This window comes from Adiantum capillus-veneris, chromosome 6 (assembly GCF_014529385.1).
Source record: "Adiantum capillus-veneris isolate H3 chromosome 6, ASM1452938v2, whole genome shotgun sequence".
In the NCBI taxonomy this organism is placed as follows: Eukaryota; Viridiplantae; Streptophyta; class Polypodiopsida; order Polypodiales; family Pteridaceae; genus Adiantum; species Adiantum capillus-veneris.
In genome coordinates this window covers 63,964,142-64,036,230 of record NC_140936.1, presented here as the reverse complement: position 1 = coordinate 64,036,230, position 72,089 = coordinate 63,964,142, and the positions used below count along the sequence as shown (strand labels likewise).

Below are 72,089 nucleotides of genomic sequence, written 5' to 3'. Positions count from 1 at the left end.
TTTTGTATGCCAAGAGAAATTCAATATGAATCAAGGTACATGATATTTGATGTGAGAATACTCTCTCTCTCTCTCTCTCTCTCTCTCTCTCTCTCTCTCTCTCTCTCTCTCAAGAATGGGGTCAAAGTAAACCCAAATTTTGAATGGATGTTGTTGGTAGCTTTGACCAAAGTGAGCCTCTAGCTTTGAATGATGAATTCATAGACATTGTCTCTATTGAGATCAACAAGAGTAGGACATCTACTAGAGCTTGCTAGTTTCTCCCACCTTCTCTTTGTTAGAGCCTCATCATATTATGATGCTAGCAGCTTGTTTGTTAATAATTATGCTTATCTTCTTTACTCCTTCTCGCCTTTGCTCATGACGCTCAAAACTCTACAACCTTGGTGTTGTGATTGCGATCATGGGAGGAATTTTCTTGCTGCAATTCCGGTTCATCATGTTGCATCGCCGAGCTCGATATTCAAAGTGGATGCTCTTCAAATACCTACATCAAATTGAATGTTCTTTCAACTACCTGCACTTGCTAATATATTTTTCTGCTCCCCCAGCTTGTGAAATATTTCTGATCTCTCTAATCTTAGCCTATGTTTCCATGGCAATTTTGATGTTGGCCTTTACCGCATCCCCATTGCCAATTGTATCGGCATCCATTTCACACTCCTAGAAAATTTTCCTACCTTTTATTTAGTCTACAAAGAACCCCACCCAATCCTTGCATTTAGACACCTCCATCTTACCCTTCCTCTCTCACCTCTCCCACCTCCACTCCCTTGTCTTCAAGGCGTATGCAATTGATTTTCCTGTACTTCTCCCTCTCCTTGGTCTCATTGGTCTTGCCAACATCCAAATTTCACAATCCTCTTTGCCCCCTACTTTTCTTCCCCTCTCCACTACATCTTCATTGCCAAACCTCACCACAAGGAACTTTGGACATTTTAATGTATGGGTAGTTTGATTAGCTGCTCCATCTAGATACAAATAGGATTTTAATCATTTTATCTATAAATTGAGCCAATAATTTTCTTGTTCATCTAGTAAGTTTATGCGTCCTATATAAGAGCTTGACCTTGGATGTCCTCATCTAGTAGTTTCTCAAACTCCTATGTATCAAGGCTATGTTTCATCAAGTAATCTTCCACTTAATATAGAGAAACTTCTTTCATTAAGACATAAACTTCTTGGTAGCAGCTTGCTCTTGGGCATTCTCATCTAGTAGTTTCTCAACTCGTAGATAGCAAGGGTGTGTTTAATCTGCTAGGCTTCCACTTAATATAGGGTATGCCATCTCTTAGCATAGCAAGTGTATACTTTCCTTAATATTCTTTTTTCTAGCAAAAGTTCAATTAGTCTAGTGAATTAATTAAGTACAACAAAAAATGTGGTAATTAATCATTTCATTTTACTTAGTTCATACATCATTTTAGTATCATAATAAAGAAATAGAAAGACAAAAAATTGTACGTAACTTTTTGTACATAGAGCTATAAACTAAAGACAAAGATGCTATAGCTCACACATGCATCAAATGTATGAAGTTGACTGCTACCAATCAAGCCTTGTTTTTTAAGAGAGGAGCCTTGTCATGCATACAAACAATCTCTTGACCTTTATGCTACCTATACTTTTAACTTCATGTCCATGGCCTTTGTTGTGTTGAAAGTCTGTATCTAAGAATGCATGTGAAGTTATCTTGGTTTGAATTTGGGAAGATAAGAATGTTGCATACTTACCAGCAATAATGCATGCTTGCTCTTCGACTCTTTAAGTTCTTGAAATAGTTGACAATATTTAACAAAATGATATAGCCTTTTTTTAATACATTAAAATCCACATTGCATTGCAAAATTATCCATCTACAGATTTGTTCTACAAACCAGAAAATTATGTATAGAATCATAGGTATTGCATCGATTTTGTTTGCAATATGCATTGTAAATACAAAGAAAGAGGATGCTTACCACCAAAATCTAGCCACTCTTTAGATCACCATCTATGAGACATTTTTCTTTTGCAAAAGAATCACATCCTTATGAAATTGGGAATACAAAATCAAGAAAATATCAATCCACATTGTGTGGATGAAAGAAATGGTCTCATTACATACTCAAAATTGTAATATATTCTTTCCACAAGAGTCCAATGATGATTAGTATATCAAATTGAGACAACCAAATCTAGTTTACACCATTGATGAATAAGGCCTTAAGATATCTTGCTATTAAAGTGAAATGAAGGGTGCATTGTCGCACCTCAAAATATGCACCAATCTTGGTCTATTTGGTAATTGGTAGAAAATGAATTAATTAGACAAGAGCCGTTGACACTATCTTGCTGCTTTCACACATTATGATAATTGATAATATTAATCAAGTGTTGAAAATAACTATCATTATGAAATGCACAAGCTACAAAAGCTACAAATGACATTGTTAAAGGATAATCAATCGTAGACCTTCATGATTACCATATCTATTTGAAGTGCAAACATGAAGTTTCACACTCCACCATAGATTTTTAATCACTTATCTATATGTAGTTCAAGCATGTGTATGATCACACAATATGATAGATTGCAATTCAAATAAAGGTAATTAAATATCAATATATTAGATCTCCCGATCTCGAAAAAATGAAAAGCCTTTCAAAACATCTTAATAAAAGATTTGATTTGAAGCTAAAGACACACTCAAAAAGGAAAAAATTCCAGCCATGAAAGATTCACTTTGAAAAAGAACTAAGATCAACTCAAAACTCTTGTGTGTGTGATGATTTGGTGTAGCCTCGCTCCTAATTATACAGATGCAGTGCTCTTTCGCTTTGATAAAAACCCTAAATGAACGCTTCAATTCTTCATCATAGCCATTTCATGGAAGCTAAAGAGCTTTGTTACACAAGCCCAAGTGATTATTTGAAGAGGGAAAACCCTAATTGGTAGCCCCACAGCCTTGAACATATAGTGGAAACAACACGGGATTGCACTAGGACCCTCCCTTAGAGCAGTTGTATCTCCCTTGTTATGAGTCCAAAAGAGCTCCTTCTTGGCTCTAAAAACTCACACACAGCTTTAAAAACCGTGACACCATAGCTTATGTGGCAGTTGAGCCTAGTTTTTCTATTTTTGGGCTATTTTTTACCATTTTATGGCCATTTTTATGTCCCTTTTTGTCTATAAAATGCCCAAACGAGCTAGGGAAAATCCCTAAATTTATGGAAAAAGACCATTAGGCTAAAGCTTCATATTGAACCTCGTTTATGTACTTGGAAAGCACTTTGGATGCGTCTTTTATGGCCACGCATGATATTTGCTATTTTTAGCCAAGATAGTCTGCATTGAGCTTTCTAGGCAAAACGAGTGTGCCACTTCAAAACACTTGATATTTGTTTATTAATAAATCAAATTAAACATTTTTTGATGTGATAAAACGTGCAACAATGCCACATCACGGGCCTTGCCTACTTGGCAAGGTATGTGCACGACTGCAATCGTGACATCCATTTTTGCATATATCACACTATGTCCGCTGTAGCATTTGGTTCACACATCAAAAACATTAAGAGTGAATAGATATTTTTAATTTCATATTATGCATATGTCATGTCATGACATCCATTCCCTCTAAACCTGCACATCCTCCATTGGCATGTGCCACACATATCTTTTTGTAGCAGGTTCAATCTTCATTTAAGTCAACATACATGTCAAACATGTCAATTTCATCATCACTCTAAACAAAATATAATGCATTGTTCTCTCTTTCCTCATCCTCACCCATAACATTCTCATCTGTCCGCTGTAGCATTTGGTCCACACATCAAAAACATTAAGAGTGAATAGATATTTTTAATTTCATATTATGCATATGTCATGTCATGACATCCATTCCCTCTAAACCTGCACATCCTCCATTGGCATGTGCCACACATATCTTTTTGTAGCAGGTTCAATCTTCATTTAAGTCAACATACATGTCAAACATGTCAATTTCATCATCACTCTAAACAAAATATAATGCATTGTTCTCTCTTTCCTCATCCTCACCCATAACATTCTCATCAGAGCTTTCATTTTGACTTTCCTATGAATCAAAGAGATATGTATCACCCTTCTTTTGAATAACTTGATTCTTTTCCCTACAATGGGAATCTTTCTTCTTTCTAATTGTTGTATGTGAAAAGCAAGAAGGTCTTCCCTACTCATTCCAATCCTCTCAAGCCAATACATTCCATGTGGGAATTACATCCTCAATTGGAATTATAGGTTTCTGACCATACATCAACTCAAAACTCATATAACCAATAAGTGAGCTATGAGTTGTACGATCAAGCCATAAAGCATAAGGCAGTAACCTAGGCCAACCTCTCCCAGTTTGCCTTTGCAGGCCTTAGCCAAAGATTTAATGATAGGAGGATACCCATGCTCTAATTTTTCATTTCCTTCAAGATTTTATGCAGTACTGAAAGCAAGTTTAAATGCCCAACCTCGAGAAAAACTACTTGGATTTTTCGGCATCCAACTCACCCCTATTTGATGTTATATGCCCAATGCAACCATAACGACTAATTACATCATCCAAGAGGAACTTACATATCCCTTCTCTGCTTTCTGTTCTTAGAGTACGACCTTCAACTTGGTTGGTTAAGTCTTCTCGTGCAAGCACTGTGTATCTCATTTTCCATAAGCCCAATGGCATTATAACCAGACCTACTACCCACTTATAGTGCATGACCAATGGCTAAGTAGGGTGCAACCCATCATGATGATGCACAATTGAATACATTTGACAGGTTTCATAAGACTCCACAAAGTGAGATACATCTTTATACATACATACCTTTCCAAATATACCTCTCTTTTATTTTAGTAAAGGTGGCCGATATACCTCTGTGCCCAGCATAAAGACTCTCATGAAAATTTTTCAGAAGCTCATTATGAGAATCCTTATCATTCACGACTCTCAATGGCATTCCATTTCTTTGTTTTGGATGCTTCCATAAGTACCCATCTTTCAAAAAGTATCCATAGGCCTTTCTTTGTATTCTTTTGAAATCTTGATCAATCCACACTTCTTGCCTTCTCAAAGTGCTCAAATAGACTTCAATGGGAAACCAATCACATTCATATAGGTCCTCTATAAATGACTCACATGCATTTGATAGGCAAACATGATCACCATTTGCATGAGAACAACTATAGAACCTCATGCCTACATCATTACCCTCGACAACCATATCTTCTTCATTTTCATACCTTCCTCTTGAAAGCATACCCACAACTGGATTATCTTTCCCTGTAATATGCTTAAGTTCTGAATTTAAGGACTTCATGTACACAATCCATCTCAACATAGCAATGTCAAGAGTTGAGCAGCTTGTGGATCATTCCAAGAAGGGGTAGACAATCAGTCTCCACTATTCCATTTGCTCCTATCAAATACTCTTGGTCACATTTTAGTCTCGGGGGGTTCACCATTCAGTATCCCCTATATAACGTGTGTTCGCGGGGTATTGAAAACCCCCTCTTTTAACATGTCTAAATGAATAAAATGACCCCTTATTTTAGGAATTTTTTTTCAAAATTGAATATAAAAACCCCTTATTTTAATGTATCTCTTTTAAATTGCCTAATTTTTTTGCATTTAAAACCCCTTCTTTCAAACTCATGTTATACATTAACATGATTACATAGTGCACCCCCCGAGATTTCAGTACTGTGACTACTCCCCAGAATTCCCTTTCCACCTGTGGATAATTGTGTTGACAAAAGCACTTAGGACCTTTGCTCCAAATCTTACTACATATCGCTTTCCATCATCATCATCTTGCACAATCGCCCATCCAATTTCTGTGGGGCTAGTATCCACTATCACAATCACATGTCTTTCACATTCATAATTTATTTTTCTAAAATTTTGAGACATAAGAAACAACTTCTTTAATTTTCTAATGGCGTTGTATGCATTTCTTCCCATTGCAATTCTTGGTTCTTTCTCAAAAGTTGATACAAAAGTTTTGACACATGCGCATAATGTGGAATCCAGATAATATAAAACTAACATGCACCCAAGAACCATCGAACCTGGGTCGCATTAATACATGTCACTTTCATTCTTTGAATCACATCAATATTTGTCGCACAAGGCCATCTACTATATGGCCTACACATGTGTCCCACAATAAGAACTTCATTCACACCAAACACTGACTTTTGCCCAAACAAGGTAAGGTTCACTTCTTCCAACCTTGACAATATCTCATCACAATCATTGATATGATTTGCCACATACTTTGTGGCACCCCCTCAAAGCCAGAGCCACATCAAGCGCACTTACATCACATCCTTTGATTGGCACTTCATCAAAAAGGGCATCATAGTTTGAGGTATGAATTCATGTAGGACTTTGTTCATACCATTCATCGTACGCACAATTGAATTAGTTTCTCCTTGAGGTAAGGTGTACATCCTTACCAATCCCAAATGCATCCTCATGGTAGTCAAATCCCTTCTTTCCATTGCCAATTAGAACTAATCGTACCGTGAATACAACTCCTCCATAGAATATATCGCCCTTCCTGGAAAATGCCTCTGCAAACTCAAAGGACCTATACCCACATTTCTAATTGTGACCTTGTTCATATGTTGCATATCATGATTAAAGCATAAAGAACCATTTTCCTTTGGAACTGTGAATCGCTCGTTTGAATATGCAGCACAAGAAGACTCCAAAATACCCATCTTGATCTTTTCACTAAGAAACTCAATGAGTTTTTGTAAATGGGCCTTTGGAACTCGAATAGGCCACAAGTTCAAGGTACATGAGGGATAGTGAAGATCACCATATGAGCAAAAATGGAAGGATCAACACACCCTGTCTCATGTGGCTCAAATGCAAAAGCCTTTCCATGTTTGGCAAGCATATTCTTTCAAATTTTCCTTGCAACCAATCTTTAGCTCCTTCAAAGAATCCTTTGTAAACTTATGCCCAATCTTGCTCGGGTCATGAAGAATAGGTTGCAAAATAGCTTGTTCCATCTTATCCATGTAGTCTTTCAGTAGAGGTAATGACACTATTTTTACTTTCTTTGCCATAGATTTATACTTAGTCTCCACTAGTACTTCAACATCTTCAGTATTTTCAAAATCCTTAATGACTTTGTACATTTCTATTGAGCATACTTTCACAACATCACTTCCCATATGCAACTTGCAGTCCACTAAAGGCTTCAAGTCTTGCATGGTATCCACAAATGAACACTCATTAAACACACCAGCAATGCATTCATAATTTTCTAACAAACCATTCATCCTCAAACCTGTTCAAGTCCTCACACTTTGTAAAAGTGATAGATTCATAGTCTATTAATCCTACAAAACTTGTAGAAAAAACCTATTTTCCATATACATCATGTGAGAACTTTTCTCTTCTTGTACCACTACAATTCCGCTCTATAATGGTACATGGCCAACACCTCTCATATCCCTATAGTCCTTGAATTCTTTGTTTGTCTTTGGCAAGGGTTGCTCTCTAAGACTTTCTGTTGGCCCTTTGACCCTACTCTCTCTTGTTGTACTACTTCTCCTCTCTCCCTTAAACACCTCCTCTCTTGCTCTGTTCTCAAGGCTTGCTAGCTAGCCTGCCTATCTTAACCCTCAATTTTCTCTCTTGCCTCCCCATTATCTCCCCCAGCTCTAGCTTTGAACCTCACTTGCCCGGCTATTAGGAAATAAGACGAAGCTAAGTAGATAGTAGAGTAGCTTACTTAATGGAGAGAGACAATTTTTCACACACGAGAGATTATAGAGTAGAGAGAGAGAGAGAGAGAGAGAGAGAGAGAGAGCACACACGATATATGTGATTCACCCAATGTGGGCTACATCCATGGGAAAGCAGCCACTCAATGGCTTTAGTTCTTCAAACAAGAAGTAGGTTACAAAGGGATTATACCCTTAATGAGCTCCGACCTTGCTTCACTCTCACCACCTCACACCCACCTTGTTGCGTCAACTTTACAATGCAACACAATGCTACCCAATGCATTTTTGTGTGTAGACGAGGCCTTCTTTTATATGCCAAAAGGATTGCCCTCTCTCATGAGAGGCAGCCGTGTGTAGCTGCCCTTGTGTAGACAAGTCCAAGTTGGACTCTCCGATGTGCCCATGTATGGCCGCCCTTGAGAAGACAAGTCCGCCTTGAAATCGGCCACCAGCCATTGACTTTTGACCACCAGCCAACTAACCGGATGTTTTTTTACCACTTTTCGGCTACCGTCCGATCATAATATTTCGACAAAAAGGAATATTTTGGTATTTTTGGTTTTCTCGATGAGTGCTTTTTCCTCATACACGATGGTTTCTTCTCATAACGGGGGCCTTATAAATGTGCATTTTTAATATCTGAAAATTACAAGGGGTAAATCACGCTCCATACTTAACAATCTCCCACTTGGAGACCAATCTCCACACCAAACCTGTCATTGCTTTTCATCCTGGATTCTTATCCTTGAATGCCAATTGAAGATGATCAAAAGCTCAACTTCTCCTTGTTGACTACCTTTATAAACATGTCTGCAAGATTTTCACTTGTGTGTACCTTTTCTAGCTTTAGTTGTCCCTCTTCCATCTTCCAAAAGAGTACGTATGAAGTGATATCTCACCTCAATGTGCTTTTTCCTTGAGTGAAAGGCTGAATTCTTTGTAAGATGAATGGCGCTTTGACTATCATTGTACAAGACACGATTGTCTTGCTTCTATCAAAGCTCCTCCAAAGATCTATGAAGCCATAGAATCTCTTCTCTTGCCTCCATCATTCCTACATATTCTGCTTCCGTGGTAGAAAGTGAGACCACTTTCTACATCTTTGAAGCCCAACGTCTTATTGTACCTCCAACGGTGAAGACATAGCCAATAGTACTCCTTCAAGTATCTTTGTCACCTACCATATCTGCATCAACATACCCTTGCAAGAAAATGACAGTAACTCCAAAATACAAAGTATTTGTTGTTGTCCCTTTTAGATACCTAAGTATCCACTTCATAGCTTGCCAGTGCTCTTTACCTAGATTGTCCATGAATGCCACTGCATGTGCAATGTCTGGTCTTGTCCAGACCATAACATATATTAGAGAACCTATCACTGGCAACATATGGAACTTTAGACATATATGCTATCTCCTTTTGTGTCTTTGGACACATATGCTTGGTTAGTTTAAAGTGACTAGCCAAAGTTGTAGAAACCAATTTTGCATCTTGCATTGCAAACCTTTCTAGTATCTTCTTGATGTAATCCTCTTGAGATAGATTTACTATCTTTTTCGTCTTGTCCCTTGATATCTTCAGACCAAGTATCTGTTTTGCAGCACCTAAATATTTCATTGAAAAATATTTAAACAAATCCTCGTTTAGGTCTTTGATATCCTGCATGTTAGCACTTGCAATCAGCATGTCATCAACATACAACATTAGGATGATGGACTCCGATGTTGGCTTGTTGTCTTGAGACTTCGACTCCTTATTCTTCTTGGACCAACAATCCTTCTTGGTGTGGCCCTTCTTGCCACAGTTCCAACATTCAAGAACTATCTTTGTGCGTGACTTGCTTCGCCTCGGTGATCACGACCCTTTTGGTTTCTGAGCCTCTCTTCAAGCCTTCCTCTTGTTTCCACTAACAGTGCAGCACTTGATAATTCACATGTGCTTATCCTTCGCATTTCCTTGCTTAGAAGAACATCCACAACATCAGCAAACTTAAGAGTATTTGTGCCAGAGATAGTGTTACCTATAGCCATCACAAAGCTGTCCTAACTATCCGGTAGAGACGATAGTATAAGGAGAGCTTGCACTTTACCGATTGAAGTTCACTTATGTTGGTGTTACATTCATTTAGGTGTTCTGGAATTGAACCATTCTCTACCATCTTTAGATCGAACAAGCGCTTTATGAGATATACCTTATTGGATGCCGATGGTTTCTCGTAGAGGCCGTCAGGTGACTTTATTAAGTCCTCTGTGGTCTTCATCTCCAAAACATTGAAGGCCACCATTGACGCCAAGCTTAGCCGGATTGTTTCTAATTCATTTTGGTCAAGGACAATCCATGCTTCATCTGCCATTGTTGCGGGCTTCTTTGCAAGACCGCCTAGTGGCAAATAAAAGTCCTTCTGGGGAGATAGTCTTCAATTTTCATCTTTCAATGTTGGTAGTTTTTCTGTTGAACTTCTTGATCTTGAGCTTCCTGTCCTCCGCCATTACTCCCACTCAATTCAAGGAATCCTTTCCTTGAGACACTTAAGTTACAAGCAAACCTTGCTTTGATACCAGTTGTTAGGAAATAGGACGTAGTCAAGTAGATAGTAGAGTAGCTTACTTAATAAAGAGAGACAGTTTTTCACACACAAGAGATTATAGAGTGTAGAGAGAGAGAGAGAGAGCACACACAATATACGTGGTTCACCCAATGTGGGCTATACCCATGGGAAAGCAGTCACTTGATGGCTTTAATACTTCAAATAAGAAGTAGGTTACAAAGAGATTACACCTTTAATAGAGCTCCCACCTTACTTCACTCTCACCACCTCACACCCACTTTGTTGCATCAACTTCACAATGCTACCCAATGCATTTTTGTGTGTAGAAGAGGCCTTCTTTTATAGGCCAAAAGGGCCGCCCTCTCTCATGAGAGGCAACCGAGTGTAGGCGCCCTTGTGTAGACAATTGGACTCTCCAATGTGCCCATGTGTGGCCGTCCTTGAGAAGAGCCGCCTTGAAATCGGTCACCGGCCATTGAATTTGGTCATTGGCCCACCGGCCATTGACTTCCAACCACAAGCCACCGACCATTGGCTACCAGCCACCACCGATCAATCGATCGACCGTTTTTTACCACTTTTCGGCCCTCGTCCAGCCATAATATTCCAATGAAAAGGGATATTCCAGTGTTTTTGGGTTTTTGGCGAGTGATTTTTCTTCACGTACGATGGCTTCTCCTCATACCGGGGGCCTTACAAATGTGCGTATGTAATATTAAAAATTACAAGGGGTAAATCAGGCTCCATACTTAACACCGCCCCACCCTCTTTTCTCCACACCTTGATCCTTACCCTCTCAGCAAAGGTCGCCCTTGCTTTCCCCTCTTGCCTTGCCCCATATGAGTAGAAGAACACAGTCTTTTTGCAATAGCAAAATTGGACAAATAGGCACCATAAAAGTTTACCAATTTTTTACACTAGGACATGACAGTCAGACATGACAATTTATAGACACATTGACACAAGCAAAATGGGTTGGTATTTCATATTAAGCCACAAGCAAGTATAAAATGACGTCACAACAGCTAATTCTTGCAGGTTCGTGGCTTGAGGCAACGACCAACGGGATGCTTTCTAGATTTCACATTGAAGAGTTGAGAGAGGACGACTGAGTCAATGCTATCACCTGTTTCTAGTGCGGGTAGGATGGGAAAGCAAGCAGGCCACGGGTAGGGTAGCAATGGGACAAGAGGGCAGATTGGATAAGGCAACCAGGGTGAGAGGGTGAAGGGAAGGGTTTGGGGATGTCGAGGGCGAGTCAATTGGCCACGGAGAGGCTAAAGGGATAGATGGCGAGATGAGTTGATAGTTAGAAGCAAGGGATATAGTTTATTGGTACTACAACACATAGAGTATCAAATTTGGTACTATAGCAGTCAGTTGAACACAAAAAAACACAGTACCAAAATTGAGTGCTACATTAACACAATGTGCACATCACCAAATTTTGTATTGTAGAGTACCAACCTTGGTACTGTGGAGTACCAAAGTTTGGTATTGTAGAGTACCAGATTGATAACATAGCAATGATATTAGATAGTGTTGATCTCAAGTAAGATTCAATTCACGAGAACAACAACTGTTAGTTGTAGTTAGAATTGTAGTTGGAGTAAACACTGTATGGCTCCCCTCCTAATACTAATACTAGTGTGTGAGATTCCATCGACTTGAATCACAGGTTGGAGATAAGTGGACTCGAACCGCTGGCATCCGCCACGGGGTAAGCTACCGTCTTTCAGTCCTACCCGAGAGATTCTACCACGCAGGCCGGCGATAGACAATGACTCCCCCCCCCCGAACACGGCCTACGACTTTCATCGTACCGTGCTCTCCGAGGGAACAACTACCCCCGAGTAAAGTAAAGAGGAGCGGTAAAGAATTTAGCTCGGGTCTCTTTCAGCTGGGTACCCCCAAATTGGGGGGGGCCGAAAAAAAAGGGAGGCGCTTTCCTTCCCCTCCCTCTCTCGCTCGATTTTAGTTTCAATACCAAGTAGTTGGTCCCCTCCGGCCCTTCCCTGCCCACTTCCTTCTTCATATGGCATAATATTGTTGATATTTTCATATATCTTTGAGGATAGGTTGAAGTGGTTATGCAAGGCATGGATAGCCTCCATGGGGAATCATATGGCTCTAGCTAGATGGGAGTAGATCATCACTGGTGGTTTTTGATTCAATAGGGTATACGTATCAAGTTTGCCATCAACCTAGGCATAGTACAAACCTTCAACTAGAATTCCACCTTTTATGATCTTGTCATACCAAAGGTCCTTCAGTACTCTTAGTACCTGGTACATAGTTTTTGTCCACTTTAGAGGTAGAATTCCTCTTTCTCCTTGACTACCTTCACTACAAAGTTATCCCCAATGGACAATAAGTGGCTCAACAACTCATGGTCTCCTTCATACATAGGCATGCAAAGTTATCCCCAATGGACAGTAATTAGCTCAACACCTCATGGTCTCCTTCATACATAGGCACGCTTAAATCCTAACTCATTTGGAAGGAAAATAGATACATGTAGTTCTACTCATCATCCTTATCCTCATCACTATTTGCTTGTACCAACTCTATCAATAGCTCGATGGAGACATATTTCCATTCTTCAATGTGCTGCTTATTAATTGCATCTCCTCCACTACCCATTCACGCATGGATCACAAAAGTATGGCAGCGTCCAAAAATGTACATTGCGTGGATTATGCGTTGAGTAGCAGTCAACACAATCGAATGTGGTAACTTCACAAATACAAGGGAATTTAGTTATTTCTTAGAAACTAATGTTGCACATGCTTGGTTTTGACTATAGATAAGCAAGAATTGCTGATTAATTTTGATTAATTTCCAATTAATCTTTTCAAATTCGATGCCCAATCCAAAATCTCTTGCTTCTTCAACTCTCACTATTACACCTTCACAATCTACAAGAGTTAGCCATCATATTAAATTTTAAACTTGATATACCAAATCTCAATCATCGATAAGTGGAAATAATTAGCCAATTTGCCAATTAATCATGAGGAAAGTCTTGATTCTGCAAACTCAATACATCAAACTCGTAATTTGCTCCTTAAAATTTGAATTCAAGTGTCGATGTTCCTCAAACCTGAAGCTCTGATACCACTATTGAGAACTATGAAAACAAGTGTATGCACACATACTATGGTTGCATGTCGTAAGTGGCTATTTTTAGTAGTAAGCTGCTCATAGACTTGGTGAAGTATTGGAAACATGTCATCCAACAATAATGGACTTAACTAGATTGTTAGCAAGAAGCTAGACAAGAACAACTTTCACACTTGGAAGTTCAAAATGACCAACTTTCTTATGAGTAAAGGTTAATGGGAGTACATTGATGGAGAGCATGAGATATCACCAATGTTACCAAAGAAAGGTGCAACTACTGTGCAAATAAAGGCATCCAAAGATTGGAACCAAAGAGCTCAAAATTCATGTATTGTCTATGTATGAGTGGGACACTATGATTGGGCACATACAAGATGCTCACACCCTAAGGAAGCTTGGAAAACTTTATGATTGTTGAATGTAACCAACACAAAAGCAAGGAAGTTATAGTTAAATACTCGGGTGAATATAGTACAGAAGAAAAGCATGTCTATCAATGATGATTCATTGAAGATGAATAATATAAGTGTGTTCCTTGCATCAATTGGTGTTTTAGTTGATAATGATGATATGGAAGTATTTTTACAAGGATTGGGTCTAGAATACAAGCAATTCAAGACTAGTATCGGTGTTGTATTTGTGATGATGATAATAAGGTGGAAGTATGTTTACAAGGATTGGGTATAAGATGCTCTCAATGCCGGTGCTTGGTTTCACCCGTCTATGGTAGAGGTACCTCACCCGTGCACGTCACAAGCACAAAGACCGACATCGGGTCGGATGTCGAAATCCGCCCATAAGGAGAGGTGTCGGTGCCGAATCACAAGGATGGAAGCAAGAGATGCCGGGGCTACCTTCTGGGCTCTAATACCACTTGATGGATGCAGAGATCCGTGAGTGCAAGGGAAGGAGAGAAGGAGAAGGGGATGAAGAGAACACGGTCTTGTTTTCGGTGGAGCTATAGAGAGTAAACTCTCTATTCCTTATTTCCATTATAGCCAAAGAATGAAAAAGTGGACGGACGCCCGGTCACAACCCAACCACAGGACCTGAAACCCAACATCACCCTCTAGGAGAGAAGAACCATCACCACCATCCTTCGATTTTGCATCATCATCCAATGTGAGAAAATGCTACGATTGTGGAAGAACAAGGCATGTAGCAAGGGATTGTTACATCAACAAATTCTGTAGCAAATGTGGGAAGAAGGGCCATCCTCCTTCCAAATGGTATTCAAAGGATCAAAGCAGTAGTAGCAATAGCACCAATGGCAAGAAACCAATGAAAGGAGCAACACATATAGAAATAGAAGAAAAATACGAAAACAAATTCATGGCGACGAAGACTATGGCATTTATGTCACATGTTTTATGAAGGTGTGTACATGCATTAATTTATGAGCAAGCTTTGTCATCCTGTGTGGACATTGTCATCCTATGTGAATAGTGTCATCTTGTGTAGATATTAAGTTGTATCTTCAGTCTATTAGTCTAGTCCAAACCGCAAGGGGAGGATTAAAAGTTTCATGGGTTTTATCCTAGAGTCACCATGGAGTATGTCCGTAGTCTATTGGGCATCTTAAGTGACATATTGCATATATAGCATTGCCAAAAAAGGCCTTGGCCATAGGCTATCACATATGGAGCATTTCTAGAGCATAAAATCACATGTAGGAGTCAAATAGGCATAAATAAAACCCCCTTAAATATGCAAATTCAAGTTTGGCTCTTAGAATAAGTTATTCCAAGTTGTCATGCATGAGGTCAACAAATGCTACCTCCTTTGAATTGCATGCTATGTCTATGCTCTAGCCAATTTTCCATTGTTTGCTTAACATTGTAATTAGCATGCTATTAGTATGAATGCTTCTCTATTTCATCCACCCTAAACCTAACAACCAGTTGTTACTTCTGTGATTAGCATTGTACTTGCACCCAACCTCAACATGAGAATCTTTCAACTGCATTGTTGAAAAGAAGGGTGATATTTTGGACACAATCTTTGAAAAAAGAAATGAAACAAGAAGGCCAAACAGAATGCATTTGTCGAGCCCAATTGATAAATTGATAAGTATTGTAATCTCCCACATGCAAAGCTACTGAGTATAAATGGGATCAAGCTGCACCAACATGCAAGATCAGGCACCTTTTGAGGTACGTTTTGACAACTAGTAAGACGAGGCCATGTCATGCTCTGCAGCATACTCAAATCCCCCCCCTGGAAGACAACAAGAATTCCCTGTTCCACTTCACTATATGATATTGTTCATATATCGAAGTCAATGAGTCCATCCAAGATCATATCTTCTATAATGTAACCATTAAAACTCACATTTTATGGTCCTACCGCCCTCATTAATAAGTTCTAAAATTAGCATGATGAAGTCTAGTTATACAAGCAAAGTCCGGGCTCCATGAGATAATCCACTTGATGTAGGCATAAAACTAGAGCTCTTTATATTTTACACAAAATATGTGTATCCAGGTATTACAAGCTCAGGGGAGCCCCAATCTTCATGACGACCAGAAGATGCCCATATATGGCCATATAGCATTTAGGCCATACTGCATTTATTTCTGGTATTTGTGTAGAAGTTCAAAATCTTGAGGGGCGTTCAAAGCCCTTTCGCAGTGGCATAAATCGATGTATACTTAGCCGGTGTTTTAAGTATAGAGACAGACCCGTTGAGTGCCTGTCGTCGCATGTTGAAACAAAAAAGAGGTTATTGTACTTTTTGCCATTGAGATAACTCGGATCGAATGATCAAAAATTTCTAATAAAAAGAATATTTATAGGACAGCTGAGATCTTGGATCCATGGCCTCTTCATATATACTAGCAGATTCCAAAAAAGAAAATACTAGTATGGTACCCCATGAAGGCATTCTTCACAATAACTTGTTTGTTGTACTTTACAGCCTACGCACCAATGGGTTGTTCCATATGGCGTATCATTTTGCTGCAAAGCTGCAAGCAAGATTTTCAGTAAAGCTTAGAACCGCAATACCAAACATTGTAATCTGATTGTGAGAATCCGTTGCATACCTCTCCTCAGAAGCGCAAACATTTGTCCCATCAAGGGATCTTTGGCTCTGTTCAAACACACGGTTAGAAGAAATAAACAGAGACAAGCCACCTCAAAGTTGTTGGGTGGGTGTGTGTTGGAGTGTTTGGGGGGGGGGGGGAGGGGGTTTGTTTCACTTGCAATTATGTAAACATAGCACGTTAGCCCCAAATTTTTAAATCCATTTTTGACATTCAGAAGCGGACATAGACAGATTGAACTAGAAAAGGGCATATTATATTCATGAAAAATCTACAGATAGGGGGTTTTTGAATTAGGCCTTGAACGCATGTGCAGTGAAAGGTTTACATACAGTGAACCCCAAAAGCAAGCCGCATACATTTACAAGTTGCAAAATGGATACATGCATGCATGTAGCACAAGCACATGTAGTGCCTGTGCAGATAAAGCAGACATGGAACTCCTCCGAGGAGTCTTAATAATACCATTTGAATTCCTGAATTGTCCAGTTCCCAAATTTCCTTCTCCATGTTAAGAGCCTCTGTCTGGCCATCATTGTAAGCCACCTACCGAATCCAAGATAAAAAATAAAAAATCCAGAATTAAAAACCATCTTAAAAGAACAGTGACATAGACAATTTTCTACTGATCAAACCAACCAACCTTGTGTGTCTTCGTTTGATTGTCAAACTCAGTAATTGTTGCATTGTGATATCTGACATCAACACTATTTCAGATGTTTGTCTTGCAGATTAAGAAAAACAAACAAACTTTTACTTGGAAAAATATTTTAAATTTGACCCAGCGACGACTCTGAAGAGATTGTTCGCTATATCAGAGCTTCCACATTCATACGTTAAACCCCATTCCACTCGTCATAGCCGCAAAATTTTCCACATAAAAATGAGTCTGAAAAAATAGATTTCATGATAGCATGACAAACATTATGAGGTGCACAAGGGAGGAGAAGGCTTCAGTACTAGCAGATCTACAATGTAGGAAAACACACAGCTTGGAAAAGACGAAGGAGGCTCAAGGCACAGAACACAGAGTATATTGCTTAGTGTCCAATGGAAAGATAAGATAGCCCTAGAGTGATGGGCGTATATACAATGCACGGGGAAAAAACCTCCTAGAGAGGAGAAAAATGCCCCGGCGGTCGTAAGTGTGTTCTCACACATCACTACCACATGTATATGGTAACAAATCTCCCCTAGGAGTGATCGGTGAACGAGAGCTGGCACATAGAGTATAGGGAAGTGCCATGCCCTGATTACTTGATCAATCCACAAAGGAGAGTAAGCCCAAAGCTTTGCGGAAAGCTTCGAACTTCTCACGAGACAATGCCTTTGTGAAAAGATCTGCAAGGTTGTCCTGTGTTGGCACATAAGCCAAGTTGATCTCTCCTGCTGAGTGTTGGGTTAAAGGCCTAAATAACCCCTTCTGTACATTTTTTCTACTTTGTCCAGGTTCACATTTGAACCTGGACACATTTGTTTTAGAGGTCACTTATAATAAAAGTGGGAAAGCCCAAAAACTCAAGAAGTGAGTTTTCCCCAAATCGTGCTCTCTCTCTCTCTCTCTCTCTCTCTCTCTCTCTCTCTCTCTCTCTCTCTCTCTCTCTCTCTGACTCTTTGATTTCATCTGCAGCGCTACTGCTCTCTTGCATTCACGCTTTGCTACACCCGGTCCAAACTTGCACTCCTTCACCTCGCGCATCTCCCGGTAGCCTCTCCTTCGCGCTTTCAACTGGTATTAGAGCCCTAGGGGCCGAAACAGGACCTGCACAGGCTGCTAGACAGCAAGCTATATTGCTTTTCTGCCACGATTTTCGCTTCCATAGAGAAGCCCCTTGCTTCCGGGTCAAGAAGGTCACTGAAACTGCCAAAACAGGCTGTTTTAAGGTCAAAACAGGTGATTTCCAGCTTATTACAGGTTATAACAGCAATACGCACGTGTACCAAATTTATGGGATCACATGTATTGATGTTTAGTGTGAGGATTTGAGTGAAAAGCTGAGTACAGGTGATTTAAATCGCATGTTCATTTGAAAATTCAGATTTGGACAGTTTCATGTAAAGAAATTGTGGTCTTTTGTATACAAAGTCTTGTGGTTTCTCCTATTTGTTGAAATTTTCAGCCTATTGCATCTATCTCGTATACACACTTGTGGTTGAGTTACGCTGGCTGCTATCTCTTCCGCATCTGACACTGAAAGTTTTATGGAAATCAAACGGTCTGATGGTCAAGGCTTCGACCTTTGGCAAGAACGCATACAAGGTATCCTTTTCTTAAAGGATTGTGAAGATGCATTGGAAGAGAATAAGCCGCAAGGTTTGCCTGACTTAGAGTGGGCCAGGTTGAATAAGAAGGCCATGGCCTACATAAAAATGGCTATCAATGATGACATTTTGACGGACATCAAGCGTTTGGACTCTCCTTATGCAATATGGCAAAAGCTAAAGTCCAATTATGAGAACACAACGCCTATGAACCAAGTGCATTTGATGCAAAAGTTGGTGAATATGCAGCTTGATGACTCGAAGTCACCTTCTGAGCATTTGAGTGCTTTTATACATGTGTTGAGTCAGTTGCAGGCATAGTTGCCACGGAGTTTCGAAACGTTTCGTTTGAATCAAGTTTCAGAAGTTTCGAAACAGTTTCGTCTGAGAAAGAAACACCAAAACAAAAGTTTCGTGTAAACTAACGAAATGTACGTAAGTTTAAGTGGTATAAGCTAAGATACAACAAACAGAATACAACAAGCTGGGCCACGCAAAACAGAATACAACAAATTGGGCCATGCAAAACAGAATACAGAACTTTTTTAAACGATAAAAAAATCATGGATACAGCCTGACGTGCGAAAACTTACGAGCCTTTACTTTACCTTTGAAACGTCCAAACTCATACAAAAACGTTTCTGAAACATTTCGTACGTTTCATGAGTGAACAAACGCGTTTCTTGGCAACACTCGTTGCAGGACAGTGGACTTCAGCAATTTGATGATAAGCTGAAAGCTATTTTCTTGCTTATGACATTACCAGATACTTGGGAAACATTGGTTGTCTCTTTGAGTAACAGTCCCACCCTCACGTATGACGGTGTGAGAGGGTCTATTCTCAATGAAGAGATTAGACGCAAGTCTAGCGAGGAAGGTGGCAATTCTACCTACAATGCAAGAGGTAAAAATCAAAAGCGTAATGCGGGCAACGGGACTCAAAATAGAAGTAAGAGCAAGCAAAGGATAAGGATGTCACTTGCTATCAATGTGGCAGAAAGGGTCACAAGAAACCCGACCGCAAGTATTTCAATAAAGAGTAGGATAGGAAGAAGGAAGCACAAGAGAAGAAGAAGAAAGATGAGAAGAAAGGGGAAAAATCAACAGGTGATTCCTCTAAGGATATTGAAAATGCAAATATATCCTCTAGTGTGATAATTGAGGAGTTGTCAGACATTAAGAAAATTTTAGTTGCGGCTTCATGCCCCTCAGATTTGGTAATAGCTAATGCAGAAGACATGCTTATCTCAAAGAAAGATGTCATTGATGCATTGCTTAGTGCTAAGAATGGCCTATCCTAATCTTGATTAGTAGATTCTCGTGCTTCTTTCCATGTGACTCCATCTTTGGAGTGTTTTGCTACATATGTTGCAAGCAATTATGGCAAGGTGTACTTGGTGATAACTTTTCTTGCATATTGAGAGAATGGGTACCATGCGCTTGGCTCTTAACAATGGTCAAGAGCTTTTATTGAATGATGCCAGGTTTGTAACAGGTATTAAGAAAAGTTTGCTATCAGTTGACCACTTAGATACACATGGTTTTACTACCATCTTTGCTGGGGGGTTCATGGAAGTTGCTTAAGGGCTCTATGCTTGTTGCAAAAGGGTCTAAAAGAGGTACTTTGTACTATCTTCGATACAAAGCTTTGCCTGGCAAGTTTCTTGTTGTTGCTGAAGTTGCTTCACATACGGAATTGTGGCATAAGAGACTTGGCCATATGAGCCAAAGGGATATTGATGTGCTTTCCTCTTTGAAAAGGGTTGATGTAAAATGTAAAAACTTGGATTTTTGTAACGATTGTCTTTATGGAAAACAAAAGAAAGCTTCTTATTACTCTTGGTGTCTCTCGCAAAGCTAATCCTCTTGATCTTATTCACTCCGATGTATACACTATGCCTGTTAAGTCTTTTGGTGGTGCATTGTATTTTGTTGCATTTATTGATGACTGTACTAGGAAAGGATGGGTACATTTGTTGAAAAGTAAGAGTGAGTCTTTTAATGCTTTTAAGATGTTTCATGCTTTTGTCACTACTCAAAAGAGTGCTAAGCTTAAATTTTTCAGGTCGGACAATGGAAGAGAATATGTATCTGCTGAATTTCAACGTTTTTGTGATGATAATGGGATCAAAAGGGAGTTGACAGCCCCTTATAATCCGTCGTCTAATGGTGTGGCTGAGAGATACAACCGTACTTTATGTGAGAGAGTGCGTTGCATGTTGTCCACCGCTAATCTTTCCCAAAAGTTTTGGGGAGAGGCATTAAAAACTGCAGTTCATATTTGCAATCGCTCTCCGAATAGTACGCTGAAAAATGACATTCCAGAGGAGGTTTGGTCTGGCAAACCTGCCTCTTATGATCATTTGAGAGTATTTGACTGCGAAGCTTTTGTTCATGTATGCAAAGACTTGAGAACAAAGCTTGATATGAAGTCCATTAAGGAAGTCTTCCTAGGTTATGGGGAAGAAGGTGAAATGGGCTATAGAATGTGGTTACCACAATTTAGAAAGGTAATTCGTAGCCGAGATGCAATGTTCAATGAGGCAAAATTGCTTAAGAATGCCACAAAATCTGATTCTGACAAGAAAACAATCAGATTTCAGTCTCTCGTGCCACCCATTGATGTTGAAAAAGAGCCTCATGATGAATTACCGCAAGCTAAAATTGATAATCAACCGGTTAACCTTGCACCAGAAGAGGTAGGACATGAAATTGATGCTCCTAGTGAGAATGGATAGCCACCTGAATTAGCTGAAAATTATTTTCAGTAGCATGATAGAGCTAAAAATGAGTTGCTAGAACCGTTGTCTGAGAATGTAGATCATTGGGTACGCAGGTCAACTCATTTGAGAAGGCAACTGCAGAGATTTAATCCCTCTTTGCATCATGTAATGTTGACAGATGAGGGTGAACCTCTTACTTATAAAGTGGGAGCTTACAATGCAAGAGGAAATGAAATCCTTGTATGCAAATGATACTTGGGATCTTGTGCCATTGCCTAAAGGAAGAAAGGCTCTTCCTAACAAATGGGTGTACAAGATTAAGATCGTGGATAAAAAACCCAAGTACAAGGCAAGATTGGTTACACAAGGATATGCACAGAAAGAAGGAATTGATTTTCAAGAAATCTTTTCCCCAACGTTATGTGTCCTTTTTGTTCTCATTGCGGTGCTTGATTTGGAATTGAATCAAATGGATGTAAAGACAGCGTTTTTGCATGGTGACATTGAGGAGGACATATACATGAAACAACCTAAGGGTTTTGTGGTTCCTACACACGAGGAACTAATATGCAAACTGAAAAGGGCTCTGTATGGTTTGAGACAATCATCACGACAGTGGTATAAGAAGTTTGACACTTTTACGTTGTCCCAAGGCTTTAAACGCAACCATGAAGATCATTGTTTGTATACGAAAAGGAATGAAGATGGTAGTCCCATCATACTTGTTCTCTATGTTGATGACATGCTGTTTGCCGGGAAACATAAGACTAATCTCTATGCTCTGAAACGTAAGCTAAATTCAGCATTTGCTATGAAGGATTTGGGTGATGCAGAGCATATTTTGGGCATGCGTATTAAAAGATATAGAAAGCTGAAATTGTTGTTTTTATCAAGAAAAGTACATTGCAAAAGTACTTAACAGATTTAATATGGTTGATGCTAAGCCTCTTGGAGTACCTTTACCTCCATACACCAAGCTTAGCAAAGCAGATTGCCCAAAGGATGAGGTGGCATTGAAAGCAACGAAGGGAATCCCTTATGCATCAGCTTGTGGTTCTCTTATGTATGCTATGGTTGCCACTCGTCCCAACATTGCTTATGCAGTGGGAGTTGTTAGTCGATATATGTCGAATCATGGAAAAGCGCATCGGGAAGCTGTCAAATGCATTATGAGATATTTGCAAGGTACACAATCAAAGTGTATTTGTTATGGCAAAAGTGACTTAAAGTTGCAGGGATATTGTCATGCAAACATGGCAGGTGACATGGATACCACGAAATCTACCAGTGGATATGCATTTGCTATTGTTGGTGGTGCACTCTCTTGGTGTTCTAAGTTGCAGAAAATTGTGGCACTGAGTACTACTGAGGCTGAATACATTTCAGCCACAGAGGCTTCAAAGGAAGCCATTTGGTTGGGCAGACTTGCAAAAGAACTTGGCATGCCTGCTCATACTCCAGTGTTGGGTTGTGACAGCCAGAGTGCTGTCTATTTAGCCAAAAATGCCATGTTTCATGCGCGTACCAAACACATAGATGTGCGGTACCACTTCATACGTCAGGTATTGGAGGATGGTCTAGTCACCTTGACTAAGATCAATACACACGATAACCCTGCAGATGTTCTCACCAAGAGTCTTGCTAAGGCTCAACATGAGCATTGCATACCACGGGTGGGAGTTGGTTAACTTAAAGGCGTCATTTATGCCTTTAAGTGAAAGGTTGTTGGATTAAAGGCCTAAATAACCCCTTTTTGTACATTTTTTACACATTGTCCAGGTTCACATTGAACCTGGACACATGTTTTTTAAAGGTCACTTATAATAAAAGTGGGAAAGCTCAAAAACTAAGTGAGATTTCCCCAAATCGTGCGAGCTCTCTCTCTCTCTCTCTCTCTCTCTCTCTCTCTCTCTCTCTCTCTCTCTCTCTCTCTCTCTCTGTGATTTTGATCTACAGCGCTACTACTCTCCTCCACTCACGCTTGGCTACACCCGGCTCTGCACTCCTTCACCTAGCGCATCTCCCGATAGCCTCTCCTTCGCGCTTTCACTGAGAGCCTCTCCTTGACATAGTCGTAATGCACCTCAATGTGCTTTGTGCGAGCATGAAAAACTGGGTTCCTCGCAACTGGCAATGCGCTCTGACTATCAATGTAGATAGTGTTGGTAGTGTCCTGTCCAACACCCAAATCAGCCATAAGGCATCTAAGCCATACACACTCAACCATTGCTGTGAAGACTGCCCTGTACTCAGCCTCACAACTAGAAGTGGCCACAGTAGGTTGCTTCTTGCTCAACCATGAGATACATGAACTGTCGAGCATGAAACAAAAACCACTTGTGGACACTCGCGTGTCAAAACAACCAGCCCAATCTGAGTCCGAAAAAGCATGTAAGTCAGTGGCGGCAATGATCCCCCTTGGGATAAAACAAGGCAAGATGTAAAGTGTCACTCAAGTAGCGAAAAATCCTCTTGCCAACCTGCCAATGCTTAGACCTTGGGCTATGCATGAATCTACTGACCTGTGAGACTGCAAACTCAACATCCGGCCTCGTGTTGCATACATAAATAAGGAAGCCAACAACAGTTTGATAAAGAATGACATCGGCAGGATCATCAACATCGTGAAGACTCAATTTCAAACTTGTTTCCATGGGAGTGGCAATAGGTTTGCAATCCTCAAGTCCAAACTTACATAGCAATGTCTCTATGTAACTTGTTTGACACAAGGCAATACCACCACCATCACACTGCTTAAATTGTATTCCCAAGTAATGATGCAACAGCCCCAAATCTTTCATCTTGAAAGTAGCATTCAAATCAGCCTTAAATTCAGCAATATGACTCTCAGTTGGTCCAGTGATCAGCAAATCATCCACATAGAGAACCACAATGAGAAGTACATCACCCTCACGCTTTACATATAATGTGCTTTCTGTTGGACTGTTACGAAAGCTTCGTTTGACCAAAGGAGTGTCAGCCTTCTCATACCAAGCACGAGGAGATTGCTTCAGCCCATAAAAAGCTTTCTTACATTTGCACACTTATCCTCTTGTCCTTTCTTGACAAAACGGCGAGGCTGCATTATATAAACTTCCTCAAATATGTCACTATTCAAGAAAGTAGTAACAATGTCTAACTGATGTACATCCCAACCAAAATGAGTTGCCAATGCACATAGAAAACGCACCATAGTCATACGACAAGTGGGAGCAAAAGTCTCTTCATAATCTATGCCTTTTTGTTGTGCATAACCCTTTGCTACAAGTCGAGCCTTATAGCAATCAATTTCACCATTGGGCTTGCGTTTCAACTTGTAAACCCACTTCGTACCAATAGCCTTTTTGCCAGGAGGCAAATAACATAAAGTCCATGTGTCATTTTTTATAAGTGCATCATATTCTGATTGCATGGCATCCATCCAATTTTTTGAATTATGTGCTTCATCAAAAGATAGAGGTTCCTCAAACATCACACAAACTAGACAAAGCCAAAGCATAATAATATGATGCATCCAAGATACGCTTTGTTCGCGGATGATACAACCTGTAAACTTTGCTTTCAGCACTATAACCGACAAAAATACATTTGACAATCTTATTATCCAATTTTCATATACCAAACAGCCAAAAACATGCATGTGCTCAATAGAAGGCTTTCTATCATGCCATGCTTCATATGGAGTCATAGACTGCAAAGCTTTCGTAGGACACATGTTACGTACATAAGTGACACACATAATAGCCTCAAGTCAAAACGAATGTGATAAAGCTTGACTTTTGACCATACATCGTGCCATTTTTGTAAAAGACCTATTTTTTCTCTCAGCAACACCATTTTGTTGAGTATATGGCACTGTACATTGGTGTTTTATCCCACGACTTGCCAGAAATACATTAAATTCATGAGACATCTACTCCTCTTTGCGATCTGAACAGTACATTTTGAGACATTTTCAGCCATAGCCAAAAATTGCTTGAAGCACAAAAACACTTTGGACTTTGCCTTAAGTGGACACACCCATGCATGCCTGGAGTAATCATCAATGAAATCACGAAGTAAAGGTGATTGCCCAAGGACGGAGTTTGCATGGGTCCACAAACATCGCTATGCACAAGCTGCAACCTGTATGTGGCCCTAACTGAGCCATCCTTTGAAAACTTCGAACGCTGCATCTTACCCAAAATATAGCCTTCATGAACATATTTGACAAGTGCTTCAAGAGGCGGCAAAGAAGCAACCATATCAGATTTCTACAAATGCAACAAATTCAAATGTTCAAAATGTGCATGCCAAAGTTTTGTACCTAAAATAGCCTTTGAATCCATAACAGCATTTGCAAAATTCTGTCCACGCTTGTCATTCAAAGTGAGCTTATACAACCCACAATATAAAATGCCAGATGCAACAATTTCATCACCAAAATTGAGATCTTGTACTATACATCTGTCATCCACAAATTTGACTACAAGACCAAGTCTAGCAAGTGCAAATACAAACAAAAGATTCTTCTTGATCCCAGATACATAAAGTGCATCAACATGTGTGAAAGAACTGCCATTCGCAGCAATCAGCACAATCTTTTCAACTCCCTTGATCAGATAAGAGGCATTGTTGGCACAAGTGACTGAATTCCCATCAAACACATCCTCGAGAGAGGTAAACAAGTCAGGATGAGAGGTAATGTGCCTTGTAGCACCATTGTCAAAGTACCACAGATGAGCTTTTGTAGCAACTGACAAGCATGCATCATGGACAGAAGGATCATAAGTGCACTCTGCACTAAAATTCCATTCCGCATCAACATAATGGCAACGCATCTTCTTTTTGCCCTTTTCATCAGAATTCCTAGATGAATTGCTGCCAGCAGAAGCATTAGGAACATGTGATTTAGCACTCCTAGAAAAATGATGAGAAGTGGCTACATTGTTGTTACCACCTTTTTTTTTAACAGCAATAAATGCATGTTCAACTGCACGCTGTCTAGTCCTATTTTTTCTGGAAAGTGACTTGCAACAGCAATGTGCATAATACATTAAACTTGACAACTTCTGGATTTCCTTGGGTCATAAGTCTCCAAGTACTAGCAAAAGTCCAGTAAGAATCTGGCAAAGCATCACGAACAGTCCGCACAAGGAAACTGTCAAAAATGACTTCACCTGCAGAAATAAGTTGCTCATTGATATCCTTGACACCATCAAAGAAAGTGTCCATATCATCTTCCTCATGCATAATCTTCGACTCCAGCTCTTTACACAACAATGCAATTTTTGCCTCATTGCAACTTGCATAAAGACCAGCCATAATATCCCAAGTCTGTTTTGTAGATTTCGTTGAACGAATGTGAGGAGTAATAGAGCGCTTGACAGACAACGCAATCAATCACGAGCCTACGTATCTTTTACATCCCAACGAGTTTGCTCAGCCGTAGGAAAAACAGCTCTGGCAGTAGCAATCCTACCACCAAAACCTGCAACATCCTTAACATCGCCTACATCCTCAGAACCAGGACGTACATCAATGCCCTGCACAATATTCTAAACACCCTTTGACACAAGGACATGTTGCATCATATAAAACCACATAGGGTAATTGTCCCATCGAATCTATCCTCAACAGCAAACATCTTGAACACATCTGTGTTGTTGTCAGCCATGGCGAATACTTGCACCTGATGTGAAAACTACCCAAAAAGAGGAGAAACGAAGCGGGATAGGACAAACCGTAGAAGATTGTAAGGGACCTGTTATGCAGAAAATGACACTAACAAAAATCTTGCACAAAATGACAAAATACCTTGTGCAGTACTGCCTGTAGTGAAAACGGAGATAAAAAAAAGCCCTAATGAAAATTATGAGCAGCCCGAAATATTTGTCGACCTGCTGATGCTCGCCAAAGCTCACAAAAATCGAAGAAAGTGAGCAGGCATGTGATGGAGCTACTGGCGACTAAGTTCGAGAGGATGCAACCTGCTCAGATACCAATTGTTGGAATTAGGGTTGCAGGAAAACACACACAGCTTGGAGAAGACGAAGGAAGCTCAAGGCACACAACATAGAGTGTATTGTTTAGTGTGCAATGGAAAAATAAGATAGCCATAGAGTGATGGGCGCATATACAATGCACGGGGAAAAAACCTCTTAGAGAGGGAAAAAATGCCCGGCCGGTCCTAAGTGTGTTCACACATCACTACCACATGTATATGGTAACAAAAGCTAGCTAATGCTGCAAGTCACTTGCCTCCATAAGCATGCCTTTGCTAAAGAGAGCTTCAAAAACAATGAAAGCAATGCCCACACTTCATCCAGCACTCCACGTTGTGGGCATATAGAACAGCTCATCTACTAGCTCATTGAGTTTATTAAACTTGCTCTGCTCTCTCTTAACACTAGGCAAGTGCCAATGAGAATGACGCACATACTAGGGAGTACAAAAGAAGATTGAGAACCCTCGCAATTAGAACATACCACTAGTTACCATTGTAGTTGCGTACATAAGGTGACAATGGGCATTGGAGTGGGCCTTCCATTGCATTCGGTAGCCGAGTGCTGCCCACACATTTTATCTTAATATGTATAGATGTACAAAGAGATGCTAGGTATATGTCTATTATACCAAAGCCTTCAGGATAAAGTATATATCGATTTGGCAAGCACTCCCCATCCTAACCCCTTCCCCGTTCTGATCCCCCATTCCCTGTTTTCGGTCCTTCCTGGTTCCATGTTCCCCATCTCCTGTTCTGTGTTCCATGTGGCTATGCATTCTTCAAACAAACTGTCACTTATGTCTACACTGGCTGATAATAAAACAAGGCTCATAGACACCTCCCAAACCAAGACTCCACTTTCCCAAACAGTCAACACATCCTGTTTCCTTTATCCTCGAGTAGTGAAGACATCCTGTTACCTTTAAACTGGAACAGTCAACACATCCAGCTCCTAGCAATTTAATAATGGGGACCATGGACCCATCATGCCCAAGCCATCCACCGTTGACTCACAAACACATCATGACCATGCTTTCTCAAGCTCTTTTTAAGCCCTGTATCAAAGACTTCCAGCACGTTGCACAAGATACTCACCAGTCTTGGTTGCCAAGCTAGTTGTCTCTCACCAACACATAGTACTCAAGGAACTCAGTTGGAGCAACAGGTTGGCCCCTTAGCCTCTCGCTTGCCGAACTGGCAAAAGCATGCGAGAGGGTTATACATTATGGTTATTTGGGAAGAATCACCCCCGCATTCCCCTCTGCATCAGTAGCACGAGGAAGACAAAGTGACAAATTCTTCCTTGTCCGTGAAGAACTGCAATCGACCAGCCATCCAGGTGTCTCATACACAGAAGTCAGCAATGTCAAGAATCAGGTCTGGATGAAGACTCGCATCAAATCCATAGTCACAGCACCATCAAAGGAAATTTGGCCTGCTAGTATCAGAACTCTGTGGTCTGATCACCATCACATGCCCTCCTCACGCACAACTGATTGCAGCTCAGTCCAAATCCTCCCGCAGTCATCAACATGTCGAGAATCCAGTCTGGCTCGAGGATGAATCGCATCAAATCCACCGTCAAAGCACCATCAAAGAAAATATGACCTCCTCTTATCAGGACTTTCTATGATCCGATTACCGTCATAGGCCCAATCCACATCCTCCTGTATACAGCTAGCTGGCTGCAACTCTAGAACCTTGAAATCGCTGATGCCCTGTCGCACAAACAAACAAACAGCTCTCACGTGTTCTCTCTCCGCACCAATCAAGTGCTCTCCTGCTGGCCATGGTTGCATCCTTCCTCAGCCATCAAACAGGCAGCTCAATCGCACCACAGCCAATGTGGTCCTCTCACACAGCCCTCTCTGCTTCTTGGGAACAAAAGTAAATAAAAGATGAACTAAGAACTAGTAAAAGCAAAAACATGCAAGGAGGGTGACAAGGGGCATCAAACACACACACACACAGAGATGGCCCGCGGGGGCGGGGGGGGAGGGGGGGCCCTTGGGGGGGATGGCTCCAATTAAGTCTGACCAAATGGATACAAAATGATAGCCCAAGGGCCCTTATATAGTTCCCATAAAGTTGTCCGACCCAGCCCAAATAAATGATGTCAAATACATAAAATGACTAACTCAATAAATAGGTTATAAACGGGGCACATTCACAAGAGATGCATAACTATCAAGTCATCAGCTACCATGAAGCCTCCGTTGTGCCATCAACGTTGCCACATCATTCAGCGACAGCCACAATGACCTTGGTAAGCTCACGATCCTCAGACATAGTCCATGCCGTCTCAACAACACCCCTATTCTTGCGTTCCAATTTTCCTTTCTTTGGAGGTTCAGTATTTGCAAGCTCAAGTTCAATGCCGGTGTCTGCACGTAATTTGCAAAAGCAGGTAAACTCACCAAACCTATCGGCATAAATAACCTTCAACTAATTTCTTGTTTCCTTCTGCTCCACTAATGTACGCCACTGTCCTGTGCTGAGCAAAAATAAATATAAGTGTAACAATTGGGGTCATCTAGCAGCAGCATAAAATACAAAGCTCTGCCAAGGGATGAACACTGAAGTCTACAAAGGTCCACATGGATTGATGTGAAACGCTTTGGCATAGCATCTCTATGGTGCTTCCCACAAATACAAGAACTGCTTCGAAATAGCATTTCTATGCTACTCCCCATAAAGACAAGAACTGCTTTGTCCTTGTTTACACTGACTCTCTTGAGCTCCACTCTTGATTATGGTAAAATTGATCTTGGGTTATTGCATAGTTCTCATCATAACTCTTCAGGGAGCTTCCTTCCTTAGCAACATGGCATCATCAATGACAGAGGGGAGAGTAAAATTGTTTAGTCACTCTCGTACCTTTAGAGCAAGGGATCAGAGGAGAAATTTATCTTCAACTTAGTTTACACGTCCCAAGTTTTGGGAGAGGAGGAATGCCAGAAGTAAAACCACCTAAGAGACCCCCATCTCCCACTTCCGTCAGTCACAAATAATTTTTCTCGTATTATTTCTTAAAATTATCATGCATATGCACAAACTCTTGACATATGTTTGAAATAACGGAATATGTTTCTCAGTCACACAAACAGTACAATATAAAATAAAACACAAATAAACGCCAAACGTGCTGAAACCAAAGAAAAGACGACTTTCAGAATCTTTAGAAACATTGTGAAATCTTAATATGTTGCTGGATTTCTCATAATCATAAGACTAGGATCATTCATCAACAACTGTCCTACATCAACTAGTTAAATAAGAATTATCAGTACAAAAAATGAAAAAAGAGAAAATCAAAAACTTACTTCTGATCAAGTTGCCACCATATCCGTACTCTGCGCCCAATGCAAGGAAATGTGGGAGTCATCACCTTATCTGCTAAACAGACAATGGCTATATTACTGTGATGAAGAACTATACTCTAGGAGGACCCTTGCATCAAAATGTATTCCAGAATGATAGACATGCAACCTTCAGACTGGCTCGACGAAGGAAACTTTAGCTTTCGCTTTGAAAAATACTGATCGATCTAGAAGCAAATGAATAAATGCCTCAATCCAAAATGCAAAGACAGTTGTGACCTCTAGTAGCCACAAGACACCTCAAACAAGCCTTATTAGTGTAATATCACTTACAGTATTGTGATCACGTTCCATACCAACACCACAAAACTTGGACCTCTTTGTTTGCCTCACCATAAAAAGCTCTCTCTGAACCACTTTAAGGGCCAAAAGGGCTGAAACCTTCTGCTTGCTCAGTTTGCGGCCAAGCTTACCTCGACATCCTGAGGCACCACACAAGCAATCTTGCTCTTGGCCAAATGGAATGAATCTATCAAACAGTCAACATAACACACACACCCCAAAAGAAAATTTAGAACTGGAGGCCTGAAATATGAAAATGGAAAACAAATGCATGCACACTTTGAACTCTTACTGATAATCATATGAAATAGCTTCACCCTCCTGTATATCTGAAATGGCAAACACCCCAATCCTCAACTCCTCGTCAATCTGCCTGAGTTGAAATGACCATAGTGTCAACTAGAAATTCCATGTACTTAAGCAAATGGTTGAATGTGCATTAAATGTTGCATGCCAACACACATCTCATTGACCACTGTAAGAGAATGTTAAGCAGCTGAGAAAAGATCTTTTCAAGTGTAGCTCGCATGCATGCATGCATCCATCATTGTTGGGGCAGACATGGTGGAGGTAGTGGTGGTGCTGGTGGTTTGTGTGTGTGTGTGTGTGTGTGTGTGTGTGTGACAGCACAGAGCTTCTATTTGCCACCAATGTGTGCACAAAACTAGCAATGCTCGCAAGATAGTTATTAACCTTCGAACTGTGTGCGCACTGTCTGTGTGTGTGTGTGTGTGTGTGTGTGTGTGTGTGTGTGTGTGTGTGTGTGTGTCCGAAAGTTTTCCAGCAGCAGGTTTTTTGTACAGCCAGCCTGTGTGTGTGTGTGTCTATGTCGTGTGTGTGTGTGTGTGCGCGCGCGTGTGTGGTGAGTGGTGTGTGTGAGAGGCCAACAGCATCACAGCCTGCCTGCGTGTGTGTGTGTCTATGTCGAGTGCGTGTATGTGTATGCTTGTGGGGGATTTGGGGGTGTGGTGAATCCTTCGGCCTCGTCGGTCGCACGACTTTGTTTTGCACAACATCTACCCTGTGTGGGCCCTTCACAGCGCGTCGGGGGTTGAAGTTTGATTTCGCCTTCACGCGGTCCTTGTGTGAGAGAGAGGGGTGTGTTTCTGTACAGCTAGCGGGTGTGTGTGTCTGCTTGTGTCTATAGCAGTCGTATATCAAAACCTCCCAAAAAAAAGAGAGTGTGTGTGTGTGTGAGAGCTTCACATGGATTCGACTGATCAATCTATATATAAGCGTCGGAAAGCCATGGAAACTTCGGAGATGGATGCTTTGAGCCTTATCAAAGAATGTTTGCATGAGGATTTCGAGGATGCACGTCAAGCCTGGGAAGGATCCGCTCATGTCATGGAAGTGCGCATCCCTATACAGGAGCTTATGGATCCTGTTGCTCAGTATGCACTTAACGTGGTGATTCTTTTTTTCCCGGGTAGAATGCCTACGGCTCAGGATGTAGGCCAATGGGTTGATTTCCTACTCAAACGGCAAGCAATCCGAGGGGTTTACTTTGGCGCGCGAGGGTTCTACGAAGTCTTACTGGCTGACATGGATGCTCGGGATGCTCTGCTTCAAATGTCTTCTCTTTTCTTCAATTCGCAGATCACTCATGTGCTGCCCTGGGCTCTTACTAAGGACTATCAGAGTCTCATTCGTCACAAGTGTCCCGTCTGGGTTGAGGTGGTCGACTTTCCTCGCACTTGGCGTCATTTTCTTCCTTTGTTGGTTGCTCAACTCGGCAAAGTCATTTGCCCTCCTAAGCTGGATGCAAATACAAACCGTTTTTTGTATTATGTGGGACACGGATATCCCCACACCAGCAGGTATTTCGATCGATTCTGCGGATGCACTGGTTGGAAAGTGCCCATTTAAGCTTAAATGGGACAAGTTTGCAAATTCTTGCTTTCGCTGTGGCAAATTTGGTCATATGCAGTCCAAATGTCCGGAACCAAATCTGCAACCACCTCCTTCAGCTGTCCCTGCTCCTCAACCTCGCTCGCCTCCGAAATCTTCTACTGAGGTTCAAACTAAACGAGTTTCAACCTCCTTTCCCACAGCTGGGGCGATTAAAGGCAAGGGGAAACAATTACAATTGTCTGTACTTTCTGCTTCTACAAATATTAAAGACAAAGGAAAAGAACAGGTTTCGACCTCTCAAACTTGGACAGTGCCCAAGAAACCTGCCAAAGTTGCTACAGTTCGTGCTCCGACATCTTCTCGTAATTATGTGCCTCCTTTGAAGAATGTTGCTCAGAAAAAACTCCCTTGTAATGACAACACTTCTTTGGCTAAAGCTTGGGACAAGGTGGTTCGTTCTTACAAGGAAGTTGTTACCGGAGAAGCTTCTTCGTCTCGCAAGGTGCATTTACTTTCAATTATCCACGTCCAAGTCTTGACCCACCTTCTCAGGCACCTACAGCTGGGGAGGATGTGTCGATGGGCACTGGTACTTGAGTTTTCTCCCCCCTTTCTTCTCATGTTTCCTTGTCCACTGTATATACCATATCGAATGCATAGTTCTTTGAATTGCATCTCCTATAATGTGCGTGGGTTATGCAATCACGACAAGTGGCGGCTTACCTGGCACTATGTACATACATGTAAAGCAGACATTGTGGTTCTTCAAGAGCATAACCAGCATCAATTTGCAGGACAGACTTCTTACTTTGCGGGCTACTGGATAGCTTATGCGGGATCAGCTGGCCATTCCGAAGTGCTTTTGCTTGTTCGACATGAACTCTCCCCGACCTTGGTTTTTAATGACCCGATGGATGGTCATTCAATGTATTGTTAATGGGGAAGTTTTCGAATTTGGAGGATTATATGCATACACAGCTTCTGCAGATAGGGCACAGTTGTGGAGTGCTTTCTCTTCTTATTGTTGGCGTTCCAATGCCTTTCTCTGCGGGGATTTTAATAATGCACCAAACCTTGCGGATAATACTACTGGCCATTCTCACATGCTTCATATGGAACGGCAATCATGGGACCAATTTATGTCCACCTGTAATGGGCTTGATTTGTGGCCCTTTTTGCATGCGACTGATCCAAGCTTCACTTTTCAGCATAATGCTCAATCTATGTATCGCGCTCGGCTAGATCGCTGGTATCTTTTTCACATGCAACAGTATGATGACTTTGTATGCGAGATGAGGATTGATTATGCTATGTGTCTCTCGGATCATTTTCCCATATGTTTGAAACTTCGTTTTGGCTCTTTTGATGTCAATGATCGCCTACCCAAGAAGAGACTTTTGCATGTCAATAATGCTTATCTCAAGCATGAGCCTTCTCGCACTATGATTGTGAATATCATCCCGCCTTTGCTCTCCCAGATGTATGTTGACATGGACATAGCCTGGTTCCGTTTTGTTATGCGTATTCAATCAGTTATACAGGATTACGGTAGGGATTATTTGTCACAATTAAGGGAACAGGTTAACCAGGCAAAGGATGCTTGTAGCCGATTAATGCACTTGGCTAATCATTCTTCTCTTACTGACGCTCAAATGACTGAGTTGTTTTCTGCTCGCGCAATATAAAGGCACAATGATGAGAGGAAATTGGCCAAATGGCAGACTCGTGCTCGTCAACAGGCTTTTGCAGATAAAGGATGTGCTTCTAAACAATTTTTTTAGCATTTGCATCACTCGAGGTAGTCTCAAGCTATACGGAGAGTTAAATTACCGTCAGGGGAGTGGACTTCCACTTTCCGAGAGCTAGCACTAGCCCTACACTCTCATTATGGCAAGATTTTTGAGGCCCCTTCTTCTCCCACAAGAGAAGCTCGCCAAGCGCGTCACATGTTTCTATCGCATGTTACTTCCATTCTTTCGATGCGGTAAGCTCAAGACTTGGAAGCTGTTTTCACTGAGTCGGAATTGTATGCTAGCTTGCTTGATTTGGGTCGATGGAGAGCTTCTGGTTGGGATGGTCTCTCTGTGGAATTCTTCTTGTCTTTCTGGGATTATTTGAAGTTGCCTTTATTGTTCATGATGAATACAGCTGGGGAACAACAGGAATTGCCCTCCTCTTGGAAAGAAGGTTTGCTCAAGCTGATACCTAAGCATGCATTGTGTGAAGAATTCTCACATTGGTGGCCGATTACACTTATGCCTGTGGTATATAAATTGATGGCAAAAATGCTTGCTAACCGATTCAAGTGCTTTCTGCATGAAGGCTTGCATCAATCTCAATACGGCTTCATTCCGCGACGTCAAATTACTGATAACCTCGCGAATGTCATCATTGGTATGGAATATGCAAAATATACTCGACGGGATGTCTTAGTCATGCAGGTCGACATTGAAAAGGCATTTGATACTGTTCTTTGGGATTACATTGCGGATACCATGCGACATTTGGGCTTTGGGCCTAGGCTATCCCGTGTCGTGCTTTTCTTGTATGCATACAGTACTTCTGCAGGCTTGCTGGATGGTTCTCTCACAGAATCTTGGCCTTTGGGACGGTCGGTAAGGCAGGGCTGCCCTCTGAGTGCTTTGCTTTATGCGATCGCTACTCATCCCTTGTTTATGTATTTGGATTCCTTGACCTCCACTGGTAGGCTACATGGCTTGACTTTACCTTCTAGTCGACAGTTTGCTAGTCAAGCTTATGCGGATGACTCTTTGTTCATGCCTCGTAATAACTATGATGATGTACAGCAGATTATGCATACTCTTCACTTGTTTGGATTGGCAGTAGGTCTCAAAGTTAACTTTTGCAAATCCAAGCTATTGCCTCTGAAAGAGTGTGACTGGCATAAGATATTGTGGCCTGGGGAGATCGTTCCTCCACATGTTCCGGTTCGCCATTTGGGTTATCCGCTAGGTTGGAATGTATCGGCTATGTAGAAACAGGATTGGGTGCTCCAACGTTTGCATTCCAAGATGAATTTTTGGAAATTGTCCACGTGGCCACTTCATGTGCGTCTCAGGATTGTCCAATGCATCCTTGTGGCTTATGTGCAGTTTTACTTGCCTTTGTTATCTTGGCCTCAATTGCGATTGCAGTCTCTCATGTCCAATATTTTAGAGCATTTTTGGCAGACCTCGTCTAGCAAGAGGGGCCTTCGGCTTCTATCTATGGACAAGCTGTGTTCTCCCAAGCGACTTGGAGGGTTAAATATTTTGGACTTGAGACGTCATCTTCTGGCTCGGAAAGCTATGTTGTTGCCAGTCTTGGTGGAGCAGCAGCAACCCTGGGCTCTCATGGTCACACATTTGTGTGCGCACATTGTCACCCCTTCTTTTGGTCGTTGGAAACCGACTTATTGGGATGTTGTATTTGGGAAGCTTGAAGGACACATTCCTGGATGTCCCTTTACTTCTTCTCTAATTGTTGATTGGAAGGTTGTCACTTCGCATTTGGCTTGCAATGGTCGACAATCCTCTGGGGATAACTCTCTTCGCTTGGAGAGTCTGCATTGGAGCAGGGGTTTTTGCTTCGACTTTGGTTCAACGGTCTCCTCGCCAAGCGTATTTTCTTTCCCAAAAAGGAATCTGTCAGGTGCATCAGGTGGTTGATGACTCGGGTTATGTTCTTTCTTTTACTGATGCCGTCTCCGCTTTCGGTTGGGCCTTCACTATTCTCCTCTCTGGCGGGAGATTCAAAGGATGCTTGCTTCTCATTCACCCATTCTTCCTCTGGATGTGGACTCTCGCTTCTCTGATTGGAATCTGGCTACTACTAGATTGGACTGCATCTCAGCTGCCAGTGTCTATGCCATCCTCCAGTCTGATGTATGGATCGTGCATCGGGGTAATCAGCTGTGGTCGCTTTCCGAGTCATCCTTGTGGTGGCAACACACATTGTCTCGCATTTGGCAGAGTCGTCTGCCTTTGAAGGAACGTGTTTTTTTGTGGCGGTGCTTGGTGGGAGCTCTACCTGTTGGCAGTGTGTTGCATGCTCGGCATATTGCGCCTTCCCGCTGCCCCAGATGCCTTGAAGCTGAGGAGACTGTGCCACACTTACTGTGGTGTTGTCGTCACTCCAGAGCCTTCATTCGGCAAGTGCCGACTGCTCTTTGGCTGCGTTTTCCTTCCGGCTCTTTTCACAGACGATTTTGGCTTTTTGGGGTGCTTCAATCACCACAATCTCAGTTTGCAGTGTTCTTCACCTGGGTCATATTTTGGACTATGTGGGCCATCTGGCATCATAGGAACTCCGTAATGTTCCAGGGCACTTTTGTTGACCCCTTTCCCTATTTCAAATTATCTCTTGGTCAAGCGTTGCATTTTGCCTATGACGTTATAGACATCACTCTTGATACTTACAAGATTTATTTTGACTGTTTCTAGCCTTCGGAGCCTCATAGGGCTCCGTGTTTTGTATCCTTTTCTTTTCGTGGGTTTTCCTCGCTTTGAGGTTTCCCATTTGTAAATGAATCAAAGCAGATTTACAACAAAAAAAAAGTGTGTGTGTGTGTGTGTGTGTGTGTGTGTGTGTGTGTGTGTCAAGGCCATTAAATGATTTGCAATGCACGGGTTTGCATTTGCCTAAAAGAACTTCAAAGTTCAAGTAAGAAGCATGAAGACCTCAATATTATTGTGATAATTACCACATGCTTGTTTGAGGGACCTCGTTACTCCCTACATTTTTTCAACAACAACTTTGGACTAGATGTTAGCAGCCTTGTATGGACATAAGAGAGTTAGTGCTTATGGTCAATGCATCCTCGACTACATGGATCTCTTTTGGTCATATACCTGCCACCTTGTTGCCCATATGCCACCGCTTTGATTTTGGCTTGGCAACACATATTGTGCTGTCTCCATTGGTCCGGATGTCCAAGTGCCAGCCGCGTACAATTTTTAAACATAAAAGACCGGATCCTTGCATTAAGCCAATCACAAGCCCATTGAAGCTCTGCAAGCTCTCCAACTCCTTGACGAAAGGTCCAAATATATAGGAGCCTTTCACCACTCAAGCACTATAAAGATAAGATCTTCGGTGTCCAGTACCACCTCCATAAACACCTTCCAATTGGTTGTATCCAGCTTTTGATCCTGTGGCAGCACCGGAATCTTCCTCTCAGGTAACTTTTGTAAGTCCTTACTATGAGTAGACTTCACAAATGCTCCAAAGCATCATCCATTGTGTCTTAATATACTTCTTCTTCACCATCCACATTGTGAGAACTTTCTGCAACATTCTTTGTTTCGGTGCCATCGTCAAGACATGTCAAGTTCGCAAAGCAATCCTTTGTAGACAAGTACAAACCGAGAATCAAGGCTACAGGCAACCTCTGTTGGTAAATTAGTTTTATCTGAAAGGACAATAATTCTAAATGAATTATGGAAATTATAAGTGAGGGTTTTCTTGCTTGAGACATCCGAGTACAAATATTTCTAGTGTATCATTCAACAAAATGAAAGGAACACTGTGAATGGAAACATCTGTAGGGCCACCAAGAACGGGTACTTCTGATGCATCACATCGGATGGGTGACAGAGCATCGAGAATAAGTACTTGACCATCCGGAACAGACATCTCTGATGCGTCATGGGATGGGTGACAAAGAGCATCACGAAGGAGTTGTTTCGTAACTACGGTGAGAAAGGACTAGGTGTTGGATATTCCTAATGTGTCACACGGTGGATGACAGGAGCATCGAAAAGGGAATATTCCATAGCCGCGAGGTATTCCGAACTGAGCTAGAATTGTGCACAAGAAATAAGGCAAGCTGTCACAAGACGGGCACCACGTGCCAATAGAAAAGAGCAGACTGAACAGGCTTTTAGCACTTCAATAACAACTGAAAAAAAGAGAGACAACACGCGACACGGAGTGGCGAAATTCCACCCCAGAGAGTATTGGCCCCAAACCTTGGCGCCCCTTTCGGTATTTCTTTATATTGCATCATCAAAGTACAAGCCGATGCTCCAAACTCTGCACCTTCTCCAAGAAGCATGCCAGAGAATGAGCCCTAACCTCATATTTAAGGGCCCTTGGGGCCTAAAAAGCAATTACAGTGAAAAGCCTTCGAAACTCAAAAGCTTCTGGTCCAAAAGCAAAGCCAAAAAGCTACCAGCGTAAATCACGGAAATCCGTACAGCTTGCCATGTCATCAGTCAACGCAAAACGCGGAAACCTCCCTACTGCCCTTAGGGGTTTTTGCAGTTTTAGGGTTTCTGGCAGCAGAATTAGGGTTTGCACGTTTTAGGGTTAGGGTTTCTAGAATTAGGGTTTCAACAATTAGGGTTTCTAGCAAAAATTAGGGTTAGGGTTTTTGCTCTCAAGCAGCCACGTCATCACTTTGTGACAGTTTAGGCCCCTCGGCCACATCTGTAAGTTGGCTCCATTCTTTAGGCTTTGACACGTCAACAATTTGTTACATCTCCCCTTCTTGAAAGAGAGTAATCGTCCGCGATTACAGCATATCTGCAAAACAACTCAAGTTAGCTCAAAAATTTTCGAGGGTCATTCCGAGGGACAATCAGTTTGCTCTATTGATCAAGGAGTTAGCTTCTCCTTTTGGCTGTTTTGATCAAGGAGTTAGCTTCTCCTTTCTGCTCTTTTGATCAAGGAGTTAGCTTCTCCTTTCGTCCAGATCGGAACTCTTGATATTCCGGCGTAGTAAAATTACCATCACACCCAGACCGTATTGATCTTCCACGGGTGTCTTGATGCACTAAAATTACATACCCAAGCAATCTCATCCAATTAGGAATATTCAGTAGTTGGTGTCACCAGCATGTGACTACTATCTATCCTTTTTGTTGATTTCTTTCTTATTATTTATTTACTTTCACTTTTTGGAAACACCCCTCGGGAAATTTAACTGCCCTGCATTGCATAGCTAGTGTGGAACTGTTCAGAGGAGTCCAAGCCTGAGGGCAAGAGAGCACTAAGGTTGGACAAGGACTATGGTTAGCCAAAGTGGGGTCATTGACTAACCAAAGTGGAATCCTTTGCTACAGAGGCTACATTTCAATTCTGGGTGTGGCTGCAGTGTACAAAGGGGGTCAGATGACCTAGAAAGATACAATGGCAGAATCTCCTAAAATTTAGGGAACTGCTATTGGGACCTGAAAATGTGTTTGCGTCATTACCTCCGGAATGACAAGGGGAACATTTTAGTACTCTGCCGTGAAGTCAACTGGGCAACCGGTTGGGAGATTTTTAGGCGGCAACCCCGAAACGGGAAATAGGCTGTAAATGTGCCAAGTGGCACATTTCTGTGCACTTTCCTCATGCAAGAAGGAGTGGCGCTGAATTTATAGCTGGGAGGCTCATTCTGCAAGTTCCTGTCACAAGTTAAGAGCTATGGAGTGCTTCCTTTCCCTCTTTCCCTCTTATGTACAGTGCGGTGCCAGGAGTGATGCCATGCACGCTACGCACTGCCCTTTCTCTCCTCTATGGCAGTATGTTATGCCCCTCTAGTGGGCTTTTCAATTGACCAATGTACAGTTGTGTGGGTTCATGCGCGATTGCCGAGGCAAGAGCCTCTTGCACAGGTACTAGATTAGCTAGCGGCTAATCCCCCGCAGGTATAGGTGAATTCGGAGAGGTTCACGCCAAATATCTCATCCAATTCAAAGGGCAAGTAGCCCTACAGGTGCGGGAGCTCGAGGACTTGTTACGGATGCGACCGGCACGCGAAACGGAGCCCGAAACAGTAAATTACAGTCTGCTGTGTATTTTTGCAGGTTTAGGGTTTTGGCCCTAAACGGTCCCTAATACTCCCAGGAGGTTCAGGGACGCGAGGGGACCGTTGTACAGGTGATCTGGCGCATTTTCGGGGATGAAAACAGAGAATTCAGCGTGCTGCAGATTCTCGCCAGGTTTTGCAAAGTGCCCGTATGCATCGGGAAAGTCATTCAATGCGTGGGAATACTGACTGTGAAGGGTCCTAGTACAGTTATGCTGCCGAAATCGGGCCGGAGCAATTGAAATTCAGCCAAGTTTGTGCGGGGCAACTTGTAGGGAACCACAGCATTTATTCCCTCTTTTAAACAATAAAGAAATACCGAAAGGGGCACCTATGTTAGGGGCCAATCTGGTATCGGTCTTCTCATACAGGTGCAATCTAGCAGCCTGTATCCATTTCCCCTTTGTTGTGTCTTGAAAGAACAGGTAAAGTGGGCGATAAATTAAATGGGTGAGAGCAAATAAGGTTTAAGTCTAAAGTCTACCGCCCTTTTTGAAAGTGCAGGCTGGTTTCATGGTTCCATTGCCGGAATACACCAGGGTTGACAATGAGCATGTATGTGTCGTACATGTGTCGCAAGGTGTTGAATACATCAGTGTTGACTGTGAGCATGTACGACATAGATGCAAACGAGGACGTTTGAGATTTCAAGAGGGAGGTATGTCACCAGCGTGTGACTACTATCTATCCTTTTTGTTGATTTCTTTCTTATTATTTATTTACTTTCACTTTTTGGAAACACCCCTCGGGAAATTTAACTGCCCTGCATTGCATAGCTAGTGTGGAACTGTTCAGAGGAGTCCAAGCCTGAGGGCAAGAGAGCACTAAGGTTGGACAAGGACTATGGTTAGCCAAAGTGGGGTCATTGACTAACCAAAGTGGAATCCTTTGCTACAGAGGCTACATTTCAATTCTGGGTGTGGCTGCAGTGTACAAAGGGGGTCAGATGACCTAGAAAGATACAATGGCAGCATCTCCTAAAATTTAGGGAACTGCTATTGGGACCTGAAAATGTGTTTGCGTCATTACCTCCGGAATGACAAGGGGAACATTTTAGTACTCTGCCGTGAAGTCAACTGGGCAACCGGTTGGGAGATTTTTAGGCGGCAACCCCGAAACGGGAAATAGGCTGTAAATGTGCCAAGTGGCACATTTCTGTGCACTTTCCTCATGCAAGAAGGAGTGGCGCTGAATTTATAGCTGGGAGGCTCATTCTGCAAGTTCCTGTCACAGGTTAAGAGCTATGGAGTGCTTCCTTTCCCTCTTTCCCTCTTATGTACAGTGCGGTGCCAGGAGTGATGCCATGCACGCTACGCACTGCCCTTTCTCTCCTCTATGGCAGTATGTTATGCCCCTCTAGTGGGCTCTTCAATTGACCAATGTACAGTTGTGTGGGTTCATGCGCGATTGCCGAGGCAAGAGCCTCTTGCACAGGTACTAGATTAGCTAGCGGCTAATCCCCCGCAGGTACAGGTGAATTCGGAGAGGTTCACGCCAAATATCTCATCCAATTCAAAGGGCAAGTAGCCCTACAGGTGCGGGAGCTCGAGGACTTGTTACGGATGCGACCGGCACGCGAAACGGAGCCCGAAACAGTAAATTACAATCTGCTGTGTATTTTTGCAGGTTTAGGGTTTTGGCCCTAAACGGTCCCTAATACCCCCAGGAGGTTCAGGGACGCGAGGGGACCGTTGTACAGGTGATCTGGCGCATTTTCGGGGATGAAAACAGAGAATTCAGCGTGCTGCAGATTCTCGCCAGGTTTTGCAAAGTGCCCGTATGCATCGGGAAAGTCATTCAATGCGTGGGAATACTGACTGTGAAGGGTCCTAGTACAATTATGCTGCCGAAATCGGGCCGGAACAGTTGAAATTCAGCCAAGTTTGTGCGGGGCAACTTGTAGGGAACCACAGCGTTTATTCCCTCTTATAAACAATAAAGAAATACCGAAAGGGGCGCCTAAGTTAGGGGCCAATCTGGTGTCGGTCTTCTCATACAGGTGCAATCTAGCAGCCTGTATCCCTTTCCCCTCTGTTGTGTCTTGAAAGAACAGGTAAAGTGGACGACAAATTAAATGGGTGAAAGCAAATAAGGTTTAAGTCTAAAGTCTACCGCCCTTTTTGAAAGTACAGGCCGGTTTCAGTTGGCACATCACAATGCAGCACAAATGCTTACATATGCATGTTACTAGACAGATACATAAAGCCGCCAATGAACACTCCTCTCGCATAACCTAACAAGGTCCGGGCCGGGAGATATTTAAAGACTCCCTCATCGCCCCTCCCCCATAACCTAAAAAGGTCCGGGCCGAGAGATATAGAGGCCTTTTACAACCAAACGCCCCCACACCGCAGCATGCGTCGTTTGGAGGTGCTGAGAGTAACCACAGCTCAGACTTCTTAATACTCCTCCCGCATAACAATCCAGGTCCGGGCCAAGAGTCAAAACAACAATTATTTTACAAGCATACAAACAAACGCTCCCCAAGCATCGGCCTGCGTCGTTCGGAGGTTTTCAAACCTACAATGAAACACTCCCCAGGCATCGGCCTACGTCGTTCCGAGGTTCAAACAATACCAAAACAATATTCCTCACTTCTCCACCCGGGAGTAAAATCACCAATCATTGAAACCAATATCAAACCAGAGTCAAACAATTCGGCACCAAAACAGGTTCAAAACAGATACCATCCATTTCAAACAAATTCCAAACAAGATCAAACAGAACTCAAACTTAAAAAGCAATCTCGACATCAGTCGAGCTCGAAAAGTCGACCGACGTTCCATCTTGAAACCTGCACCAAAAATTAGGGTTAGGTTCCTTCCATGAGGTCGTAGCCGAGCACAGCATGGTCCATCAGCTCTTGGACAAATAGTGTTGCTTTGGCGGCGATGGTAGTCCCAAGATAGCAATCGCACTAAACCTCCAAGGTCATCTGCTCGTGAAGAGACATCTACTGAGAGATGTCGAGAAATTTCAAGTTATGATCTGCTAGGGTTTCCATGGCAAGCACTTCAGGATACCCCACTCTGCCAAAAGTTGCACTCCGGATCAGAAACCATATAACTTCGGGCAAAAAAAAAAAAATTGCCTTGAAAGCTTACCAAGTACTTGGAGTGTGTTGCTTGGTAGCTGTAGACATCAACATTTGCATGGCACTGCTTCTGAGAAAAACAGTGACTTGAAACAAATCTGGATCCTTCACTTGCAAGTGATCTTAATTGGCTTATGCCTTGTAAGACATGAGCGGTGCAGACGGGAGCGCGCCCGATGCGCGATGAAGTAAGGGTGGGAGTGGCTATTAAGTGCCTCATATAAAATTCCAATAGCTCTGTCTGCTCTTTTGTAGGACCGGTATGCTTTGAGAAAAGCACACGCCTGATGCTCCGATACCACTCTCACAAGATGGGCACCACATGCCAATAGAAAAGAGCAAACTGAACAAACTTTTAGCACTTCAATAACAACTGAACTGAAAAAGAGAGACGACACGCGACACGGAGTGGCGAAATTCCACCCCAGAGAGTATTGGCCGCAAACCTTGACGCCCCTTTCTGTATTTCTTTATTGCATCATCAAAGTACAAGCCAGTACTCCAGACTTTGCACCTTCTCCAGGAAGCATGCCAGAGAATGAGCCCTAACCTCATATTTAAAGGCCCTTGGCCTAAAAAGCAATTACAGTGAAAAGCCTTCAAAACTCAAAAGCTTCTGGTCCAAAAGCAAAGCCAAAAAGCTGCCAACGTAAATCACGGAAATCCGTACAGCTTGCCACGTCATCCGCTAGCGCAAAACACGAAAATCTCCCTGCTACCCTTAGGGTTAGGGTTAGGGTTTCTGCAGTTTTAGGGTTTTTGGCAACAAAATTAGGGTTTGCAGGTTTTAGGGTTAGGGTTTCCAAATTTAGGGTTTCAACAGTTAGGATTTCTTGCAAAAATTAGGGTTAGGGTTTTTGCTCTTGAGCAGCCACGTCATCACTTTGTGACAGTTTAGGCCCCTCCGCCACATCTGTAAGTTGGCTCCATTCTTTAGGCTTTGACACGTCAGCAGTTTGTTACACAAGCACTTGAATGAAGATGGATTTAGAGTAAGCTTTGAGGAAATGGAGTGACTTTCTTAAAAAGCGAGTTGCTTTTCAGGAAAGCAGATGCTTTTTTGTAAAGGAGTCTATGTTAGCATTGCATCTATGCATGAGACTCCATCCAAGGACGTCTTTGTGTGAGCATGGTTTTCAGCTAATAAGGTTTCATTGAGTTTTTGGCAGGTTCATACCATTTTTGAAATTGTCCGGCTGCCCAGTTAATAAGTGGGCAACTGGTTGCAAAATTAGAAGCCAAAAAAGCTAGTGTCCCCTCTTTTTGGCTATATCTGGCATGAAGCGATCTCTTTCTCCCCTCTTTCTGGCTTTGGGCAGCAAGCCAAGGACCCTCCTCTCCTCTATTCCTGCAGGGGGGTAAAAGCCCCTATTTTTGTCGAGCTGCCAAGAGCTATAAAAACGATCTCTCTCTCTCACTCTCTACGATCACGAAAGGAAGGCGCCAATAATTCTTACCCGCTGCAGCAGATTTCAGCTGCCAAGTTGAAGTTGCCCACGATCCCCTATGGCTGCCCCAAGTGCATCAGTTGATGCGGAGGCCAAGTAGGCAAGTTTCATTGCGAGGAAGTGCCTTTGAAGATTGTTTCCATCGCAACAAGTTGCTGTTTTTCTCTGTTTTCAGCCCATATACGTCGTAGACGAGGCTGATTTACGAGAAGGAAACCCGAGAGCACACCTCTGTTGTGTGTAGATTTGGAAGAGAGGATTCTTAGCATAGAGATTTCTTCTAGCGAAATATTTTCCAAGAGCCGAGTTGCATTCCGAGTTTCAAGTCTTTGCAGGTGATGCTTTTCATGTTTTGATTTATGAGTGTTTGTTTTCAAGTGCACTTCCTCTTCACGAGCCAGTAGGAGTGAAGGAAGGCATGAGCCTTTGCAGGAGAAAAGGGCTCTATGCCCAAGGGTTTCGCACCCTGAGTTAGTGAGTAGATCCACGGATCTGAGAGTGGTAAGACTCTCAAGTTGGAATCAAGGAGTAGAGATTGCTCAATAGCCTAGGTTGTGATTGTGTGAGCATGGTTTTCAGCTTATAAGGTTTTATTGACTTTTTGGCAGGTTTTCACCATTTTATGGGGCTTCTAGGAACTATAAAAACACTCTCTCTCTCTCACTCTCTAGGATTAGGAATGAAGGACGCCAATGTTCCCTGCATGCTGCAGAAGATTTCAGCTGCCAAGTTGAAGTTGCCAACGACCCCTATGGCTGCCCAAAGCGCATTAGTTGATGTGGCGGCCAAGAAGGCTCTTTCCATCGCAAAGAAGTGCCTTTGAAGATTGTTTTCATCGCAACAAATTGCTGTTTTTCTCTGTTTTCAAGAGGCTGATTTACGAGAAGGAAACCCGAGATCACACCTCTTCTATGTGTAGAATTGGAAGAGAGGATTATCACCATATAGATCTCTTTTGGGGAATTATTTTCCAAGAAGCGAGTTGCGTTCCGAGTTTCAAGTCTTTGCAAGTGATGCTTTTCTTGTTTTGACCTATCAGTGTTTGTTTGCAGGTGCACTTCCTCTTCACAAGCCATTAGGAGTAGAGGAAGGCATGAGCCTCTGCAGGAGAAAAGCACTCTATGGCCCAAGGGTTTCACACCTTAAGTTCGTGAGTAGATCCACGAATATGAGACTGGTAGACTCTCAATTTGGAATCAAGGAGTAGAGATTCCCGAGAAGGGACTTTGTGTCCAATATAGTTGAGTTGACGCTAAGATTTCTATGGAAGAGGACTCTGAGAATAGAGTCGGAAAAGAGTTGAGGGATGCCATGTCCTAAGTCTACAAGGTGAGTTCTAGAGGTGAGAACCTTGGTTCTTGAGGATTCTCAGTGAGGAACAGAGGTTCCTAGTAATAGGGTTAAGCCGAGGCTTCCGAATACCATCAAATCTGATCTAGAACAGACGTAGTAATACGTACGGTTCAAGTGCTTGTATAAAGACTTCTCCCTAGTAATAAAGATACTCTTTACGAGGAGAGCCAACCCATCTTCTGGTCCCTAGTAGTGTGTCGATCTTGTTTCTCTCTCTATATATATCAATTGGTGCCAGGTGCGGCGGAATTAAAATGGTGAAGATCTAGATTTCACACTTCCACAAATCTTTTACTTCTTTCCTTGCGTTAGTGATTTCTTTTAGCTTGCATGATGGTGGCTTTTACTTTCCCTGAAGAGAGGGAATGAAAGAGAGCGGTAGAGATGTGTAGAGAGAGAGAGAGAGAGAAGAATGACACCCGATGGGGTCTCAACCAACCCTCTCAAGGGCTCCCCACACCGTTGCTGATGTGGTATTTGCTTTTGATTGCGTAAATGGAATGTACACACATGCAATACCTCAAGTACAGACTCTACTCACTTGAATGGTGAATGTCGCGACAGTAACTCCTCAAGACGAGGCACCTCTGGTGATGATTTGAAGCACCTTTGCATCCTTCTCGATGTGGGATTGTGGATGGCCGCAGAGGGGTATATTTGGGGCTGAATTTGTCACGTGAATAGCTAACCCTATGTGCATGTGGACAAGATGTAACTCCTATTTCTAGGTTTTAGGACAACCTAGGAAGTGTTCGGACACCCTTATGAGCTTGTACGTAGGACGTGCATGTCCAGGCACTTTAGAGTAGCTGCATACCCTCTGATTGCACATGAGAACAACTAGCATCTGCAAGGTGTAGGCAATGGGGAGTGTTCCCATACAGCACCATTAGTACCAAGCCTAGGTAATAACAGCATAAGAAGCATCTCTTATTAGTAGTTCATCAACTTATTAATAAGTGACATTTTAGCATCATTTTATAAAGTCCTGGGGCTCAATCTAACACTGCTCAACCCAAAATTTTGCACCTATATAGGAAGCCATAGGGACCACCTCTCCATATATCTAGTACCCACAGTACTCAGCACAAGGATCTTCAGCGTTTTTCAGCCATCAGCCCATCGCCAGCATTTGCAGCAGAACCACCCCAGCATTTTCAGCTCGCAAATTTCAGCCCTAACCTCATCATCGAATCGCAGTTCCACGCCAAATCAACCCTAGCCTTTTCAGTTTCCAGCCCTTAGGCTCGTAGATCCAAGCATCTACCGCAAGATCCCATCAGCATCTCAACATCTAGGACCATTGTATCAGCATTTGTGCAATCTAAAGCAAATATCTCTTTAGCGATAGAGAGGGTGCCTTTGGAGGGGGGTTTGGGACCCCATCTGGTGTTAGTCTTCTCTCTCTCTTCTCGCTCATAGAACCTTCATTCACAGTATCATTCTCTTCTCTCTCTAGTCATTGCATCTCTCTCATGAAATAAAAGAAACTCTTTCATAAAGTAAAAGGAACCTTGAGTACACACTAAGTACTCATCCTGAGCATGCACCATCAATCGATTCCACTGCACTCCGAAGAAAGATATACCTTCATAAGTTCACGATAGTCTGAACTCACAAATTATAAGATGGAATAAAGCACTCATAAAACTATAAAAGCAAAGGGACTCAAGAAAAGAAAGGAGAAGAACAAAAAGTAAATCACTTTAGGCATGTAGCTTCAGGAAAAAAATTTCTTGAAAGCTTGCCAAGTCCTTGAAGTGTGCAGCTTGGTAGCTATATACATCCACCACTTCATGGCACTACCTCAGAGAAGAAACAACGGCTCAAAAAATCTTTGATCCTTCTCTTGCAAGTGATCTTTATGGCTTATGCCCTGTAAGACAGAGCCGTGAAGACGGGAGCGTGCTCGATGCACGATGGAGTAAGGGTGGGAGTGGCTAATAGGGGTAAGGACCGAAGATTCTTTTATAGAATTTCCAGGAAACTTTGGAAGCACCACCTTGCTATGTCTGCTCTTTGGTAGGACCGGTATGCTTTCAGAAAAGCACACGCTTGAAGCTCAAAGGGACGGGCACCACATGCCAACAGAAAAGAACAGATTGAACAACTTTAAGCACTTCAAATAACAACTGAACTGAAAGAGATGCGCGACACGGGACTGGGAGTGGTAGAATTCCACCCCAAGAGAGCACTGGCCCCAAACATTGGCACTCCTTTCGGTATTTCTTTATATTGCTAGAACTCAGTACATTGTCGGTACTCCACCCTCTGCACCTTCGTATTGATGCATGCCAAAGAATGAGCCCTTAGATCATATTTGAAGGCCCTTGGCCATGAAAAGCTTTCAAACTCGAAAGCATCTGATCCCAAAAACTGGCTTAAAAAGCTACCAACGCATTTCACGGGAATCCGTACAACTGCCACGTCAGCAACGCAAATCGTGGAAATCCGTATTGTCTGCCACGTGGCACTGTCATCGCAAACTGCAGACGTCCGTACAGCTGCAACATCATCATCTTCTACGCTTTTTTTTTTAGGGGGGTGTGTGCGTGTGTGTGTGTGTGTTGGTTCCGCGTTAGTTTATTCTCTCTAGGTCACTTTGGCTCCAACAGATGGGGTCCCATAAGTTGGCGGAAACTTCTCTTTAAAAATAGGCCTCTCGGCAAGACTTTGTAAGTTGGTAAAACTTCTTCTGTTGCTTCTACTTCTTCTATTGCTTCTTATGGGGTTTAGGCTCCTTGGCCGAGATTTGCAGGTTAGCTCCGTTATTCAGTGGCTTGACACGTCAGCAGTTTGTGACATCCTCTTCTTGAAAGAAAGTAATCGTCTACGATTACAGCATATCTGCAAAAAAACTCAAGTTAGCTCAAAAAAATTTGAGGGACATTCAGTTTTCTCATTCCAAATCAGAGCTCTTGATTTCTTGGGTCGTTGGCTTCCTAGAAGAATCTCATCCAATAAGGCGCCTCGTTCCAGATTGGAGCTCTTGATATCTTGGGTTGTCAGTTTCCTAGAAGTATCTCATCCAATAAGGAATATTCAGTGGTTGGCACCACAATGCAACACAAATGCTCACATATGCATGTTACAAGACGCAACGAGCAGCACCATTGAGCACTCCCCCAAGACACATGGCATGCAGTATGAATCTACCCAGCAACTACCTCGCCACTTCCCCCGTAAATAACCTTAAAAGGTACGGGCCATGAGTTCAGAGGACTAGTACAACCAAACGCTCCCCAGACCGCAACCTGCGTCACTTTGAGGTTCAAGAATACAACCAAACACTCCCCAAACATCTCGTCTGCGTCGTTTCCAAGGTTTTCCAACATACAACGAAACGCTCCCCAAGCATCCCATCAGCATCGTTCCGAGGTTTTTAAGCATACAACGAAACGCTCCCCAAACGTCCCATTTACGTCATTCCGAGGTTCAGACAATACCAAAATAGCATCTCTCACTACTCCACCGGGGAGTAAATCACCAATCATTGAAACCAGTATTAAAACCAGAGTCAAACAGTTCAAATCAACACCAAGACACGTTCAAAACAGATACCATCCATTTCAAACAAATTCCAAACACGATCACCAAACAAGTTCTCAAACAGATTTTCAGACAAAATTCAAACTTAAAAAGCAATCTCGACATCAGTCAAGCTCAAAAAGACGACACGCTTTCCATCCTGAAACCTGCACCAAAATTAGGGTTAGATTTCTTCCATAAGGTTGTAGCCGACTGCACCATGTTCTATAAGCTCTTGGACAAATAGTGCTCCTATAGCGGTGATGGTAGTCTCAAGACATAGCAATCAGACTCGATCTCCAAGGTTATCAACTCGAGAAGAGACACCTGTTGAGAGACGTCGAGAAACTTAAACTTGTAATCTGCTAGGTTTCCATGGCAAGAATTTCAAGATACCCCACTCTGCTAGAAGCTACACTCCGAAGAAAGATGTTTGAAGGCATGTAGCTTCGGGCAAAAATTTTCTGAAAGCTTACCAAGTCTTTGGAGTGTGCGGCTTGGTAGCTATATACATCCACCACTTCATGGCACTGCCTCTGAGAAAAAACAACGGCTCGAAAAATCTTTGATCCTTCTCTTGCAAGTGATCTTTATGGCTTATGCCTTGTAAGACAGAGCGGTGAAGACGGGAGCGCGCCCGATGCGCAATGGAGTAAGGGTGGGAGTGACTAATAAGTCCGGGGTCGGGACCGAAGATTCTTTCATAGAATTTCGAGTAAATTTTGGAAGCGCCACGGCCCACCGGTCACTTGGGCCCCAACGGACGGGGTCCCAGAAGTTGGCAGGAACTTCTCTTAAAAAATAGGCCTCTTGGCAAGACTTTGTAAGTTGGTAAAACTTCTTCTTCTGCTGCTTCTGCTCCTTCTGGGGTTTTAGGCTCCTTGGCCGAGATCTGCAGGTTAGCTCCGTTCTTTAGTGGCTTGACACGTCAGCAATTTGTGACAAAGTCCCTACCTCAGGAGGACCATTTCCAGATCCTCCTCCGTCTTCATCTATGCCACAAATTGCACCAAATTCTATGGAGACTTTGGTAATGTCTATGATGAAGATGATGCTACACCAAGAGGCTCAACGGGCCGTGGTGGAGCAGGCACGCGAAGCTCAACGCATAGTGGCTAACGAAAAGAGGGCAGCTATGGAGCTAGTGTGTGAGACGCTATGAGACCAACGCATGCAAGACTTGCTCCTGCAAGTGCTATCCTCAAAAAGCGACCCACTCAAGTAGGTGGACGAGTCATCACGTAGCCCACGTAGAGACAACAACTACTAAAAAGTTGACTTCCAGGAAGTATAATGATAAGATGGATTATTCTCGATTGCATCAAATTAATGCTTACTTTGCAACTAGCAAGAAAAACAGTAACAATAAATTTTTGAATGTTGCCATGTATTTGTCGAGTGATGCCATTAATTTGTTATCAGGCCTGGCAAGAGGCACAAATGGCCGAGCACCTTGATCGTGTCGGAGTTGGGGAGCCAGTGTCTTTCACTTCAGTCGACTTCCAAGACAAGCTCAAGGCTCGTTTTATGTCACCGCAGTACTATAATCGTATTTTCCAGATTGGTGTTCAATTGCATAAATCGGATGCAGATCGCAAGGAGGCTTTCCTCTTTGTTTTGGACGAGTACATCAGTTGCGATGTGCAAGCCTTCAACCCTACTGACAACAATGTCGCCGTTAGGATGGTCTCGCACAAGAAATGAAGCACAACAAATGTAAGCCTAAGGAGAATAAGTCATCTCCAAGTAACCCACAGAGCCCTCAAGAGAACCAACAAAATGGTTAGAACAACGGTAATTCTTCTCCTTCTCAATCTTCCTCTACACCAAAAGCACAGAACTCTTCACCTAATAGTGATAACAAGGGAAGGCTAAAACTCAAGAAACCCCCTAAGTAGACACCTGATGAAAAATTGTAGTAGGAGGTTGGTAAGTCTTGAAGAACGAATCACGTATGGTAAAGAAGGACGATGTTTTAAGTGTCACACTAAAGGTCACATGAAACGAGATTGTCCCAAAAGATCTAGTAAGAAAGAACCCACATCTTCTGTCAATGTCATGAATGAGCAAGGTAGTGCGCCACAAGTTTCTGAGGATCACCCTGACAGGTCTCTCATTAAGTATCATGGTCATGTGAATGGTCAACGTATTGTGATCTTAGTTGATTCTGGCAGTGTGGTTAGTGATTCTCTTGCAAAGAGGGCGCACTTAGAAGCTATTCCAACAACTCCCATTCAGGTTTCTGGATTCGCTCCCAACATGGACTCTTGAATTACGCATGAATGTCCAAGTGTGCTAGTTTTTGTTCAGCAAGCATCTCTCCGTCATAAGTTTGTCGTGTCTCCTCTTAATGCCCAAAAATGTGTTAAGTGGCACTCATGCATGGTTCTCCCGTTTTGTACCTTCCGGTCTAAAAATATCTCAACCGGTTGCTCAGTTGACTTAGTGGCAGAGTAATAAAATGTTCCCCTTGTCATTTTGCAGCTAATGACGCGAACAGATTTCGTGGCCCCAAATAGCACTTTCCTAAATTTTAGGAGATGCTTCCATTGGACTCCCACTTGTCATCTGACCATCTTTCACCACTGGGACCACGTCCAAAAATGCAATGTAGCCAAGTTCTCAGGTGATTTTCTCTTGGTGACCCCACCTTGGCACTATGCCTCCATTGAGTTAGTTTCCTAGTATCCACCAACTTATTAAGTGCGGCGAGGAGACCTAGATGACTTTGAACTGAGCCTAGACACCCTTTTACTACTAGAATTCCAATGCCGACCAACTTCTCTTCTGCGGCGGGTGAAACTACTGTTTCACACTAGCCATACAATGTCCAGCCATTTGCAGCTTCAAAAAGAGGGTCTCAAAAATTAAACCAAAATCATCGAAAAGAAACCAACTAAGGTTAGCAGTTGCCACGTCCTCATAACATACCCCCCTCTTGAAATCGCAAACGTCCTCAATTGCATACCATAAATACATGCCATTGATGACCTTGTGTTGCCAACGCTCTTTTATCATCGGATGTATCCGCAAGAGAGATCATAAGACATAGATACAAATGACTTAATGAGACCTTCATACCTTGTCATTTCCATCTATGATAGAAGTGAACATTATACGTTTAACACTTAAAGAGCGATGCACACTTGTATTGCGGTAAATCCACATGTATATTTGATGTACTAGCTCTGTCATTACCTCTCCTTTGCACACGTTGTGTTGGGACATGCGTAGGTTGTAACCCAAAGGCCTCAAGGTAAAGCTGCAATCCATTTGGTAACTCTTAACAGTTCATAACTTCATGCTCTTCTTTGCATCCATAGGTGGATAGTCCTTGAACTTCACCAAATAGCGTCTTGCAACCTGTCCCTTAACTTTTCTTTCCTTATGTGCCAAAATTTGCTCAAGCACCGCAATTTCATCAAGTTCCTTAACTTCTAGCTGGTCCTCATCGGGCATATCTTCCGGCACATCACCCATGAAGGGTCTTAGAAGACGTGAAACGCATTATGAATCTTCCAAGCGTCAGGTAGTTTCAGTCTGTAAGCAACATCATTGATCTTATCAAGCACTTGAAAAGGCCCATAGTAACGCATGCTGAGCTTCGGAAACAACCGTTCGTTGCCCTTCGCTTTCTTCAACCTTGCCTTTTCAAATCGCAAAAGTACCCAATCACCAGGTGAGAACAACAGTTCACGACGGTGACGATCAACAGCCCTTTTCTGTTTGGCCCGAGTCTTCTCTAGGGAAACTTTAATTTTCTTATACATTTCATCCATGTTCTCAACATATCGATGTGCCTCAAAGATCTTGTCCTTTGTATGCAAAATGGGAGGAACTTTCTTGCTGCCTTCAACAATCTCAAAAGGTGCCTTGTCAATTGACGAATGCATCTGTTAGGAGCAGCAGAATGAATGTTGTTCTTTTCTCAAGATGAGTGCTCCATAATGTGCTCAAGGTTCCTTTTTGTTCTTATGGAAGGGAGAGCCTTCCGTTCTTAATGAGAGTGCAATGATCACAACAAAGTGAATGGACACTGTGCGTGCAAGTGTATGAGACTGAGAGACAGAGAGAGAAGAGAATACGACACCAGAGATGTTCTAAAACCCTCCTCCGCAGCCCCCACTCTAGTTGGCGAGAGTGGTCTATGATTGATTACACAAACTGGTACAAAGTGAATGCATGTGACTGATGCAAGTTTAGGCGAGATCGATGATGACGACGGGGATGACGAGACCGATCTAAGGGCTGAAATCTGATGTAAATTCACTGCTTTCCAAATACGTTGCTGGCTAAATTCTGCTACTACTGAAAACGCTAGGGAAAACGGAGGTTTGTTGGTCCTTACTGCTGAAAATCTGCTGGTTCTTATTGCTGAAAATCGCCATGCAAATGGGGGGGCGACTTGGGTTCTAGAAACGATAGGCTGCAATGCAGACCTGGGGGAAAAACGCTAGCAACATGGGAGGCTATGGCAACGGTTGCTTGCTAAAAACGCCAAGACTGATGTCTTCTTGCGACGGGTGCTTGATGGAAAACCCTAGCGCTAGGGGAGTCTTTGCTTGGAGGGAAAACGCCACCTTGCTTGGAGGGAAAACGCCACCAAGGGAGGTTCTTGCTGAGAAGTTGCCTGTTGAGCGATGGTGCTCCTGCTGCCTCTTCTGCCAATTAGTGCTAGTCTAGGTTTGCTTGTATACAAACTTACTCAATTTGCCCTACCTACTTTTCAACAAAAGTCACTTAAAAATAATAAGTGAAAAATGTCAAAAATAGGGAAAATAGGCTAAATGCACTAGAAAATTCCCCTGAAGGATTCTGATGGATTCTAATGGGAATGCTTATGATCATGCTATGTGCAACCAAAGAATATGCATCTACACTAAGTGCCTGGGCATGCACGGTCTACGAACAGACTCACAAAAGTGCCATAACACTTCTAAATCTAGACTGAATGAACCCTTGTCATGTTGTAGCTTGTCCACGGACACATAGGGTTGGATGTGTCACGTGACATCCCCTCCTTTTTTAAGTGAGGTACTGGTACCGAACTGTATGGCGTCGAGGGAGATCGCCAATAGCATCCGGAATCCTGGAAGGGACTCTTTGTCGGCCCACTCTGATGTGTGGGTCGTGCGGTACTTGAACTTCATAAAGGTCTGCAACGCTTGCTGCTTTGGGCCGCACCGAAAGCGACACAAAGTCTTATGTGGCTCCTTCAATGCTTCAACTTCGGCGAGAGTCATTCTTTGTTCGCCTTCAAGAATCTCCATGGCTGAAAATTCCTAAAACCATTTCCAACACAAAACCATGAACATACCTATTTCATGTAAAGTGAGTGGAAAGAATATTGTCTTCCTCAGAGACTGTGCATGCAATGTAGATGAACACATAAACGGAATGCCAAACCGTTCACCACACACACGCAAACAATGAGAGCGAATCTTGTCTTTCTCATCTAAAGCAATCAACTGTCGCAATTCACAACGGAAATGCCCATGCTTACTACTCATACTTTCATGTGCTCTTTCTACAAATGTGTCATGCCAAGGAAGGGACATGAAATGTGACTTCCTTGAATGCAAACAATTCAGCTTTTCATGAAAAATCCACATACATCCGTGCTCATTCATGAGTGAATCGTGCTCATCGTACAATATGGCATGCCTTTGAAAAGGGATCACATAGAGACGCTAACTAAAATACAGGAAAGCATCGCGAATGAAACACTCGAACAATGCGTGCTGACTAATCATTCGTACACATAATACTTCCAGTGAGGGTTCTTTGGACCTAGGCTCGAGAGCCAAGATCGGTTCTTCTTGAAGGGGTGCTTTGGAATCTGCGCCGCAAAAATTCGGGATTTCCGTACGGATGCCACGTTGGTGCAGCCAATGTTGGTCCGAGCTGGAAAATCGTCTATGCCAAGCAAAGGGTGCAGGCAGGTGTAGTGCAGAAGGTTAGGGCAGGTATGGAGTCCCTGGGCAGCCAAATGATAGCGGGAATGTTTGATGTGGTTCTTTAGGCCAAAAAAGCTTCAAGATGAGCCCAGATGGGATAGCAGGTGAAAGTGTCTGAAATGCCAAGTCAATGCTCTAGAATGTGGTGTTCGATGTGCTCTAGAAGCCGGTTCAGACGGCTCGTCAAATGGAGCCCCAGTGTGCAAGTTATTGAAGTACAAAGTTAGGAGGTTTAGTAGATCCCCGACGGGCAGGGGAGCTGGGGACAGGTGGCCCACGCTAATGTTAGTGGATGCATGTGTAGAGCTCGAATTATGGAGCATGCTTGTCTTCTCGGATTGCAGATCGAAGCTCTGGATAGTAAGTTATGGCCATCAAAAGTTTTTACGGGGGCCATGTTTGAGCCCACTTGCCCGCATCAGAGGATGTGCCATTTGGTATTTTTTTGGCCTCGCCAAGGTTCTCGGTGATAGTATGCTTCATGTGGAGTTGGCAGGAACTGACTCCACGTCAATTGGATGCCCAATTAGCGAGGTACCATAGGTCAAATTCTGGGATTGCTTTTTGAGGGGTGCATGCAGTTGATTTTTTTTATTTTTGTGGCCTCGGACAACTAGCTCAGAGAAGTCAGGAGATGGTGAGGTTTGCATGGCCTGGGGGCCGACTCATTGATGATCCGGCACAGCTTTACGGCTCGGCCATCGAGTATGTAAGTAGTGAGTGTCAGCTGTGGGGAGCAAGAGGAAAAAAATGGGATTTTTTAAGGGTTTTTCCAACCCATCTCGAGGGAGAGTGGCCAGGAGCTGCCACGTGGCCTCCGCATAACCCACATGAGCAGTCCATTAGAGGGAGTGGGGGGTATAAGGGCCATGGCGGGCGCCCATTGTGGGTATCTCAATGAGTTTGTGAGCTTGGAGCTCCTCAGCGATGCGAGATGGTAGGGGTGTTGTGGCGCTGCTAGTTGTGCCTTGCGCGGCGGCGTTGCCGTACACGCGGCGGTTTTGTGGTGGTCGGAGACGACGCGGCAGTGGCCGTAGACGATGGCGCACGCCCGTTGTTGGCAGTCAACTAATGACATGGCAGCCCGTTAGGTGCCCATTCCCACGGCCATTGGAGGCCCCATCTTTTGGAGTTAAGGGGGGAGGGCAATAGCGACATCACTAATGCCCCCCTCCCTGGCATAAATAAAGAGCAGTCCCATGGGTGAAAAGAAGAGAGAGAGAGAGAGAGAGAGAGAGACCTAGGAGGGCCGCCAGGTGAACAAGGCAAAGGCAAGGGGCCGACCAAGCAAGGACAAGCAAGGGCAAGGAAAAGTAAAGGGCAAAGAGTGAGGCCGGGACCAAAAGGGAGGAGGAGGAGAGAGAGAGAGAGAGAGAGAGAGAGAGAGAGAAGAGGACTCGTGGGGAATAGGTCAAGGAAAGGGCCGGATTGGTCAAGGGGGAAATCAAAGAACAGTGCAAGATAGGCCTTTCCAAAGGTGAAAAATAAAGGAAAAAAGGAAAAATAAAAAATACCAAGGGGCAATAGCGACCTCGCTAATGCCCCCCCCCCCCCCCCTCAAGTGCAAAAAGAGCAAGAGAGAGCAAAGGAAAGAAAGGCGGCTACCTCCTGCCAAGGTTACCAAATGTGGATGCAAAGTGGACCAATCAGAGCCCAGATGTCCAAATTGAAAGAAGCACCCCTATAAAAACCATTTTTGCGCCATTTTTTTTCATGCTTTTTGCCAGAGTAGGCTTCTTGCCAGGGCTTTGCGCCGGTGAGCCTGCAGAGAGCCAAGATAGAGAGTGTGTGTGAGTTCTTGGATTGGCTTTTTTGTGCAGAGGTGTGTGCCTGCAAAGCCCCAAGCGCGTGTTTTCTTGCCCGGCAACCATGTGGGTGCGTCGTTTGATGTAAACGAGTTGTAAAGAGTGTTTGAGCAGTGGTGAAGCCTCCTTTGTGTTTGCTCTCGCGTCGTTTCTCTTTCTCCTACTCTGGTGTTTCCCCTCGGTGCCGGCATTGTGGATGTGTGCCCCCCCGGACCGACACTGTTTGTGTGAGAACGAGATTGAGCGGCTGTGTGCATGTGTAAGGGTGGAGACAGACCGTGGCAGTAGGTGAGTGCTATGTGGTGGATTTGTGGAGCGTGTGAGCAGTGGAAATTGAGTGGGCGGTGGTCTGCTAGTGTGAAGCGTGTTTTCAAAGGTGTTTTCTGAGAGGATAGGGGTGGTAGATACCCTGAGCTGTAGAGAGGCCCTTGTGTTTGTGCCGGGCGTGTTCTCACATTCCCCCTCTCCAACGTCAGTAGTAGTTAGCGTAAAAGCGGGGGTTTCCGTACTGTTTTCCACGTGTCATGTCCGGCCAGTCTGTGTGTGTCCGGGTCAACTGCCATGTCATCCCATTTGTGACAGAGGAACCCTCTTCCATAATACCCTTCCCTTTGTCAACCATAGTGTAATCCCACGTTCATGTACTCTCTATCTTTACCAAACCAACCAAGGCCCACTTCTTGAGGAAAAAGTGATTCTGTCTCGGCGAAGGAATCATGAAACCGGCCTGTAGGGCGGTAGACTTTGGCTTTTACTTGAAACTTTATTGTAAGCTTTAGCACACAGAGAAACTTTGCAGAAGGAACTTGTAACATGAATTAACACTTCAAAGCACACACGGCTCGGAAGCTAGAATGCTCCGAGCAAACCCCGACAACCTGTAGGCCTCAAAAACTGGCGCCCCTTTCGGTATTTCTTTATTCCTTCAGAGGGTAAAGTCACAAAACTAGAGTCCTTGGGATCTGCACCTATATCCAACTAGATCACACCTGTTCTAGCAAAATTTCAGCAACATAACGGGCCCAAAACTCGCCCTGAACAAATCCCGCTGCTGGAACTCGCTTCCAAAGACATAAACCCTCTGATGTCAGCCCAAAAACAGCAATTACAGCTCGCTGTATTTACTAGTTTTTACCCTGTTTCAGCCCTAAACAATATCAGAACTGTCCTCTAACAGTGGGGCACTGTTCCAAATGCTTCTGACATCCATACGGCTACAAAATAGTTCAAAAACAGTGCATAACCAGCGCCGAAAATGCACCTATAAGGTGAGGTTATCACCCTCACCAGTGCCTGATTTTGGAGTAACGGTTAGCTACTCCTGTTCCTGCTCAAAGAGGCTCTTGCCTCGGGAGTCGGCACAGAAGCATAAGACCACAAAACTATACATAGGTCAAATGAAGAGCCCTCTTGTGGGGCATCATGATACTGCACGTAGGGGGGAGAGGGAGCAGTGTAGAGTGTGCAAGACATCACTTCTTGCACTACACTGTACATGAGAGGGAAAGCTTACACACAATAGCTTATACCTGCAACAATGGATGAAAAATGCAACCCCACGTTTATTTCAACGCTTCTCTCTCTCTCAAGGTGGAAAAAGCCCAAAAATGTGTCAAGTGGCACTCATGCATGGTTCTCTCGTTTTGTACCTTTCGGTCTAAAAATATCTCAATCAATTGCTCAGTTGACTTAGTGGCAGAGTAATAAAATGTTCCCCTTGTCATTCTGAAGCTAATGACGCAAACAGATTTCGTGGCCCAAAATAGCACTTCCCTAAATTGCTTCCATTGGACTCTCACTCATCATCTGACCATCTTTCACCACTTGTACCACGTCCAAACATGCAATGTAGCCCAATTCACGGGTGATTTTCTCATGGTGACCCAACCTTGGCATTGTGCCTCCATTGGTTAGTGTCCTAGTATCCACCAACTTATTAAGTGCGGCGAGGGGACCTAGATGACTATGAGCGGAGCCTAGACACCCTTTTACTACTGGAATTCCAGTGCCGACCAACTTCCCATCTGCAACTGAAACTACTATTTCACATTGGCTATACAATGTCCGGCCATTTGCAACTTCAAAAAGAGGGTCTCAAAAATTTAATGAAAATCATCGGAAAGAAACCAACAAGTAAGGTTAGCAGTTGCCACATCCTCGTCACAAGAAAAGTATACAAGCCAAGGTGGTAGTATTCGTATGTACAATGAAACACATGATTTTATAGATCATGCCGTTTACCTTTTCCACTAGACCATTACATTGTGGATAGTACAGAGTTGAGTGTCGAACATTCCCAACCATAATCAAAGTTCATTGCCACTGACTAGATTTAGCTTTATCTGCCAATAGATCATATAGTCCAGAAACACCTAGAAAGATGTTGCACACCATAAGGACCATTGTTGAACATCCGCAATGCATACCTAAGGCATTTAAGCCACAAGGATCAAGTGACCAGTCAAAAGGTGACAGGCTAAACTATTGGGTTAGAGAGGTCATGCTCTTGCTTGTGCGACTTCCCTTTGCCCTTGGTCTTGCTGGAATAAATCAGCCATAGAGTCTTATACTCATGAGTTGGACCAATGTGTGCAAGGATCATGAGAAATGCTTTTGAGAACTAGCATTTTTCCTCTTGATTGGATATTTCTCAGATAAATTTGTTGCTGGATTTCAAATGCAACTTCGCACTTGAGTCAATGAAACTTAGTTCTCTCCTCTTCAGTGAAAGAGATCAAATAAACTGTTGGTAATTCCTACAAACCAAGAGCATTCCAAGCCTTCACTGATGCCCCTCAACACCCATGGTTGAGCTCAAAACAATCGTCCAAGCCAGAGTGTTATTACAACTATTTTCAACTGGCTAAGGTCTGTAAAGACACGACTCGCTGCAAACTGAAATGAAAAATGAATCTTACAAATTGAGGAGAAGAAACGATTATTGTTACCATTTTTGAAGTTCTGTGTTGGGATTGCAGCTATGATTAATGAATCTTGAAAGGTTTCCCTTCAAAGTTGCATCAACCACCGTCTCCCGATTGATTTCACACATGTAAAAATTGCTCTCATCGCGCTCTTTCATGCCCCACAATCTCGCCTCGCATGTCTTATCATCAATAACTACCCAGAAGAGAATATCTGATAAGTGTTCACCAACCATAAAAATGCCTGAATACTTGCCAGAACAAGTGATGATTACCTTCACCAACATATTCAATAAGAAAATCTCCTGCTTTGATTGGTTCAGCTGCTTGTAGCCCCCAGCCACACCTCTCTGTCTACAAGGGCATGAGTTTCAGCAGTCAGTTCAGCAATCGCATGCTGCTCCATTAGATTCAAACTTGACATGCAGTTCTAAAGGGTGACATCATCACCTTTGTGAGATCTAGTTTCTTTGCAACACGTTTTTGAAAGGGAAGATTTGAGCAAGAAGATCCACACCCGCAACTGGCTGAACAGCTGTACTGCAGCATGCTAACAACCACTTGCAGATGTCAATTTCTCACATAGAATTTACAACCTTAAAGTGATTTTGTTTGCTTTGGGGATGTAAAAACTCACCTGCATATACAATCTTTCTCACAGAATGCCTTTGAGCCTCCTGTGCTTGCACATGCACACTGCATGTATTCGTCCTCTGAGCGCCTTTTTGGCTTCTTCACTAAGTAAATGTCTGCATAGTTGTCAAGGGACTAGTAATTGAGAAATTGTGAACCTTTAAAAATTTGAGTTGCAAGTGTCTATTTCAAGGCACAGAATGTAAGTGCAATCTGCTTATTTAACTGCCAAACCTCCTAGAGCATATTTATGCCTTGAAGCAATGTTCTCAAAAAGACATGGCAACTGCACTATTCAGATCTTGAGCAAGTAAACCTTCTACCACTGCAGTTTCATCAACATAGTAGGCCTACGCTCAAATCTTTACACTCAGCAGTCTTGGTAAAAAGTGTAAACCCTGCTTAGAGGGTGTATCTATGAGTCAAAAAATTGTGAAAAAAAACATTCAGCATAGGATACTGCGCCTTATATGGACAAAAGGTTGAGGCCTCAGCTTCAAGTCTCTAACATAGTCGTGATAATTGCGGGGCACTTCAAATTCACGAAAGCAGTCTGCAACTGGTAGGCTGTCAAAGACAGCAGAAATACTCGCCAACTTTTCGCCCTGAAAAAAACAAACCCTTCGTCTACATTGCAGAGACATGCAGTGAAAGTTGAAAGTTATTACTGAATGAATTAACAAGCATTCAGCCAATCAACTTAAGCCCAAAGGTAGACAAGCAAAATCACTGATAACTCGTCCATTAATTTCATATAAAGGTCGTCCCTCCAGCGCTGGAAAGATAAACCGATATCAAACACAAGGAGTGAATGCTAGAAAAGGGGTAATCGGTGGCCAGAGATAGATTTGATAAGGTTGAAAATAGAAATTGTGCAGACAACTGCTAAACAAGGTAGACCCAATGCCATAGACCATTGTAAGGATGAACAAAGCCCGCACGATCATCCAAACATCGGCATTGGACCCCAGCAAGATCCCAGGCACCTTGAAGGACAGTACCTACGCCTAATCATCAAATGTCAAAATGTACAAAGCAATCCTGTTGACGTATGTTCAACTAGGGAAGCCACAACACCTAATAGCTTTGCACTTATTCCTGTTACAATCACTAGATGGACTCCGCCACATAAAAGAAGAAACTCTGTTGCCATATTTTCAGGGAAGCCACACTGAACTGATTGGAGTTCCCAATCTCTTGGGAGTGAGACCAAGAGATTCTGAGGTATCCAAAGAGATGAAGTTGTCGGTGGACACTGGATCAAACAGGATCAATACTCTTTGCCCGTTCAAGCTGCCCCATGGGCCCTTTGAGTAGCTGCCTTTTTCCCTTCTCCTTGCAACTCATACCTTTTGCACTTATTCCTGTTAAATCAGTAGATGCACTCCACATAAAATTTAGACACCTCAAGTGTCCTCTGCCCTCAAGATAGAAAAATTCTTCTAAATGTTTGTTTTACCTTATGTCATCTCCTGATTTTTCTGGTCTACCTTGAACCTAAAAAATCCGTCTAGCAACACTGACACTACTATAAACCTACAAAACATTAAGCCTTCTAGAATTTTAATATTTTAGACATGTAAAAAATAATATGTTCACCGAATATATACCAAAAGAAGATCCAAAAGATATGGAATTGTGGGTGGTCCCTCGTCAATTTCAATAACAAAATATATTTCCACAGGCATAGGCATCCCTCAAAAAGGCTCTCTATTTTTTTTTTAAACCTAACGCAAATACTTAAGCAACAGTGATAGCATAGAGGAAACACATACATGTGGTTCACATCTTGAGGAGTTTTCATGTCTCCAACATATCATGTATCCAGGGATGTCCTCTAATAACAATGAATCCTCCAGACAACACCTCTCATGGTATGCCCTTGGGCATTCTAAACAGCGAAACAACTTCCTTTGCCCACTGTTAGTCTCACTCCCACAAGCATCACAAACATGCTGAGGACAAACTAGCCCTCTTTTGGGGTGGATCTGTCTCCTCCACTTCAAGAGACAATGTTGATGGTAGAACTTCTTACATGTTCGGCGTGTGCACTTCACAAACAATTCTCTGTCAGCATTTCCGATCTCTTTGCACTCAAAACACTGCACCTGTTAGGTAAGCAACAAAGGGACATACACTTAGCGATACCCCATCATTGAATCTAATCAGACAAAGCAATCATGTGTGGAAAGTAAATTTTCTTTTTTATGTCAACTTGCAATGGCACATATATTGCACCTTGTTGCCTTTACAGTTATGGCACAGCCATAAATTCTGCTCTGGAAATGTGTGGAGATCTAAACAGCGCATGTGAAAGCCTTCACCAGACTGCCCACACCAGAAAAGATCACCACTATCATGGCAAATTGCGCATATAGAAGAAAAGCCATCATCTGCCATGCAGTCACACCCATCCTTTGTATTCATGCAGTCAGACCCATCCTTTGTACTCATGCTCCAAAAAGGAACCTCAACCGACTGGTGAGAAAAGAGAGACTTTCTGATCAAACGCATGCCAGATTAGTCAACAGAAGAAGTTGCTTCCAGTCTCTGGTAAACATGAGACCTTGCCCCCAGAGTGTCTGTTCATTCAAAAAGGACTATGTCATTATGGTAAGATGTTCATTGTACACTTGCCCTTGAGCGCAGGAGGAGGAGAAGCCTGTATACAGAACAAGGCATGCTTCAAGCATCTAGTCTGCAAGTAGTCAAAGCTGCAATGACTCTTTGACACTCCAATCACCCAGACCTGCAGTGCAAAATGAAGGTTTATTCTCTGTACTTCATTTAGAACTTGCAGAAAAAACAGTACGTATCCTACTGATGCTGGCTATGGCATTTGCTGTCGTACAAAGGAAAAACTTTCCAAGAACTACAGAAAATGTTCACGTAAGCACATTCACGCCAAAATTACAGAAAGCACTGCCGAACATAGATAGACGACTATGGAAAGTAAGCCTCCACTTGATAATCATCCCAGTGAACATGGTGGACCAACATAAAAAACCTTGTGTTGGCAAATCCACCCAGTTAGGTAGCTATTAAACAAACAACACGTGTGTGATGTACCTCAATACTCTGCTGTATAAGCCGACTTCTAGCTCTACAATCAATATCTGCATCCACTATGCTGATATCGATGCACGTATACCCCCGTGTTCTTGCTTACTCTGCACCTTCTTTGAACTCAGGTGCATTGCCATAGTCTATAGAAAGAACCACATATAATGTAATAAGTTTGAACTTGAGTCACAGAGAATGTTCATCGTAGCATAATCAGGATCCATATGTGCACTTGCCCAAACAATGAGTGTAATGTCCCCCCATGGTTTTTCTGTATAGGCCAACTTCTGGTGCTACAATCAATATCTACATGTATTGTGTTGATATTACTATAGCCCATTGTTCTTTCAAGATAGATAAATGTGAGCCAGGGAATATAAGAGCATATCTAATACAATTCAGGTCCATTCATTGTAGAGACATTAAGTGATGTAACTTGCAATTCAGTCCTTATTGACTCCACTGCACTCCACTGCACACCTTAAGCATACAAATGTCCACCAGTCTCATCACTCCAGTTTTCTTAATCTACATCTCAAGTGTAGGCATATATTTTCCATGTTCTTAGGTGTCTACTGATGTATGAACATTGTTAGGGTCCAAGATGAGCATTGCATCTCCACACCTAAGAATGCTCCCCTTGATATGTAGACATTAAAGCATTATGTAGACATAAATGCTACTGCAATCTGATACTTCCGCATATTAAAGGCCAACTTGTAAAGCATGAACTCTCTTCACCAGTCTCATTGCCTCCGTCATCTCGATTCTACATTGCAAGATTCTGCAGTTTATACTATCCACATTCTCATTAGAGATGTCAAATTAGCAGCTAAAATATGGATGAATATTGGAGTTCAAGTACTTAAACATCAATCAGATCCAATGATCCAAACAAATTTGTTTCGGAGTACCATTAAATATATAAAACTCCACTCAGCAATATGCATTTTTTATGGTACTCCCAGGCCAAAAAACAGCTATGGACAAGTTGGCAACATGCACTTTGAGATGCATAAAGTGAAGCTATAATATATGACATAAAAGGCCACACATTGTTTGGCATTGGCCCCAAACCCAGGAGCACGGTCCGGTCCAGAGACGTTGTCAACAACTTGAAAACTTGAAGCGCTCTTTATCAGGGCTAGAACAATGGTAATGGGCATCAATCATGCCACACACCGGCTTGACCCAGAGAAGCATTTTTGAGAGGCATCTTAGTGCCTCATCAACAACATTTGTCTTCTTATTTGCTACTTATTTGATACATACACGTGAACACCCATCACTACATGTCAGTGTATCTTTTGCCCAAAAAGACACTATTGTCCTAATCACATGATTACCGACATGTACAATCAGTGATCTAGGAAATGCCATACAGCCAGGCACCAATATCCTTAGACGGAGAGTGTTCCTTCCACCATGAGATATCACTGCATTGGGTTCTTGAGTGGTAAAATCACTTCATGGCTTCATTCATCTTGAAAAAAAAGAAAAACAGCGCTTCCCATAGTTTTATGTTTTGGCAGTGCTCTGTCTAGCCCCTTACACCCAACCAGAAAACTCGGCAAAGGGCAAGATTGAAATGTACCAGTCCAGGTAGCACCCATTACTCAAGGAATGGAACTGAGGGAGGAAAGGGAGCAGGAGCGTCGTCTTCTAATGGATGCCCGCGTTGGGCAGTCGCCTGGGCAGTCGTCAAATGTACATTATGCCCAGGTCAGTTGTCAAAGTGCCTCCAGACTCTTGCAAGTCCATGGACTTAAAAGTTGAATTATTTGCCCAATATCAAAGAAAATTTATCGAATGTTCTAGTTCTATCTTCTGAATTTCTAGTTGGAGCTTCTATAAGCACGGAGTCCGGTGGACAAAGGTATTGCCAGAGATGTGGATAAGAGTAAACGAACCACTAGCACCAGCTATAAATTCTCAAAAAAGCAAGTGCAAGTGTAACTTGGTATATTTGGAGGTGGTGACTAGAAGTTACATACATGCATGCTTAATATTGATATATGTGTGTGCAAAAACACCCATGTGAAAAAGCGAGAGAGCACTCACATTTTCCCTTTTCCACATGCAACCCCACTCGTATTATGCACATGCATTTAGAGAAGAGTTTCCCAATGAACCAAAAGATATAAAGGTATTAAGAAGGTGAAACACCTAATGTGTAGTCCCCTTGAAAGGAAGTAAAAGATACTCTTTCTAAGAATACCCAAAAGCTAGAACATGAAACTCATCCATGAAAGGAGACTCTTGAAGCTTGAATTCTCATTCAGTGGTTTTGTTGAAAATTGAATACAAAAGAAAAACAGTGTACTAATAAGATCACTATTGTTTATAACTTATTTCCAAAGTATGACTAAATCAATTCACAATGTATGTGACCACACTTGAATGAATTTTTCCATCCCACAGATACTATTATTACCATGTGAGATGCAGCTCTTAGAGAGTCCTAAACACCTGATACGGGAACAATGCCCCCATACAACACCACCACCAGATAAAATTTAATGTACATACTAGACGGACCTCCAATTTAGAGGGTCTTTGAGCCACCCTCTAGATTATAGAAGGCTCACTAAGTTGCTAAAGCGATTCAATTACAACTTCTCACCTCCAACCAAAAGTTACCCTTATCTATATGTGCAATTTGAAAAGTTTGCACACTCCTCGACTTGCCTGAGAATAACCTATGGGACTGCCCAGCAAATGATTGAGTGGAACATCTATTGGAAGCACTACAAGCAAGACAAAGAGCGAGAGAGAGAAAGAAGAAGAAGAAGAAGAAGAGTTTTTTAATGTCAAAGGAAACTATCCCAAGAGACCTTAAAGATACATCCGACTAGGAGAGTTGAACTCAAGACCTGTTATTCAAGAAGCAATTGGCATAACCAATCTATCACACTTGGATGATAAAAAGGTTATACCATTTTCCTATTTTTATTAGCGCGCACACACACACACAAAGAGAGAGAGAGAGAGAGAGAGAGAGAATGACACACGAGAGATGGACTTACTATGGAAAAGGACAGAGAGTAGCACCTTATCCTTCTACATTAGAGATAACGAATAAGGATAGCTAGTAGTGTATTGGGTGGCAAGTTGGGACATGGGTATCCAAGCCATATGGCCTTTAGACCCAACAACCCCCCACTCAAATGCCAAGTTGCCTTTAAGCAAGTTGTACACATATATGTAAGCTATGTGGAGTATGTATCTCCCTTGTATCTCTAACCAATGGTCATAAGCACTTGATAGTGTGCAAGCCATTCGAAGGGTAGACTTTTGTTTAGTAGATCTACAAGGTTTTCATTTGTGTGAATCTTGAAAAGCTCAATATGCTTGTCCTCAAGCAACTTGCGAATGCAGTGCTGCCACACATCAATATGATTCATCTTTGCATGAAGCCCCATATATTTGTGCTGGCTAGGGTAGCATTTTGATAATTGCAAAGCAAAACTAGAACTTTTGCATTAATGGCCAAGACTCCCACAATACGTGTGAGCCATATAACTTCCTTGCTCACATTGAACCCAGCAACCTGCTCAACATCAATGGTAGATTCAGACATATAGCCTTGCAAACAAAGTCACCATGAAACTACACCACTAATGAATGTAAAGACGTGGCCTAACATGGACTATTTGTTGTCCACAATACCTACATAATTTACATCTATTGATAGCCGTTTTTCGGCTCTCATAAAATAATTTTTAGAAGCCACTTCACCCCACAAAAACACCCTAACACAATGATTAGGCTCGCTTTTTCATTGTAAATAGTGTGTGTGTGTTTAGGGTTTTATCATATTTTTTATATATCAAATCATTGAGCGAGTCATTGGGCTAGGAGACCAAAAAATAAATTTATAATATTACGGTCCTCTTTATATGTAAATATTTTCTATCAAATAAAGGACCTAAGTATAAAGGGCTATTTTCAAAAAAATTGTGTATTTATATAAATACATATTCCTAGGTGTGCGTTATTAGGCCTAAGTATGCTAGCTTCCATCTCGTGTCATTCCTTATACATATTTTACTATCATTCTATCCCTTAAGCTCTACTCACACAAGCCTTGAAAAACCTTTATGTGACTTCATTGAAAAAATTCACCAATAACCTTATCGGCTCCGTCATATTTATTTATTTATTTATTTTCCATCCCTCCCAGTTAAATATTCACAAGTACGTAGATTTTATCTTCGAATAAATTCCATGAATTACACAAAGTAGAGAATAACTGAGGGTCCCTTCCCTCATGATTTTCCTCCTTTTGTTTTATATATTTTTTGCCACCATGCATCCCATGTGTCCTTCATGACTAGCTAGCCTATCTTCTTACCCCACAAGTATATATTATATTTGATACTTATCCTATACCATACATGTGTGCAAGCTCCTTGGCAATATTAGGTCATGGTTGATGTATGGGGGGCTCACTTGTAAGACTACAAAGGAAAAAGAATCAAATAGTGGCCCACTTCAAGATTTATTAGGTGCTGCAGGGACAGCTTTTTGCTCGAATTTTGGCACCTTCTTATGATCTGAATTTGAGGATACTTCCAAAAGACAAAACGTAGCTCGTGAGCTGAAGTATCTTTCATAATGTTTTCAAAAAAATTGAAGTCAAGGGCAATTTTACATGAGATTTATGGCCGACTTCAAAACTGCCAGCTCATACACCAAAAAATCTTCCTATTTCTCTCACCCTTCCACACACCTACTCACTCTTACACACTCCTCCCTCTCCTTCCCACTCCCAAACCTGCAACTCCCATGTCCTAATTCACCCTCTTCACCATTGCCACTTCTCTCACACCTCCATAGCCTTCATCCTCCATTTCTACACCCCTAGGTGCTCGCCTTTCTCTCTACATATATGTCCATATTACCATACTCTCTTCAGCTTTGTAAAGAACTTCAAAAAATCAACAAAAATCCAAGGTTAACATCTGCAAATAAAGGCTTTTATCATGAATTTTCCAAGGTTTGAAGATAACATAGATTCATCGACACGCGCTATTTCGCCATGCTGACCGTTTCTTCTACCGGTGCTGTAACGAGGTGAATGCCAACTTCTTCAAAGCTTCAACCTTGCTTTACAAGCTTATCCCTTCTCTAACTTTTTTCATCATATATCTCACCATTTGGTGAATGATTTTGTAAATATTTTGTAGTGATAATTACTAACTACTAACCACTAACCTTATTGTAAAATGCACCCTCTACTAAAGTAGGCACTCCCAAATTATTCACCCAATCCTCTCTCATTTCATCCTCAATAATTCTCTTCCCTTGAGCCCACGTCCATGTGACTCAAAGGACAAGAGAGACCCACCCTCAAATAAAAAAAATAAAAATATGCATAATCTTTTATTTCTTCAAATAAACTTGATTAGGTCTAATCCTAATCGGGGCTTCTAAAACCTATAAATAGAGCCCTTCTCTCCCTTGTAAATCATCACATGATCACACTACACCACACCATTCTCAACACATAACACACCACTCTTCAAGCCTAGTTGTGTAGAGTGTGTGCATTGTGAGTGCTCTATTCCATCACTATACATAGGTGCATGGAGAAGCTTTAAGTTAGTTATGCCATCTAGAGGAGTGGAGTGATACCATACTCTGCATCACACTTGTAGCCTACTCTTGTCCATACATAAGATTTATAGTTTTGGGTGCAATTGTATGCTGCAACTACGACTCTTCTCTCCAACTTGACTTGATAAGTTGGCTTATCAGGTGGTTGAAGGTATATTGTCCTTGAAGTCTGTTGTGCTATTTCATGCTTGTTGGTTTGAGGGTTTGTTGAATTGTTTGCCTAAAAAGTCGATTGTAAGAGGGTGATCGGTGAGAGGGCTCCCGTGACCCTAAGACAATTTGTGTATTGGCAGCAAGGTCAAGTTTTGTGTTGTCTCTCTATTTCTCATCAAGCTTGTGTGCATCTGTCTTTAAGGCTAAGATTGAGTTGCTCAAGTTGATTTGTGCTCTTTACCTCTCTCTGGCGTGGTGAATGTTTGTGTTTGGTGTGTGTGGCTATCTTGCATTCCCTTCTCTTTGTGCGTTTGAGTACAAGGAGATATCACGTGCGTCCTAGTTCGCATCTACAACTAGGTGGTGCCCCTTTTCTTGCTTGTTTTCTGGCTGTGGATTGTTGTTGTCTCTGATTGTGCTTGCCCCAACCCCATTTGAGCAGCACGGGAGCCTCGAAGGGTGTTTAGAGGCTGCTCTTCTTGTTGCCCGCCCTTGACAGCCTCAAATTGGTGCCCCCACGGAGGACGAGCGGTTGTGTTAGCATACACAGGGTAAGTCTTCAAAAACTAGTTGTGTTTACATGAACAATCCACCACCTCCTAATCCTGCTCATGCAATTCAATTTCATCAGTTTCATTGGGTGCAAGGGATTAGGATAAATGTTCGCATTGATAGAAAAATCTTTTTTCAACAACGTATTGTATTCCTCTTTGGTCCTGAAGCATTAAGAGATATTCTACAATCTCCAAATCCTATTATACTCCCACTTGTAGACTATAATGTCTCTTTTGATGTACATGTGTTTATCTTGTTATAGCTAGGTTAATGAATCAAGAGGAATTGTATCGTACATTCATTCCTTTGGCTAGACAAGACGTGCATGTAATAGTTGACACAAAGTTACAATTTCAACGTGTTTTCCGTCGTATGTTTGAACCTAGGCAAGTAGCGGCTATCAATGCCTCAATTAATCGGTTCATTTTGCCATTGATTCGCTACGATCTAATCTTTGATGTTTATATTTTCATTCTACTTTGAAATTTGATTTTGCAACACAAAAAATAAAAAAATAAAAAGAATTTTTTGAGTAAAACCAGCAACATGGATACAACTAGGCAAATGAGTGGCTACCCCTTGTTCTTTGGAGATCCTAGGGAGGATGCAGAATTATTCTTAGCAAATTTCAAAATGTCTTGCCGTATCAAGAGGATAGTAACTGATTAGGAACGTGTAGAAATGTTTGAGGTAGTCCTTAGGAAAGATGCTAGCACTTGGTTTGACTCTTTGCTTGAGGAAGTTAAGGAGAATTACACGGAAGTGTTGAATCGTTTCAAGAAATACTTCTTTGATCCCCAAAACACTCAGAAATTATGGCAAGACATTGTTTCTCATAAGCAAAAAGACTTAGATGACTACTACTTGCACAAGCAAGAGTTTCTACGTCTTTGGGCTCTATGGATACGAAATGTTGCTAACCCTGGTGATGGTGCAGAATTTCTAAAGAAGGAGAGATTCACAGCCGGACTCTTTCCTGACCTTAAGGTAAAAGTTGAGGCGGGTGCACTTGCTACCTTTGATGCAGCTGAAACTAGGGCTGCTGAGAAATATAGGAAACTCAAGTGCTTAAGGGGGGAGGTTCCAATAGAAGGTCTTAGACCCAAAGGTAAGTCACAAGCATCAACATCTAAGGAGCTTCCTGAGGTAACGGCGGAAGTGATTGAGAAGTTAAATGAATCTTTAAGTAGCCTGTCAATTCACC

The 72,089-nt window shown here is 42.4% G+C and overlaps 1 protein-coding gene across 7 annotated transcripts; it reads right to left on the bottom strand.

The window, feature by feature from the left end:
• Positions 1-15,715: 15,715 nt before the first annotated feature.
• Positions 15,716-66,309, bottom strand: LOC147455619 (histone-lysine N-methyltransferase ASHH3-like). 7 transcript variants are annotated; one of them, XR_015188389.1, is made up of 17 exons: positions 66,153-66,309; positions 63,734-64,244; positions 63,271-63,603; positions 61,956-62,100; positions 61,500-61,611; positions 61,313-61,412; positions 61,138-61,216; positions 60,887-61,058; positions 31,397-31,477; positions 31,096-31,291; positions 30,932-30,989; positions 30,766-30,853; positions 17,115-17,166; positions 16,937-17,017; positions 16,472-16,518; positions 16,299-16,393; positions 15,716-16,119 (listed from the first exon to the last, which is right to left on the bottom strand). XR_015188389.1 is itself a non-coding variant. In XM_086514355.1 (17 exons), the coding sequence occupies exons 2-16, from the start codon at positions 64,007-64,009 to the stop codon at positions 16,378-16,380; spliced, it is 1,836 nt and encodes a 611-aa protein (XP_086370481.1). In that variant the 5' UTR covers positions 64,010-64,244; positions 66,153-66,309; the 3' UTR covers positions 15,716-16,119; positions 16,354-16,377. The 7 variants fall into 7 exon arrangements, 5 of the variants coding, with proteins under 5 accessions (XP_086370481.1, XP_086370480.1, XP_086370482.1 ...); XM_086514355.1 differs by having other exon boundaries at positions 16,354-16,393; XM_086514354.1 differs by having other exon boundaries at positions 15,716-16,393.
• Positions 66,310-72,089: the final 5,780 nt, after the last annotated feature.

Coding starts and splice junctions, on each gene's coding strand:
- LOC147455619 (XM_086514352.1), bottom strand. CDS start 64,009: ATGCGTTTGATCAGAAAGTCTCTCTTTTCTCACCAGTCGGTTGAGGTT. Junction 61,217..61,312: donor AGAAACTAGATCTCACAAAG/GTGATGATGTCA, acceptor ATGCCCTTGTAG/ACAGAGAGGTGTGGCTGGGG. Junction 30,990..31,095: donor TGGAACGTGATCACAATACT/GTAAGTGATATT, acceptor ATTTGCTTCTAG/ATCGATCAGTATTTTTCAAA.